At 33.3% G+C, this 72,089-nt stretch overlaps 3 protein-coding genes and 1 pseudogene across 7 annotated transcripts; 3 read left to right on the top strand and 1 right to left on the bottom strand.

The window, feature by feature from the left end:
• Window positions 1-8,193: 8,193 nt before the first annotated feature.
• LOC124821943 (EPIDERMAL PATTERNING FACTOR-like protein 5) lies at window positions 8,194-11,300 on the top strand. 2 transcript variants are annotated; one of them, XM_088092253.1, is made up of 3 exons: window positions 8,194-8,573; window positions 9,367-9,410; window positions 10,827-11,300. In XM_088092253.1, the coding sequence occupies exons 1-3, from the start codon at window positions 8,387-8,389 to the stop codon at window positions 11,073-11,075; spliced, it is 480 nt and encodes a 159-aa protein (XP_087948379.1). In that variant the 5' UTR covers window positions 8,194-8,386; the 3' UTR covers window positions 11,076-11,300. The 2 variants fall into 2 exon arrangements, with proteins under 2 accessions (XP_087948379.1, XP_047149838.2); XM_047293882.2 differs by having other exon boundaries at window positions 8,430-9,227.
• Window positions 11,301-16,398: 5,098 nt separating this feature from the next.
• Window positions 16,399-27,348, top strand: LOC148204463 (uncharacterized). Of its 3 annotated transcripts, none has more exons than XM_088092249.1 (4): window positions 16,399-16,805; window positions 19,636-19,881; window positions 24,902-24,998; window positions 26,880-27,348. In XM_088092249.1, exons 2-4 carry the CDS (start codon window positions 19,702-19,704, stop codon window positions 27,134-27,136), a joined length of 534 nt encoding a protein of 177 aa, XP_087948375.1. In that variant the 5' UTR covers window positions 16,399-16,805; window positions 19,636-19,701; the 3' UTR covers window positions 27,137-27,348. The 3 variants fall into 3 exon arrangements, with proteins under 3 accessions (XP_087948375.1, XP_087948367.1, XP_087948371.1); XM_088092241.1 differs by having other exon boundaries at window positions 16,400-16,805; window positions 19,652-19,881; XM_088092245.1 differs by having other exon boundaries at window positions 16,400-16,805; window positions 19,631-19,881.
• A 3,221-nt stretch (window positions 27,349-30,569) lies between these two features.
• Window positions 30,570-32,797, top strand: LOC148204462 (phosphoenolpyruvate carboxylase-like; annotated as a pseudogene). Its single transcript, XR_015780034.1, has 6 exons — window positions 30,570-31,029; window positions 31,144-31,226; window positions 31,405-31,535; window positions 32,139-32,262; window positions 32,382-32,449; window positions 32,563-32,797. The product of XR_015780034.1 is annotated as a phosphoenolpyruvate carboxylase-like (transcript).
• Window positions 32,798-37,934: 5,137 nt separating this feature from the next.
• Window positions 37,935-41,107, bottom strand: LOC148204461 (transcription factor MYB115-like). The gene is made up of 3 exons (XM_088108421.1): window positions 40,563-41,107; window positions 40,104-40,230; window positions 37,935-38,369 (listed from the first exon to the last, which is right to left on the bottom strand). The coding sequence occupies exons 1-3, from the start codon at window positions 41,105-41,107 to the stop codon at window positions 37,935-37,937; spliced, it is 1,107 nt and encodes a 368-aa protein (XP_087964547.1).
• Between the last annotated feature and the right edge of the window lie 30,982 nt (window positions 41,108-72,089).

Below are 72,089 nucleotides of genomic sequence, written 5' to 3'. Positions count from 1 at the left end.
CCTTGTGGTAATAATTCACACAATTGATGACCTTAGGATTGTATTAACATTTCATTCAATTGGTTTTTATGATAAACTTAGAAGAATGAGGATTAACACATGTTATGAAAGAATTTCAAGGCAGCTACCCAAATATTTCCACTTTGCTACCCATATAATTTTGAAGTATGTTTTTATTGATTTTTCATTAAAAGAGTGAATGTGTTAGGTGATCTTGTGATCATAATTCACACAATTGATGACCTTATGGGTGAATTAACATTTCATTCAATTGTTTTTTTTAAGAATCTTTACAAAATGAGGGTCTATAGATGTTGTTCAAGAATTTCATGGTAGCTACCCATTTATTTGCATTTTGCTCCCACATAATTCTGAAGTCTAGTTTTACTAATTTTTCATTGAAAAAGTGACTATGTTGGGTGATCTTGTGGTCATAATTCACACAAATGATGACCTTAGCGGTGGATTAACATTTCATTCAAATGTACTTGTGAGAACCTTGACAAAATAAAGGTCACACATGTTGTGCAAGAATTTCAAGACAACTACCCTCTCGTTTGAAGTTTGTTTTTACTTAATTTTCATTGAAAGAGTGATTATGTTGGGTGATCTTGTGGTCGCAATTCGCATAATTGATGACTTTAAGGGTGAATTAACAGTTCATTTTATTGGTTTTTAAGAGAAACTATGAAGAATGAGGATTTGCACATGTTGTGCAAGAATTTCAAGGCAGCTACCCACTTATTTGCACTATGTTACCCATATAACTTTAAAGTTTGTTTTTATTGTTTTTCAATGAAAGAACGATTGTGTTGGGTTACATTGTGGTCATAATTCGAACAATTGATGACCTTAAGGATGGATAAACATTTCATTCAATTGGTTTTTGTGAGAAATATAGAAGAATTAAGGTCTGGACATGTGCAAGAATTTCAAGATAGCCACCCCCTTATTCTCACTATGTTTCCCACATAATTAAGATGTTTGCTTTTATTGGTTTTTCAATCAAAGAGTGATTGTGTTGGGTTAAGTTATGGTCACAATTTGCACAATCGATAACCTTAGGAGTGGATTAACATTTCATTCAATTGACTTTTGTGAGAAACTTGAAAGAAAGAACGTCTGAACATGTTGTGCAAGAACTTCAAGGCAACTACCCATTTATTTGCACTCTACTCCCCGCATAAATCTGAAGTCTTTTTTTTACTAATTTATCATTGAAAGAGTGATTGTGTTGGGTGATCTTATGGTTATAATTCGCACAATTGATGACCTTATGGGTCAATTAACATTTCATTCATTTGTTTTTGTGAGAACCTTGACACAATGAGGGTTTGCACACGTTGTTCAAGAATTTCAACACAGCTACCTATCATTCAACCCTATTCGTCTATAGATCCTAAAATTCAGGACATACTTCGCAAACTTATGGATCCATCCCATAAACCATCTTCTAGACATGGACAGACCTCCACTAGTGTTACCTTTGTAAACTAAGACTAATGACCATAACAAATTAAGTCATATTTGAATTTTCTTCATGCTTTGTTTGATATGTTTTCATTTGTAAACATGATTAAAAGTACTTATTTATAAGGACGTTTGTGTATTTTTTATATTCTATGCACACTTTCATATGAATGTACTTATTTTCACAAATAACAATGAATTCTAAATGAAAAAGAATTTTGCAAAATGAATTGTTGTGGGTAGGATGCAGCAGGTAGTATCTGACTTCGTTACCTACGTGTATGGTGAGCACATGTTGTGTGGATAGTTGTTCACTGGTTGGTATTCATTATGAACTTGTTTAGTGCCTACTGCAATAATTTGGAGTTATTCATTATAGAGGAAGGAATTGTGTTTATTTTATTTTTTGTACTCCTTAGCTATTGCAAAACATATGTTAAATATGTATTAATATCTTCATCATAGTTGTTGCACAATATTATATCCACATTTCAATTACTTTTTAATCTAGATGTTTTGAAATTGGTCACTGTTAGTGAATACAACTTAAAAAAAACAATATTTCATAATGATGAGTGGACATCAAAGCCTATATAAGTGGGTAGCAGCCCAAAAAATTATGTACAATGGCTTTTGGGCTGCTGAATTTAATACAACAGAGTTTCATGCATCAGTCAAGGTTATTTTCTCCCAATTTATCCCAAACATCATTTAACTCATCACATCAAATGACACAAAGATCAAATTTCTTGGTTCAAAGAAAATTCAAACTTTGTAATAGAACGGTAAGATAAGTGGACACCAAAGGCAAAATAAGTGGGTAGCAGCTCAAAAAATTAAGTACAAGGTTTGCTGAATCTAATACAACAAGTTTTCATGCACCAACCAAGGTTATTTGTTCCAAATCTACCGCTAACATCATCTAACTCACCACATCAAAACACACAAAGGTCAAATTTCTTGGTTCAATAAAAATTAAAACTTAATAACATAACTAAGTGATTAACAACCCCTAAAACTATGTAAAGCGTTTGTAGAATTTAATACAACAAAATTTCACGCACCAACCAAGGTTATTTGCTCTCAATCTACCCAAAACATCATCTAACTCACCATATGACAACAAATAGAGTTCAAATTTCTTGGTTCAATGAAAATTAAAACTTAATAACAGAACTGCAAAAAGGTGGATAACAAAGCCAAAATAAGTAGGTATCATCAGCCTACAAAATTATGTACAAGGTATGTAGAATTTAATACAACAAAGTTTCATGCATCAACCAATGTTATTTGTTCTCAATCTACCTAAAATATCATCTAACTCACCCCATCACAAAACATAAAGGGAAAATTTCTTGGTTCAATGAAAATTAAAACTCAGAGCCTACAAAATTATGTACAGGTCTACAGAAGGAGGAGGGTGATGGCGGCTCAAAGGCAATGTGCAATTGGAGTTGGAGGAGAAGAAGAAGAAAGAAGAATAGGAAAAAAAAAAGAGAAGGAGGAAGAAAGGAAGAGAAAAAAGAGGAAGAATAAGAAGAAAGAAAAAAGAAAAAAAAATAATAGTACGAGGAGGAGAAATAAGAAGACCAAATCAAAATAGTTACCAGAGGATTTTTTACCGTTAATAATTATCGACGAATTTTGTTATCGATATCGATGACCATTTTACTGAATTTTTGTTGTTGATGTTGATAAACTCGAATTTTTGATAGATTGGGTTACCAAAATAATTTAAACCATTAATAAGTCTCTTGAATGTATAAAGGGTTTGGGTAATTATGTATCATTATATGATTTACAATTTTATTTTAAAAAAATTAGTATGAGAAAATTTGTAATTTTTGTGAAAAAGATTGTATAAAAATATTCACAATTTTCATTAGAAAATTTCTATGAAAAGTTTTGAATTTTTCGCTATAAATATTGTATTAGTATTAGTAAACGTAGGCTTTGAGATGATAAGGTAAATTAAACCTATTTGTGGTTGTGCTTTCATTATAAGAAATTTTTTTATTGTATAATTCATAACATTAATAATTAAAGAAAAAATATACATTATAATGAAATGTAATAGCATGTTTGGATATGCATTGTGTGAAGTAATACTCAAGTCCACTTTTCACATTAAGATAAGTAATATTTTGGTTCCAGCATACATGTCTTAATGCTATTGTCAATCCTATCTTATAATAAAATTCACCATGCTTATAAAAAAATATGTTTCAAGACAAATTACTTTCAATATTATAATTTCTTAGTTCTTAAAGTAAGTTTTGAGTTTTTGGATATTGAATCAAAACATCATAAACTAGCTAATTTTTTGTTTAATTGTTCGGGTAGTCTTAATGTGCATTAATCAAGTCTATTCTATTAATTTTCCGATAATAACTATGTGGTGATGTGGCAAAAGACTATAGTGATATGGCACAACACATTTCAACATGTAATCCATAGGGCTTTCTAATGTGGAAATTTTGGATTAGGGTTTACAAAATCAATTATCGAGTTCGGAAAGAGTGAGGACCTCCTCCAAGATCGAAGTTATGGCTAGTGACTTCGACTCCGTTATCACCTCCTCTTTCACTTTTTTCTATTCTAGGACCTAGATCAGGAATTACAATAACCTTGTCGTCAACGTTGTCACACGACTGAGCACCACCACAAGAACACGAGCATGAACCCATGATAACGTTTGCGTGTGCATTTTTCTTCCTTCACAACTAGCACTAGTAGATTCAGTGTTATTGGACTCACCTTACAACCCCTTTTGTAGCCACATGCACATAGTCAAACCCAACCCTTTCTTTTTCTTTCCAAACCCAAGAAAGTACATAACTTTTCTCCACCCTGCAATGAAAAAAAAAGGGCAGACTTTTTAGTTCATAATTCGATTGAATTTTGGACCAAGATGGGTGTAGAGGACTACTACAAGAGGGCTGAATTCAGTTGATTATTGAACTGTAATGCCTCAAATGAAGAACTCAAAAGGACATATAAGAGGTTGGCCAAGAAGTGACACCTAGATAAGAACTAGCAACACTACCCTGTTATGAAAGAAGAAGCTAAGGCCAAGTTCAAGCAGGTTTTGAATGCTTATAATGTTTTTAGCGACCCTAAGAATCGCCATATGATTTTTATGGTCATTATCCCTTTCTTGGATACATTACCACAACAATGGAAGGTTTTTGATTGTCTTCAATGAGAAATTGTTTTGAAAATATTGACCTTAATGCTTATTCGTGGAAAAAAATGTAGGGAGAATGAGATACTGTCACGAATTTATAAAATGTGTAAACTGAAGGAAAGAACATATGTAAAGTAACTGGGTGTAAGGATAAAAAAGAGATAATTTAAATTTGATGTTAGTGTGTTTCATCACAATGTTTTGCCACATCACCACACAACGTAGTTCTTAGAAAATTAACAGAATAAACTTGATTAATAGACATTAACCAAATTATGAACAAAGTTAACACTTTTTTTAAAAGTGATGACCAAGTAAACACACTACCTTAAAAATAGTAACTAACCGAACAATTGAACCTATATCTAAGTCGTAAAATGTTATAAATATTTTTAGAAATTTAGCATAATATATATGTATATTTTTTATATAAACTATATTTTGTTTGTAACTCAAAATGTATATGTACTATTTCTTTAATGTTAAACTTCATCCACCACGGTCATTTGATTATCAGTTTGACCATTCCTATTTAACTTTCATATTTATTATACCTCTCCACCATCCAGGTTTGAAAATATAAATACTAAAATATTTCCACAATAAATATATTCACATCATAGATATAATTATAGTACATCATAACACTTTATAATGTAATAAATATGATTATGAGAGTAATATGCCTCACATTTCTCTAAATATGGTGATACAGTGATTGATACGCATATAAAAATAATGAATTATAAAAACCGATATTATGCTAATTAACATTATTTGGTAATCAATTTTAATATTTACATGTAGTTAACATATATTAAGTACCCAAAGCTATACAAATGTTAGGTCGTGTTATTCAATCCTAATACATCAATTACCTTCGTAACAAGCACACTTTTAATTAAACAAATCATCCAACCAATACGAAGAGTCAATCAGTATAGATAAAAAGATTAATTTGTTTACAAAGAATTGACTCTTCAAATTATAACAATTTATATAAATAAAACCCAATATATTGAAGAACACAATTTACAAAATAAATCAATAATCAAATCAATCTGAAATAAAAAATTATTTTATATATGAACTTGATTTGTGGGTACTCACCTAAAGCATAAATGACATAATTCTAATGAAGCTTTTTCTTTATGCATAATTTTTTAAGTATTCTTACACCAGACATTCTTCATTTTCCTCTTAGCCTGAACACGACCGCACAACATTTTAATATGAAAATTATTTATCCAAAGACTATTCTATTAACTCTTCACTTAATCTCTCTTGCAGAGTTTCTTAACTGGAAGAAAACTTAACCTTTATTTAGATAGTATGTGATTAAAGGTTGAGTTTCTAAATATAAATCTCAGCTCACTACCGACTCTCTTTTCCACTCTTTAAATAATTTTTAGAAAATGTTAATCTTTTATTGTTTTTAAGCTTAATTAATTCAAGTAGTTACATACTTTTCATTCTCGGAAAAACATGATGTTAGAATTTGAATTTCATGGTTTACGTATTATAAAGTGACACGTCGAAAAATTGAAATTCTCATTTTTTTTTTCAGAGTAGAAAATTCTAATATTGTGACTTCATTTTTCATGTTATTATGTGTTTTCTTCGTATGTACATGGTATCTTAACTTTCACATAAAATCAAATTTAATCAAAAGTGAATTTTACATTTATTCAATTCTTCATGAAAATTGAGCATAATAAACATTCAATTTTATCATCAAGATAATCTTCCATAAATGAATATTTTTTTAATATTTTTACAGTTAAAAGGTTTAAATGATGGTATTTTTATATTTTTTTATATAACCAATAAAACAATCCTTTGTTTACTAAATTTATTTTTAAAGTATTTTTTTTTTAATTTATATCCTTTTAATCTTTTCTTTACAATAAGGAGGTGTTGTGGATGTTCTTCTCCTACAGGTAGATTTTTTCACTTCTTCATGTCAAATCAATATTCAAACCTGCATTAAGAAACATGAAAATCGTCATTTACTTTCCATCATACCCTTTTAAGATTTCATAGGTGAAAATTAGCATTTAATTAATAAATGCAGGAAACACTTAATGTCACAAAAACATAAATTTTTTATGCATAACCACAAATTAAGCAAAGTTTATCAATGTAAGGATTTAGGGTTTGAAGGACCACGGTGAGGCATCTACAAGTTCTCATTCGTACAAACACTAGTCACAACGCTATGGCTCTTTGTTCAGGTGTGGACACTATTAATTTTCAAATTTCAATTTTGTCTCTTCATTCTACCCTGTTTCTCCAAACTCACCTACTTGCCTTAAATTTAGCAGTCAAATTAAAATAATCCAAACTCGATGCATAAGATCAATTTCCAAACTCACCTACTTGCCTTAAATTTAGGTGAAATTAGAATAATCCAAACTCGATGCATAAGTTCAATTTTCAAGTTATAATTAAGTATGAATTTTATTTTACAAATTGATTTTATAAAATTAAATTATGTTTAAAATTTATTTTTAAACATAATATTTAACTCATTAAAATTTTATTGTTTATTAAATCTATAATTTCACCTGCTTTGAAGGTAACTCTCACAAAGTTCACTTCTTAAACAAGAATGTGATTAAGAAGATGATGAGTCACAAGAATCACCAAATTATGGGAATAAAAAAAAGAGGAAATGCCAAATGAAGAAGGATAAGATTTATACAGTGGGAAATCCAATCCAAAATGGACATCCCATGAAATCCGGTTGAAACTTGTAAAAAGAAAGTTTCAAAACTTGAGTCTAATTATTGGTACTATGGAAGAGAAAATTGAAGACCCCATTGCACCAATGGAAGTTTGGATTGCATTAATGGGAGTGAGCAAGGCCAAAGAACAGAATACATAGATGTATCTATCTATCTAGCTATTCCCTGTCAAAGAATACACCATTTTCTTACACAATATTTGTCTATACCCTTTTGCTTTTGGAATCTGAGCAAATTGATGGACTTTTTCAACAGTCCCTTTGACCAAACCCCCATGACATCCCTTTCTCTTTCACTATGTGTCATATATCAATGGCTTCAGTGTTCCTCAGGTCACACTTCCTAACAACAACCCATCATCCTCACACGTGCATCACCAGAGGCTAGTTTTGTAAATACATGCCTGGTTCCTCCGTGTGAGAACTGGCCCACACTCTAAGGTACCTAGCTGCCACAGCATATTAATACAACCAGATATGTAAGACATTTTCAACATCTTCTACTTTTTTCCATTCCCAAAAAGTCCCACAAGAACCGTGGTGAACCAAAATATTGTATTTATCTCAATTATTAACTACATAATCAATCTTTAATGCAAGTACCAAGATATTCCAAAACTTTGCATAACTCAACGGGGGTTGAAAATTGAAGCTCCACTTTATCCAACTCTTAATTAAAATCTTTTAAATTCCCTCAATTATGTGTCTCCTATTTATTTTGCAAATATAAAACCATTTAATAATGTCTCAGAAACCAGAGAACCATGCAAATCCATTTGTGGTTAGAGATAATCTGTGTCGTTTAAGAAAGGGATTGGTGGTTATCATGTATCCAAATACCAAACTGCAGCAGCAATTATTTATAGTATGTTGACATTACATGTGAAAAGGAGAAGCATTAATGAATTAATGAAATGACGGTAGAAAAGAGCATGGAAGGAGCAGTTAAAAAGCGAAGCTGGTTAAATTGAAGAGGGTAGCCCATGTTTCTGTTTAGAGAAGAAAAACTATATACAGAAGGAGAAAAGGCAGAGAAAAAGCAGAGGGAAGGTGAGAGCAGGAGGCATATATCAGAGTGGAGAGAGTTGGTGTTGCTTTTGCTTTTCTGGGTTTGGGAATCGTTGAAAGACAGTGGAGAAAGCCTGCAAGAGAATCCGAGACCTAAACATGGTAAAGCTTAGGAAGTGATGATCTGCATAGATTCACCTTTGTTTTTCTTCCTTTCTTTTTAACCTCTCTAATAAGTACTGTGCACACACTCACACAAACACAAACACACACATACCTCTCTGCCACAACACACACCTCATCAGATAAGCCGTACCACTACCACAGTCCTTCCAAATTTTCCACTCTCTCTACCTCCTCTCCCTGCACCTTTATTGCACACTGCTCTCACTGAGACAAAATAAAAGTGGTGTGAGAGAGTTGAAAAGCACAAAAGATTATGACTTTGTCCATTTGAGACAAATGGGCTAAGTGTTAGGTATTTGTTTAGCTCTTATTTGCATGGAACGTGCAACCCTTGGGTTGCAAACCCTACTATTTGCTCCTAGCTTCATACACTACTCTTGATAGGGTCATAGACTGAGTGAGACTGAGAGTGAGAGCGTGAGATATAGCTTGTTTGTGTCATATATCTGCAAGCATCCTAGTGTTAGTGTTGTAGTGAAGGAAATTTGTTCTTGTTCATGGAGAGGAAGAGAAAAACCCCTCCCCTTGTGAACAGAACCCGTCTTTCTAGTTTCTCCTTTTTCGTGCTCTTAATTTTCACACTGATCTTCAGCAGTAGAATTACCACTGCCTCCACCATTCCATGTTTAGGTATGCAATTCTTCCACACTTAATAATTACTCTGACATTTCCTCTATAAATTTTTCACCGTTTCTAATTCTATCTAACCCCGTGCCATCATAAATTTATAATTAACATCTTCTTTCAATTCGTCCTTTCTCCACTGCAGATACTAAGTGTCCCATGTTCACCAAAGCGAACACAGATTTTCAGGTATAGACTGGTCCTCTACATTCGTTGTCCATACACACACTTTAACTTTTCTTACTATTATTCTCCCTTCACCTTAATTAACTTACCTTCACTTATCGTATGTACCATCTAATTAAGATTACCCCATTATCTAATTAACTTTTCCTAGGTCTAGTTCTAACATTACCACTGTAAAAGTCATTTTTTTTTCATCAGTCTTTTATCTGTAGTTAAAAGAGTAATGCATTTATTATATGCGACATTTTTTAATTGGTGTAAAAGAAACTAAATTAGAGTGTTTTGAGCTGGAAAAAGAAGATTGCAGACAAGAATCTGCAACTAATTTAGTGATAATTGAAAAGGGATGTGATTTTTGGAGAGGAGAATTGAATTGAGTATATGGTTGTGGTTGCGGATGTGGGAGAGTGTGATCTGCAACTAACTGGAACAAGGTTTGGATGGTGACAGTCTCCAAAGTTACAGAGAGACACTGCTGGAAAAAACTGATAGTGGCTAACATGCGCCAAAACAGTTGCAGGGGTGTCACGGGACCCACTTCAATGTGAGCCGTCAGATGCATGGACTCCACCGTGATTACGAAACTCACGTTGTGGTGGTACCATCTGCCTCCCCACTGCTTCCATCGTCGTTGCGCCGGATAAAATCCCCTGCGCTCAACCGATTCAACCTTCGTCCATCACGACCGTTCGATAAAATCGAGCGGCTCGTGGAAAATGCACGTTTATAGTTAATAAACTGTGCGCTGTTTCAACATGGGGTTGATGAAACACAGGAAATGTATTTGCGGCTGTTGCTGAATACTTCTGCTCTGACCCATATATATATATATATATATTATCCAATCATGTTAGGCGCAGCACCACCCGCGCACGTTAGAACGAGACAGGGAAATTAGCTGTCGTGTTTGTTTCCTCGTAGCCACATACACAAGTCTGGGTAACGTGCGCGTACAGTGTACAATGCTCAGCACTTTCACCGCTAAAACGCAACCACAGTTGTATATTATGGCCGAATCATGGTCATAATGGTGCATGTCACCCTCCTCTTCTACATATTATCTATCACAATCAAATAATAATACGTGTCTTTTCTTCATAACTCAACTTAAAATTTCAAAATGATAAATTTATAAAAATATTTATTTTATTTAATATTAAACTTAGACTAACATTTATATTTTTACTCTTTAAAAGTAATATTTTGAATAGTTTAAAATGAAAGTTTATAGAATTTCTTGTTGAATAATGTTGTAGAGATCCCATATTTAAATCATTTTTACTCATTAATTTGCATTGTTTTCGTTAAATTTCTCAACAGTGTTGAAACCTAATGTTCTTGAATGAAAATAAAGGCGATGACTATTATAATTGTCTTAAAATAGTATTGATTAATTACTTAATTGTGCATGTTGGGCAGGAAAATAATGGGAAGATTGGAGAAAGCTGGGTGTCTGGAGGTAAAAAAGATGTCTTATCAATGAGCTGGCCCAGAAGAAGGCTTCTGGGTGGGCCTGGTTCATCGCCGCCGCGTTGCACCTCGAAGTGTGGCAAATGTACACCATGCAAACCGGTTCACGTGCCGGTGCCGCCGGGTACGCCGGTGACCGCCGAGTACTACCCGGAGGCATGGAGATGCAAGTGTGGGAACAAGTTGTACATGCCATGAATAAAATATAATATAACATATTTTCTGAGTATGGTGTATTTTGGTTGGGTCTAATACATAGTTGATTTTATTGACTATAAAAGACTCGCAGTTCTTAGTTTGATGAGTTACGTTAGCTTTAGCTTGTGGTGGATATTGGATATGGAAACAGAGTACAGAACTTGATTTGATGTGAAATATATAATATCTTCACACTGATTAATGTTATTAACAATAATGATGTTACATTTAGCTCTATAGATTTTCTTTTCTTTTATGAATTGTTTAATGCATTAATTGAGGGAATCTGTGAAGAGTGGTTCAGTCAAGAGGCCCATTTGGCAGTGTCAGTTCGTTTTAGGTTGGCAGAATGTGATGTGGTCTGAATCTGAAACAAGTACTGTTGTCTGCTCTTTGGAGTTTCTTCTAGTTTTCACCTTCTTGGATTCATTTGTATGATAAATACATTTTCATTTTAAGTAATAATGACACTAATGGAGATGTTTGGTGCTTCAACAACAGATTGATGTAAAAGTAACAACAAAACACAGAGGTTTCTGAATGGAATATATGAATTCAAAAACTTCACGTGCAACCATTTGTCTGCAGACAAGAACCTTGACACGATATCATTAACACAGATTCTGTTATTACCATGATGTGGGTTTCATACTTTTCACAAGTAATAAGTAAAAATTCATTATAAATATAGTTTTGTCCACATATTAAGACATTGATCATTTAAAAGTATAAGTTGAAGAAAAAGCCATGTTGGCAACTACGAGAACTATTTTTGTTTTCTTGTGCTGTATTTATAAATCAAGAAACAATAGATTTTCTTTCTTTTTTCTGAGATTGACCACAAATATTTTAGGTGAAGCACTGAAATCTGGAGAGACGAGAGCAATGAATGATTCTAAAAGTAAATGAAGTGAAAGATGAAGTTACAAGCAAAGGACAGGTCAAAATTTGGAAGGTAGGACATGCTTCTCATTATAAAAATAATTTACATGAAAGTAGATAATTTTAATATTAAAAATTAGGAGTGTTCGTTAAATTTCACCGATTCTACAAATTTGATAATTCAGACAAAAATTATTAAACTTATTGATCTCAGTTTAAATCTATCCAACCACTGGAGGAACGATTTTACAACTTTTAAATTTATATATCCTTAGGCTCTTGTTTTGTCTCCTTGTTTTCATTTGCATTTGCCTCTTTCTCAATTTAGAAGGTTATTACAAATTTTTTGCAATTCATTTTAAGTGTTTTAAATATAAAATTTATATATTTTAGATCCTATAATCTATAACTTTTGAATCTAAAAATAAATTCTAAATCATACAGTGTATATTTTATTTTTGACTAATTTCTTTATGGAAATCATGAAGTTCAAAGTAGTAGCTAGTCCGATCAAGAAGCAGAAAAATGAAGCTATGGAAGTTTGATACATATATAAATCACAAAGAAGTAATGTGAAAAGTCCAGAAATACTCACTATTCATCTTTTGACACTTATTCTTTCTTTTATTGTTTTTTTGTCATTCCACATTTTTCCATCCCGAGAATGTAAGGGGTCATCTGTCTCTCTGGATCGTTTATTTTGTCATTTAACATTTTTGCTTTCCAAAATACCCATTCACGTAAAACGTCGTGTATTCGTTGGAATGGGTTTTTAGTCATTTATGGAAGCTTTTATTCTGCTTTTTTTTAAACTAACCAGTGTAAAATGGCAAATTTGTCCTTCTTTATTGTTTTGGAACTTTTGTTTTATATTGGTTTATATTGTCTTTTTGTTTTTCCGAAAATTGGAAGTGACCAGATTGGCCTTCACATTCCGGGGTCTTTTTTGTTCTTCTGTATTTTTACCTTTCCTGCTTGGTGTTTTCTTCTCCCAACTCTGACTGGATGAAATATGTGATGAAAAAATCTGATTCGAAATCTCCGCACATCAATGATAAATGTATATTGGGGTTTAGGTTGTTTTCTTCCTAAAATTTATGAGGTTTCCATTAAAGTTCATAAGGTTAGATGTTCCTTAACACCATTTCTACAAAGCTCTACAATGGTTTTTCGATTATTTATTTTTTTATTATGGTTTTTCGATTATTTATGGCGTTTGTGTTGTTATCGGTGCCAATATTGTGTTTATGTTCAAGTGTTGAATAAATAGGCTTTTATTTTCCTATTTTGTCTCTTTCATTGGGGTAACTGGTTTTTGTTTATCCATTGTGCTTGAAGTGCTTAATAAATGTTGCTTGAAGGTCTTCTGCGGTTCAATTGTTCTATGAATTTTTGTAAGTTGTATTGTTACGAAGTCTAGAATTTTGAAGTTCTATTGTTTAGAGTATCCTTTCTGTGTGCTTCGAAAACTATCTTTAAGGTTTTCATGATTTCCATATTTCCTTTTATAATTTGTTTTATTATATGTTCCTTTTTATGTGCTCCAAACACTAAGTTTATGGTTTTCATAGTTTGCATGTTTTGTAATTTGTTGAGTTTAAAATGGTTCGTTGTAGTTATTTTTGGGAGAAAATTTTAAAGACTTGAAGGAAGGGTTTAAAAATTGGGAAAGTTTGGAAGATTTTGAGAGAAGGAAAGATTTGTTGTATTGAATGCCTTTAAATTTTTTTTTGACTTAATTACAAATAATACAAGTTACAACCATCTTCTATTTATACTAGTGGCACTTACTTAACCAATGGTTAGGATCTTGTCACACCACATTCATCTAAGGGTTTTTAAAACATTCATATAATTTTAAACTTGTCTAGAAACATCTTATGGATAAGCATCCCTAGAGTTTTTTGTAGATCATTCTAGAATCCTTTCAAATAGGATTTTATAGAATTCTATTTGGGCCTTTTCTAATCTTGGGCTTTTATCTCTTAGACCTAAAACACAAAATCAATTTATATTCCAACATTTATCGTATAAACTTTTGTGGCCTAAAGAATATGGGAGTTAAAGGACATGGTAACATGTTTTTTTTCCGATTAAGGTTGATTAGTAATTAATGTAATGGTAAAATGTTTCATCTGACAATGTGGTATTATGATTTTTGGTTGACAAATTTTGAAATGCCTTTGGAAACTATATAGATTTCTAAACCGTTTTAGGTATAGTTAGTTGCTCTGTTATTATATTTGTAATGGTTTGGTATATTGTTTTGAGAGTGCCTCTTGATGCACCATTCACTTCTGTGCTTCCAATTTTTCAAATAGGTAGTTGCTTTGACTATTCTCAAATTCTTCTCTCATATTCTTTTATTAAAAAAACCTAGCATCACCCAACACTTTTACGTCTCATTGTTCATCCTTCGCAAGAGTTATTGGTTTTCTCATTCTCCTTCTCTTTCATTTTAGTTTGTCTTCTTCGACCCTCAGTTGTTTCGTGTATGGTCGACAACGTCGTTGCATTAGTCGTTGGTGGTTTTCTTTGTTTGTAGCATCCTGTTAGTGGTGCGGCGCTACAACATTTCGTCTTTTTCCTGCAACAAAATCTATTCATCGTCCCGGTAGAAGTAACCTTCATTTCTCTTTTCTCCTTTCTAATTGTATTGTGTTGATTGAAATATATAATGGATGAGTGGTTTGGAGTGATGCAAAACGTTAATTGATATTCGAAAGTCATTGAAGGTATTAACGACTTTCGAATATTGGTTAACGTTTTTGCCAACATTCAAAATATGTTTCGACGCAATTCATCATCCCCTCTTCTTAATCTCACTATTCATCACTCCAAATCATCAATCCATTACGCATTTCAATCAACACAATATAATTAGAAAGAGAAAGGGAGAAAGGAGCATTACCTCAATCGGGACGACGAATACGTTTGCTACACGAGGAAGACAAGATGCACCTCCAACAGGACGCCACAAACAACGATAATCACCTGCAACCATTGTAGCATGCACCGAGCAAATGAAGACAGAGGAAAACAAACGAAAACAAAGGGAAGAAAAAGATTGAGAACTCTCGCGGAGGAAGAAGAATGAGGCGTGGAGGTGCATGATGATGCTAGGGTTTTTTTAATATGAAAATTTGAGAGAGAAGAACCTGATAATGGTCAAAGATTCCTAACTTGTCAATTGGGGGCAAATCTACCATTATTTAAAAAATTGGAAGTGTAGGGAGAAAACGGTGAGATGCAAAGAAAAAAGTGAAGCACTCTAATTCCTTTTCCTTTTAACTTCATTATATTTTTTAGAACCTTTGAACATTAAAAAGGTAGAGAATGTCTTCTAAGATAATTTATAATTCAACAACCAACTAGTTGGAAATTGTAATATTTCACATTTCTCATTGTTTATCTTAAATGTTTTTAGATTATTTTTGTCGTTTAAATTTGTATGTGTTTTAGATTATTTCTCTGAAATACTTTTGAATCTTTTAACTAATAGATTGTCAACTATGGAACCATTATCAACATTTAATACTCAATATGGTGAGAGTCTGTATTAAGTTAGTTTTTACTTTTAAAAAAATTTCAATTGTATAATTATTTTTGGAAAAGTATTTTAATTAGGATTTTTTTGAAAAATTACTAACAAATTTGTGTTGTCATGTGTTAAGTCAGATGGAAGGGTTCTATCAAGTATCAGTATCATTGTCTTGAATTCAATTTTGTTCTTATATTTATTTTATTGATTCAGTTTATCCTCAATTTATTTCAAAATGGAGTAATATTATCTTCCTCAAATTTAAATAAAATTTATTATTTTATAAATCTTACATTGATATTTTATTAAAAGTAATTTTTTAATAAATTACATTATTATATATTTTTGATATATGATTTGATAATTTTGTTAGTATATTATATTATTATACATTATTAACCTATGATTTCTTAATCATGATTTTAATATCTAAATTTTTATAAAAATATCAATTTAAGATTTATATAAATAATAAATTTTGTTTCAATTTGAAGAAGGACAATGTTACTCTATTTTTAAAAAAATTGAAACTAAATAGAATTATATATATATATATATATATATATATATATATATATTTTGACTAAATTGATATCAAGATAATAACCTTTAACAATAATATTAACATGTGACAATAGTAATGGGGTGGGAGGGTGCATTCATATAGTGGTGAAAACTATTAATGAAATTTAATGAAATGTTGGATGTTGATGAAAGTAAAATGAGAAATTAAAAATTTACGGAAAGGTAAAAAAGAAATGGGGAGGTGTAGAGAGCACTGTGTGGTGGTGCAGGAAGCCACTCTTATTTTTTTTACGTTGCTTCGGTTATTTTGGGCTGGTCACGAAGCCCATAAGCTAACGAAGGTAGCCAGGGTCGAGAGCATTGAGGCTCAATCTTTCTTCTCTTCTCTCCTTCTTCCGATACTACTCCTCTCTTCTCTTTCTACTTTTTCTTTTTTCTATTTGTAAAACCTAGGGTTAGGGGAGTACCGGCGTGAGAGAGCAGGGTGAGGAAGCAATTAATGCTCCGGGAGAGAAACGGAAATAGTGAATTTAGGAGGAAGGAGGTGCGGTTTCAAGATGAGTTATGGAGAAGAGGGAATCCGAGGTTGGTAAGGTTAATGGTAGGGTTCAGAGGTTTTATGGTGGGGGATAGAGGAAGCTTATAAAAAGGGCCAGAGTGGAAATGGTAGAGGCACCAAAGCAAGCATCTCTAGAAAAGAGTGAGAGAGAGATTCCGAGAGAGAGGCGCGTGCTGTAAGCTCGGTAGAAGTGCGGGTTGCTGTGAGGAAGAACCAATTCCAGGTATGGGAAGCTATTTTGGTTTTGATTGATTGCTTGTATGTGGTATGATATGCATTTTCCCTGTTGATGTTCCTTCGGTATAATGTGATGTGGGAAGGATATAATTGTATGTTGGGTGGAAATGAAAATAGGGTGCTGATGATTTGATTCCGTTTAGTATATTAATTGGTATGTGAGTGGTATTTGGGTTTTGGAAAGGATGTGTTAGATGCTCTGTTTCACCTATGAAATCTGAGATAGTAAAATAAGGATTATGAGTTCATGTTTTATGAAGTTGGTGAATGCATGCGCATTATGAAGTTAGGAGTTAGTTATCTGAACTGGATGCACTTTGAATGGACTGTCTGGACTTTAGTGATTGAGTTAATCTAGATATAAGTTATACAAATTGATTATGGATATCTGTTCTGATTCGGTCAAGGATAACATGAATCTTTGTGTGTTAGAATTGTTAGGATATTTATCCTATTTTGTGTCAAGGTTATCCTATTTATTATGATTATATTGTGTCTAGGATTATCCTATTATCATGATTATATTGTGTCTAGGGTTACCCTATTTATCATGTACGTGTGTATCAATTTATTCTTATAAATAGAAGATTGTGAGAGGGATCAATTAAGCCCTCTAGAATGAAGTTAAAACGGTAAATTATGATTCTATGATGATTTAGCTTTAGCTTTGAAGGGAAAATTTAGACTCTGTTAGAATGATAATTGAATGCTGCTCTGCGTGAAATAAACTCTGTAATACCTGTGAATGTTGGATGAATTATGATATTGTTTGATGATTGCGGAACCATGGCATTTTTTTTGTGTTTATCTGGTCTGAGTATGAGTTGTATAGGTGAAGACTGAGATATATACATGTAAATAGCATCACTAATTGGTTGAATATGTGATCTGTATTAAAAATCTATTTTGTAAAATGCATGATGAATTATAATAATTTGAAGTAGGATTGAATGAGATCTTGGATTTATGCACTGATATTATGTATGACGTTAGATAGTGAAGAATAATCCTAAGTCAATGGAAACTGTTTTTGGGCTGATAGCTACCGTGATGCTATCTTCATACATGAACATTGTCTTTATCTGGAAAAAAAGGGAAAAACCATGTATGTTCAAGGGTAGAGAGATAATGGGTATTTTGTTGTTTGAAGCTGTGAATCATGGTGATGAATGAATGCTTGGAAAGGGTTTGTATAATCGGACGGTAATTTTATAAACACGAGTGGAAAACTGTATGTTCAGACCTTTGAGTGATGAATTGTTGTGTTTAGTATGAACTGCGATGTTTTGTAAATTTCCAGAATTGATTAATTGTGTGCATAAGTTACTGATTCTGTATGTGTCTAGGTTGGTCTAAATATATGTTCGAATGGTAAAGTGGTTCAGGTTTGAAATTCAATATTGTTAGACACTCTCAATAAGTATATATAGCTGTAAAGAGTAAAAAGGAACAAGTGTTTAAGTTGAGCATGAGTACTGGGATTAAAAGGGGAATTAACGTGAGGGCAGGGTATTGTATGTCTGAAAATAAGTGAATGGGAGGGAATGCCATGTGCCTCTAACGGTGTTATTGGATGTTCATCTTGTATGAAACCCTTGGCTGCGTGAAACTGCTGCATATGTTGCTAAATTGTTTCAGTACTGTTAGGAGTGATTATGGGTTGAATAAGAATGTTTAATGATGTATAATGAGAAAGGCATTGTACCTGACTAATTTGTTTGTGAATATAAAATGTTTTTGGGCTGATGAAACGCCGTAGTGGCTGGGAAATCTGTTTGACTTTGTTAAGTTGGTTGTGAGCATTTTCAACGTGTAACACTGTAAATTTTGGGTGCTGGGCTGCTGGACAGTTACTAAAATTGATACTGTATGTGTTATGACATAAATTGCAGAATTTGGTGATGTGATGCGTGCTTAATATTTAGTCTAATATATGTTTATGCTGTGTGGAAGTGATTTATTAAACTGCATTTCTGTGTAATGAATCTGGACTGTGTGAATGAATCTTGTAAGCCCTCCATAATATATTTTCTCTCTTTTTTAATCTTAAGTAATACCAAGAGTGTTGTACTAGAAAAGACAATATCTAGGTAATTAATACTAATAACCAAACTAGCTTTCTAGGACTGTTGGACTTCTTAAATCAAGAAGTCAAGAAAGCAAATAAACCACACCAACAGATTATACTTCTCTGAATATACTTCTCTTATTCAATGAACCAAGAATACAATTGTATAGTAATTCCTTACCCGATCTCCCTCCACTGGACTAATGTTCCAGTCAACAACAATTACTAATCTCATGCCCCCCGCCCTATACCACTAATTCTTATTTATACTCCCCTTTCCCTCTAACTAATTTTTAACAGACACTCTCTCCTTCCCGCCTTTATTTTTCCTCACATATACTTTTATTCCCCTATCAAGGACATACTACTTAGCCTATCTAAACAAGTAATCAAGACAAATTATTTCAACAATTTATAGTTAATGTCAATATAAAATTAACTTTAATATGAAATATTAAATTAGTAAATAATAATACTTTTAAAAAAATTGGAGAATTATTAATATTAATAATTAATAATATTTATAGTTTAAATATATTTTGATATAAAATGTTAAATTTAGCAAGACCTAAGCCCAGTTTTCCAACCCAGAAGATACTCAACCTAGAAGAAAAGCAAATCCATTGCTTATCTCTAACTTCAATTTCTTGCACAATGTTCAGAAGGGTAGTTTCTCAGTTTAAACTGGATAGTTTTTGTTCATTGGCATGTTTTGTTTAATGATATAATAAATTCTCTTTAAGGCTAGTTGCTTCTGATGTCAGCACAACGGAGGGAGGACTATAATTGAATTGAAACAAGTGGGTGTAGCTAAATGGGGAACGATGAAGCTGGTGATGAGAAAAAAAGAGTGGTTTTTGTGACTGTTGGGACAACCTGTTTTGATGCTCTTGTGAGAGCTGTGGATTCTAACATCGTTAAACAAGCCTTGTTTGCAAAAGGATACACCCACCTTTTTATTCAAATGGGTCGAGGATCATATCTTCCCACAAAGGTACTTTCCCCTTTATAATTTCTTTCCGTCTGTTTTCTCATTTGATATTTTTTGGTTGAGAATTTCTTTTGTAATAATTAAATTATAAATCAATTTGTGCTGATAGGGGATGTGAAATTCTCACTTCATTTGTTAAACCAACATTGCAAGCTTGCTTGAAAGACTTAAGATTGAAAAGAAATAATTCTTGAGGGCTTAATTGATCCCTCTCACAATCTTCTATTTATAAGAATAAATTGATACACAAATACATGATAAATAGGGTAACCCTAGACACAATATAATCATGATAAATAGGGTAATCCTAGACACAATATAATCATGATAAATAGGGTAACCCTTGACACACTATAATGATGATAAAATAGGATAAATATCCTAACACTCCCCCTCAAGCTGGAGCATACAAATTGTATGTACCAAGCTTGGAACAAATAAACTCAATCCGAGGACCCCTTAATGACTTAGTCAATACATCTGCGAGTTGATCGTTTGACCCAATAAACTCAGTACATATTTCTTTGGTCAACAACTTTTCACGAACAAAATGACAATCAATTTCTATATGTTTAGTCCTCTCGTGAAACACTGGATTTGATGCAATGTGGAGAGCAGCTTGATTGTCGCAATACATCTTCATAGTATGGATGTCACAAAATTTAAGCTCTTGAAGGAATTGTTTCACCCATATAAGTTCACATGTTAATGATGCCATTGCCCTATACTCGGCTTCTGCGGTTGATCGAGCTACTACATTCTGTTTCTTACTTTTCCATGAAATAATGTTTCCTCCCAGAAAAACACAATATCCTGTTGTAGACCGTCTATCAATAGGTGAACCTGCCCAATCTGCATCACAATACCCAGATACATGAATGCTTCCTTTATCTTCATATAACAATCCTTGCCCGGGAGCCTTCTTTACATACCTTAGAATGCGAATGAGAGCATTCCAATGGTCAACACATGGAGCCTGCATGAACTGACTAACCACTCCAACTGCAAAGGATAGATCTGGCCTTGTAATAGTGAGATAAATCAGTTTGCCAACCAGCCTCCTATACCTCTCTGGATCGGAGAATAATTCACCTTCTTCTGTCCTTAATTTCTGGTTTGGGTCCATGGGACTGTCTACCGGTCTACAATCAATCATGCCTGTTTCTTGTAATATATCAAGAGCATACTTCCTTTGGGAGATTACAACTCCATCTTTTGATTGCGCTACTTCAATGCCTAAGAAGTATTTGAGACTTCCAAGATCCTTGGTTTGAAAATGTCTACACAAGTACTCTTTTAGTTGAGATATTCCAACAGCATCATTTCCTGTAATGACAATATCATCAACATATACTATTAAGTAAACACATTTCCCGAGAGAAGAATGACAATAAAAAACTGAATGGTCTGCTTCACTGCGTTTTAGCCCAAATTTTTGAACAATGGAGCTAAACTTTCCAAACCAAGCACGTGGGGATTGCTTGAGGCCATATAGAGATCGATGCAATTTGCATACCATACCAGACTCCCCCTGAGCAACAAACCCAGGAGGTTGCTCCATATAAACTTCTTCCTCAAGATCACCATGTAGGAAGGCATTCTTGATATCCAATTGATGAAGTGGCCAGTGACGAATGGCTGCCATGGCAAAGAAGAGACGAATAGTAGTCATCTTGGCAACAGGAGAGAAAGTGTCACAATAATCAAGACCATAAACCTGAGTGTAACCTTTTGCAACAAGCCGCGCTTTGAGCCGATCAATTTCACCATCAGGGCCAACTTTAACTGCATACACCCATCGACAACCAACCGCCTTTTTTCCTGGGGGAAGGGGCACCAGCTCCCAAGTATTACTGTGGTCAAGAGCCTGCATTTCTGCAATCATAGCTTGTCGCCATCCAGGATGATCAAGTGCTTCTTTCACATTCTTGGGTATAACAACAGAGGACACTGAGGATAAAAGAGAAAAATAGGAGGGCGACAATCGATGATAGCTTAGAAAATTATAAATGGGATGAGGGTTCCGAGTGGAACGAGTACCTTTTCTGAGGGCAATAGGCCATGCTGAATCATTTGCACCAGGAGGCGTGGGAGGAGGTGACGAGGGAGAAGAATCTGAAGTAGGAGATTCACCATTGTCTTGGGGAGGTGGACTATCCATTGAGGCCCTGTGTGGGATGATCTCAGTATATGGAGAAACAGGTGTAGAAGGATTGTGATCAAGACTTGGAATGACAGAGACAGTGGAGCTATTCGACTCAGCCATTGGAATAGGAAGGACTTGCTGGAGGATAGAAACATCCTGAACAGATGGAGAGAAGTAAGGAGTCTGTTCAAAGAATGTGACATTGGCAGACATGTAATACTTCTTAGTTTCAGGAGAGTAACACCGATATCCTTTTTGAAGTCGAGAATAGCCTAAGAAGACACATTTGAGAGCGCGAGCGGAGAGTTTGTCTAGACCTGGAGACATGTCATGAACAAAACATACACAGCCAAACACTCGGGGAGATGTATGAAAGAGAGGATCATTAGGAAACAAAATGGAGAAAGGGACTTTATTATCAAGAGAGGAGGAGGGCATCCTATTAATAAGATAACATGCAGTTAAGATGGCATCCCCCCAGTGATGGACAGGAATATGGGCACCAAGCAAAAGGGTACGAGCAGTTTCAACCAAGTGTCTATTTTTTCGTTCTGCTATACCATTTTGTTGTGGTGTATGAGGACAAGTAGACTGATGTAAGATACCATGGGAACTCAAGATGGCAGAAAAGGAGGATGAGAAATACTCTTTTGCATTATCAGTTCTTAATATTTTGATTACTTGACCAAATTGATTCTTGATTTCATTCAAAAAGGATGTAAAGATAGCTAACAATTCAGAACGATTTTTCATAAGATAAACCCAAGTACATCTTGAATATTCATCAATAAAGGTAACAAAATATCTAAAACCAAAGGAGGAGATACGACTAGGTCCCCATATATCAGAATGGATGATGGAAAAACTAGAATTACATATTGATTGAGACCTTTTAGGAAAGGAAGATCTAACATGTTTTCCTAATTGACATGACTCACATTCTAAGGTTTGGAGACTACTAAGTTCAGGACACATCTTTTTTAATTTGGACAAATGAGGATGACCAAGTCGATCATGTAGCACTTTAGGATTAGGAGCAGCAACACAAGACACCCTTGGACGAGATCCAAAATGGTATAATCCGCCAGCTTCATATCCTTCTCCAATCTGTCTCCCCGAACCACGCTCCTGTATAACAAAAGATTTATGATCAAAGGTTATTGAACAATTTAACATTTTAGTCAACTGGCTTAAGGAAATTAAATTAAAAGGACAATCAGGGACAAAAAGGACTGAGTTGAGATTGAGGGAGGGAGACAAAGAAACATGACCGACTCCTTTGGAAGAAGTTTTAGATCCATTTGCAAGGGTTATGAAATGAGGTTTTTCTCGAAAGGAAATAGATGAGAACAAAGAGCTATTACCAGAAATGTGATCAGAAGCACCTGAGTCAATTACCCATGAATTTTGACATTCCATAGATTGAGAAACGCAGGCGGTTGATGTATTGGGAGATTGAGATGGTTGTGCCAAGCTGTTAGACTTTAACCTTAAATACTCTTGATATTCATCCTCAGAAAACATAGAAGTGGAGGTTTCAGTTTCGAAGTGGAAGTTTCAGTCTTCGAAATATTGGCGGTTTTGGAAGGGAAACCATGTAAGGAGTAGCAATTCTCTTGAGTATGACCCATCCTTTTACAATATGTGCATTGAGTACGTCCCCGACCTCCTCGTCCTCCTCCTCTAGTGCCACGTCTTCCTCTTCCTCGTGTGGCAACCATGACAGATGGTTCCACTAGTTCATGCGCTTCTTGAGTTTGAGATACCGGGACACGTAGAAGGCGAGTGGTCAATGTTTCCATAGAGGGGACCTCATGACTAGTTAGAAGTTGATCTCTGAGATGATCAAAATCGGGATGTAGGACACGAAGGATCAACACCATGTAAAATTTGTCTAGTTTCTTTTTGATATCCTCTAATGGATCTACTTCCAAAAACATCCTAAGTTCTTCGACAGCAGATTGGGCTTCAGCCATGAAGGACACCATATCATGGTCAGCCATTTTAAGAGCTGCAAGCTTGTTCGTAGTGTCATAGAGACGTTGAATATCGTTGGCATAAATGTTTTGGGCTTTCTTCCAAAAGGAGTGACAAGTTTTGAAAGCCCTCAAAGATACAAGAAGTTTGGGTTCCACTGATTGCCATAACAGGGTACACAACTGGAAATCTGCTTGTTTCCACTGATCAGCTTTTTCAGTAGGCACATGGCTTCCATCTCGCTCAAGGTGGTCATAATGCCCTTGGCCAAGGAACCACATTTCAACGCAGCAGACCATGATAGATAATTTTTTCCATTTAGCTTCTCGGAGGTAATTGATGGACTTCCAGAGAAGGAAAGAGTACTGCCAGACGCCATCTCTGAAGAAGACAAATAGTACTAGCGAGGAACAAAAAACCCTAAGGGTTTAGACGAAGGAAACTGTGACAGTGATGGACGACGGTGGCCGGCAACGGCGGGCGGTGAACGGCGGCCGGCGACGGACGACGGTGGCCGGCGGCGACGGTGGCCGGACGGTGGCCGGCGCGGCAACGGTGGCCGGCGGTTGACGGTGGCCGACGCGGGCAGCGGGGGCAGCGGCGGCAGCGGCGGGCGACGAAGAACTGTGGCGCCGGACAGATATATATTACGAGACAGAAACCAGAGCGGGATCGACCCGAGGTTTACATATCATTTGGTTATAAGATAAATATGTGTGGATATGTGTAACAAACTCAACTTAAGCAAACTGACATCTAGTAACTGTATGCAACAAAGTTTAACTAATTCAAAAGATGGAGAGGGATAACAATTTGTAGACTTTATTTTTTCTCTTTTTTATAGTCTCGTTTTACTAAGTGTTTCGTTCTTGTTATTAACCTTTTCTTTTATATTTGTAGTCTGAAGGAGATGCTTCTTTGGCTGTAGACTACTTCACTTTTTCATCCAGTATTGCAGCTCATCTCAGATCAGCTTCTCTTGTCATTAGCCACGCAGGTATGTTGGCTAAGACTTGTCTATTGCATGATTTTTTTGTGTATTCTTATGTCTATATTGGTAGGTTATCATGTACTTTGTCTTGGTACCTAGTTCTATATTCTGCTATTATTAATCAGCTTTCAGGACGAATGTTTTTGTGGGAATGGTGTTTGGTTAATGTTTGAGAACCTCTTTCATTTGAAACTAAGAAGTTGATAGATATCAATTCAGAATATAGGGATAAATCAGCAATAGGAGGAATTTTTATTGCATACCACCGTCCAACTTTGGGTACCAATAGGAGGATCTTTTCAGTGAGCTTTGGTGTTTTACAGTAGTTTTCTTGGGTTCCTCTACCTAAGAACCTAACAGTTTCATTCTAAACCGATTGGATATCAAATAAAAGCACACCTTGTTATAAGAGATTAACTTCACACATGAAAGATTTACAAATATGAGAACTCCTTTTACAAGTTGTCTAGAAGATGCTTCCACCAAGCACTTAAACTCCGAAAGCATGAAGAAATGTTTATTTCTAGATGTTTTGTTGCAAGTCTTTATGTTCATGAATTTCTATTTGTAGGTATGTGTCCTTCCCAGCCAGACATGATGAACATTATGGCAATAGACTGGTTATTGTAGAGTAGTCTCTAAGTACACTTTACCTTTATACACACCCTTCTACCAAATATATACTCCTAATGATTTTTTATTGAATAACCGATATGCTGTTTTTAATTCAAAACTTCTAACACGTAATCAGTTATTTTCTATGACATGTTCTTATTGATTACTAGCACCAGTCCATTATTAATGGATCCTTTCCTGATTCACTTGGATCTCAATTCTCATCATCTTAATTAATAGTGGCTGACCTATTTGATTCCTTGGGCCCATTTGATGTTAGATTTCCCCAATTTATGTTCTGTTTCAAGCACAAACTTGGTTTATAAAACTATTAGTTTTTATTGTTTGAGGCTTGGTAAATTACTCTAACTACTCTGAATTTAAGCGGGGTGTTACTGTAACATTGGTTTAAAGAAGCAAAGAATAATCATTCATTTGCTTTATTGCTGCCCACATCAGCTGTACAGTATTTGTTAGGTTACTTTATACGAGTAACCTAAATATATGCTCTCTTCTCACTCAAACACTCCAACAACCGAATTGACAGTATGTATGTATTATTGATTCTGCTAAGTATAGAAAATTACAAGTGTAATCTCCCCCAAGGAAGCCTATCTTCCTCCACGGGCAATTATGCCTAGTCTATACCCAAAAGAAAATATATGATAATCCCTCTTCCCCTATTATGTAATTATTTATACTTTCTCTCTCTCTATGAACAACTAACAAACTTCCCCGCTGTTGAGCCGTTCGGTCAGTAGCTCTCTCCTCCAATGCAACACCGTTCAGTGTTAACACATTACCGTTTGGATATTACTTCAACATTTTCACTCGGCTTCGGTTCTCCTCTTCTATTCCTCCATTCATATCCACCGTTCGGTATATACCGTTCGGTCTTTACTCCTCTTATATACTTTTAGCTTCCTAACAGTATTCAATATCAGTATATCCTTCATTAGTCACAAGATTTATAATGGATTTGACGAGTATCGGGAGTCATTTTGTTGTATCTTATTTAAAATGGATATTTTGAGATGTTGGCACTGTTGTTTATTCCATTACTAGCAATGCTATTCCTTTCATCAAACAAAACACTTAAATTTGTTGTTGTATTGTGATTAAGCTGGGAGAACATCATTCACATGAGAAAAAGGACAACAATGCATAATAAGTGGAAACTTTAAGTAACCTCTGCTGTGTTATTGTCAAGTCAAGGGTTAGGTAATCTCTATTTGGGGCTTGGTAACTTACTGTAACTACGAATTTATGCAGGGTCCGGTAGCATATTTGAGACATTGCGGCTTGGCAAACCTTTAATCGTGGTCGTAAATGAAGATTTGATGGATAATCATCAAAGTGAACTAGCCGAAGAACTTGCTGATAGAAAACATCTGTATTGTGCCAGTCCTCAAACACTACAGCAAACTATAGCTGATATGGATTTAAGTTCTCTCTCTCCTTACTCTCCAGGTGATGCTACACCGGTGGCCCAGCATATAAACAGTTTCCTTGGTTTTCCTGATGACTGATATATACAGCCCTTTTGCCCCTCTTTTGTGGTTAAATGCCATTGGGAAGGATGATAATAAATTCTTGTGATATTTTGATGCCATAAATATTTTCCTCATATGAAGTGAAGTTCAGGCTAGTTTAAGTAAATGTACTTGTAACACTTAATAGGGATGATATTCAATTTCGGTAATCTTCGGATGCATTAAATATAATATCATTTTCTATGCAAGCAATGTATATGTATTCGTGTACACTATTGAGTTAGTTTTTATACACTAGGGAAAGAATCAAATATTAAATATGGATAACGCAATCGTAATTCTTAGTAGGCAAATTTGAATATCAGAACAGTAGATATAAATAGAATTTAACGGGCTAGGTTCACTTACTTTTTTTTATTTTTCCATTATAGAATTTTACACTTTTTCATTTTTATTACTTTACTTTATTCTAATGAAAATCTACTATTACTTTCTTTCTTATTACAAATAGAAACTTTTTAAAAATAGTAAGAATCTTTTTATTCTTCTTTCAAATAGAAAGACCATTGTTTTTTGAAAAAAAAGAAGTAAAAAGCCCTTATCGGATTTGAACTTCTCTAAATCAAATTTGCATCTTATTTACAAATTATGATTTTATAATAAGAGTTTAGCAGGGGAAGTATCATCATCACAATAAACTTTAATAAGATAGATACTGAAAGATTTTAATATTATCTTAATAAGTGCGATTATGTTTAGTTGGTAATGTGAGATTTTTAATATAAATAATTAACAAATAATATTTACAACTTAAATGATCAAGAAGAAACTATTAATATTGTAAGACGTACATTTAGATAAACTTAATAATTTATGATAAGATTCAATAATTGACATTTATCATATTAGTTTTTATCAAGTTAAAATTGTAATATTTATACTATTCTTTTATCCCATATTTGTTAATTTATGTGGCTATTTTTGGACAGTTGAATATAATATTTATTGTAAGTAAAATAAATAAAAATAGAAACATACTATGTTATACTTAAAATTTTGTAAAAGTAATTTTTACATTTATATGATTTTGTATCATTAAGATGATAACTAGGAGACCAAAAAATAATAATGCATGACATAATGGTTTTCAGTTTTTCTGTAGTTTTTTTTTTCTTTTTAAAAAAAAATCAATAGATGTATTTAAGCTATTAAAACATATCAATGAGTTAAAGAAATGTTTAAAGTTAAACAAGATGCTAAGAAGTAGACTTTAAGTCTAACTTAATTCCATAAAATCTTGTAAGGTGAAGTTTGCATTCACTTATATACTATAAATTGACCTTATCTTTAGTCCATGCGAAACTTCCAATACGTCTCCATTACACGAGGTATATACATCTTTAGACATTAATGGGTGGACTTTAAGCCGGTTTTCTATGGTTGAATTAAGTTTGAAGTTCACTTCTTAACACAAGAATTTACCTTTCAAATATTGTATTTATTGAAATATAAAATAATGAAAAAGAAAAAAATAAGAAAAAACATGTAATTAAGAAAAATAATAAATAACTAAAAATGATAATATTTATGGTAAAAAAAAATACATAAACCTATTTTAACATGTTTTATATCATAAGTTCAATAAATCTAATTATAATTAAATTATAATTAAAGCTAAGCATAAAAACCAATTAAGAAGTAAATTTAAAAGTTAAAGTAGGACTTAAATTTTTATTCATCATAATATTGCATTACCAAATGTAACAAAGGTTATTTTTTCATTAAGCTTCTATTATGCTATGCGAATTTCACATTGACAAAAGTATAAAAGCAAAATGTAAAAACAAAATAGTGCATTTAAGACATCCATTAGATCAAATAATGGAAGCTTGGGGAAGTGCCGTGGATTGTGATGATTTAGAAGGATTTGAATATCGTATTTAGACTCTTTGTTGAAAATGTAGGTGGTATCTGTTTAATTTCACACAAAATGTTTGTTACGACATGGCTAAATAAGGTAATATTCTTAGGTAATAAAACAAGTAACCGATATAACCTCCTAAGTAACATAACAAGTTATGTCCATTGAAAATGGCTTTCTTTGCAAGGTTAGAGCTTCACATTAGAGTCAAAATAGAATGTTTTGGACCTGGATAGGTGATGAGTGCATATTTATGTCTACATTTTAGATTTAATTTCAAAATTTTAGTGGAATAATTATGCTTGAATGATTGATTTGAATAAGATTTGTGATGATTAGCTTTATCGGATTTGGAAATTAAAGAGGCTTAAAATGTGATTTTTAGTTGCATAACTTATTTTGGATAGTCTAATGTTTATTGATGCAGTTGGAATTAAAGTTTGAATTGCAATTTTGAAAAAAGAAAGAAAGGGTTAAAGTGTAAATAAAGGAAATTTTTGGGCTTCTTTGCAATTTTAGAAAATTAAGAAGGGCGTAAATGAAATTTAAGAGACAATTCAGTTGATATTTTAAAGATAATTAATTAAATCTAGAAATATCAACAAAAAAGATCTTCTAAATATTTTTATAATTATCTAAATATTTTAACACTACAAGAAATATGGCTATTACATACGAATTATTATATACGGATTATAATCCGTATATAATATATATATTACATACGGATATTATATACGGATTTTAAAAAGAAAATTATATACGGATATTATATACGGATTTTTACATACGACAAATCCGTATATAAAAGTCGTATATAATGTTGACGCGTGATGGTGAAAAAGTTATCTAAGGATAGATCCATATATAGTTCCAATTATTTGTACGTAACTCTATCCACGTTTTAGCTACCAATGTTACATACGGAAAAATGATTTACTTAAAAAAATTCTGATTAAAATGAAGCCAACCGAACCTCAAAGCCTATTCTTCTCAAAACCCTCTAGCTTTTCTCTCTTCCTCGAACCCTATTCTTCTCAAAACCCCTGATCTTCTCTCTATCCCTCGAACCCTATTTGATCTCTCTCTCAAACCCTCGCGATTTCACATCTCTCTCTGGAGCCCTCTTTGCTCTCATTGTCCCTCTCTCAAGCCCTATTCGCCTCGCTGTCCCTCTCCCGAGCCCTCTTCACTGTCGTTGTCCCTCTCTCGAACCCTTGCTTCTTCCCCCTTTCTCTCTCGAACTGTCGTCGCATAATAACACAGCAATGTCGTTGTCCTTCGTTGATGAAGCAATCACCTTCATCGTTCGTTTCGGAGTCGTAGTTCGACGCTGAGAGAGTACCTTCATCCACCCTAGGTTCGTGATAATACTCCAGGAGCAGGAAGGGTTCGGAGAGGAGTGAAAAATAGGAAGATTGTTCGGTGAGAAATGCGAATTAGGTCATGTGTTCGGTGGAAAAGGAAGATTCAACGGCTGAATCGGTGAAATGGTGCAAAAATGAGGATGTAATCGGTGGATTCGATGGAGAAGGCTATAGTGATTTATCAAAAAATATTCCGGAACTTATGTTCTTTCTCTTCTCTTCGACATTTATGTAAATGTTTTTGTGCAGGTTCAAGAAGTGTATGAAATTTCAGCTGAGTATGAAGAAAAGCGTGACCCTAAGAAACTGGAAGAATTTGGAAATATGATAACTAGTTTGGATGCAGGGGACTCTATTGTTGTTGCCATGTCCTTTTCCCACATGCTTAACTTGGCCAACTTGGCTGAGGAGGTCCAGATTTCTCGTCGTCGAAGGAAAAAGGTGAAGAAAGGACATTTTGCAGATGAGAACAATGCAACTACAGAATCAAACATTGAAGAAACTCTCAAGAAACTTGTATTTGGCTTGAAGAAGTCTCCTCGGGAAGTTTTTGATGCACTGAAAAACCAGACTGTTGATCTGGTTCTTACTACTCATCCTACTCAATCAATTCGTAGATCTTTGCATCAAAAGCACGCAAGGTTTGTTACAAAAGTATAGTGTTTTTCAGCTTCATTATTCAATTTTATACTTTCTTTGTTTAAGTTGGTTCAGGACATCAAAATTGAGCTTTTTGGTTTTGATCTGCATTGTAGGATAAGGAATTCTGTCTAAATTTTATGCCAAAGACATAACTCCTGATGATAAGCAGGAGCTTGATGATGCCTTGCTAAGGGAAGTAAGTATCAAAACACTAGGATTATCTTTGTTGGTTTAGCAAACTGCATTAACCACGCCTTTGTTTGGAGTTTATTCTGCAGAAGACGAAATGTTCAAGGTGAAAAGAAACAAAGGCTTCGTTGAGTCAATGACATTGTTGACAATTTTCTTTTGTTACTTTTGTTTATGTTGTGCAGATTCAAGCTGCCTTCCGTACAGATGAAATCAAGAGGACCCCCCTAAGACCACAAGATGAGATGAGACCAGGGATGAGCTACTTCCATGAAACAATTTGGAATGGTGTTTCCAGATTTCATCAAGCAATCTGGTATGATTTTAAGCATGATTTTTTAATATGATTTTAAGCATGATTTATCAGAAAATAACCAAGGTTGGAATTTCATCAAGCAAAGTTTCATTGTTAAGCAAAGTTTGTTGATGTTATCTCACAATTTGGCAGTCACATGTGCACGTTTCATTGTTAAGCAAAGTTCTCAGATAGTTTGAAAATTCTGATACCTCGGGATCAAGAACCCAAACAATTTCTAACTAAGCTGTGACAAGCTTTGGGATTAAGATAGTTTTTGGCCTAACTTAGAATTTGTGGATATTTTATTTAGAAAAAGATGATTTTAATGTTGATTCAAAACCACTTTGCAATTTTATGTAATCTAGTAGAAGTAGCAACAAAGGTATACTCTCACATTTTAAACTTAGAATTGAAATTTGTACTTATCATGCTTTTTCTGTAAATTCAGAGTACTTATTTTTCCACTGAAAATTGGCTCTGGCACGGTTAGTTTTTTCTCATTTGTAGTCCCAAAATGGACTTGGCATGCTTTTTCTGTAAGCTTTGATTGTGTAATTACTACTCTATAAATAACGAATTCTGCCAAAGTTCAATGGTTCATTGATTTGAATTCCATTGCAGGATTTATTTGAGAAGAAAGAGATGTGGCCTTGTGAAGCTTGTGGGTTGAACATTCCTTATAAGATGTTAAAGAAGAAAAAGGATTTAAGGGTCGGGGGCCAATTCCTATGTAGAACATAAAAAAGTTTGTATATCATTTTCTTCTCATAGATTGTATTTAGTTCTGGAACTAAAACATCATAATTCAAGTTCTGGACTTGTTTAGAATTTTTTTCCAGTCTCTAAAATCACTTTGTTTTTCAGTGAACAAAATCAAAGCATTATTGTGGCATATGCAAGAAAGTTTGGGATCTTCAGATAGTGGAAGTTGGGTAAGTAGCTAAATCTTGTTAACTAATTAAGGTTACTCTGTTATGCTCAAAAGACTATATTGGTTAATATTAACCTTTTCCTTTTACCTTTGCGGATGTCCCCTCCAAATTAGGTGCACTGTGATGGATGGAGAGGAGTGTGAGTGCATGCACAGGGAATACCCATTACTTGGTATTTTGTCTCTTTGGAGGAAGAGGGTAGAGGACCATGAAGAACATTGGAAGAAGTTGTTAAAAGGGATGTCACAGGGAATAATTCTCTAAGGATTTGTTTTTTGACTGTACCCAATGGTGTAATCCATATAGTTGACATAGTTTAATGAATTAAGAATTTTGTTGTTGTTTTCAGCTTAATAGTATGGCATTTTAGCATTATGATAAACTGGAAAAAAAGAATTTTATAATTCTTTCATGATGAATCAACCATTGATAAAATATAATTCATTATCTTTGAAGACTAGTTGCTTCCATTTTTATAATCTAGAGCTGGAACAAGATCCAGATTTCATAATGTTGTCTCGCCAATTCAAAGCTACTGTTATGGAGCTTATTTATGTTTTGGAGCTGGTAAAGCTTTTACCTTCAGCACTTAACATTTACTCATAATATAGAATTTTGATTTGAGTATTTAGCTCTAGAAAACCTAGGATAATATAAATATTAGTTGAATATTACCATTTTAGTCTATGCTTGCCTAAAATATTTTGGGTTATTCATGTTAACTTCTGCTTTATAGTTATATGTATAAACTATTAATTTTAATATTTTGGGATTGTCATCTTTTTGTGTTGCATTTGTATTTAATTACTAAAATTTCCTTGCTTGTTTGTAGAAACAAAGAACTGGTTGAAGGGTTGCAATTAAGGGTCACCTTATGAGTGGCAAGTTTACAGGTGAGTAATCTTCCTTTTGTGTTTGAACATGATTATTAAGAAAAGTAATTAGAACAGGTGAGTAATCTTCCTTCATGTTACTTTCTAGTTATATATTTATGATTTAATTGTCTTTCTTCTCTTAATAATTAGAAAAGTACTTAATATGGTGTATTTTTTGGTAACGGGTAACAACTATTTGAAATTCTCTAATGCTTTTGTGCCATTTCGAATTGATACATAACATGTTTGACCATACTTATTTTCTGCAGGTTAATTCTATATGGATGGTACAATTTTAAGATTTGGGGAGTTGAAGGGACCAGGGGCAATGATTGAACAAGTTAAAGGGTTTTCGTATTCAGTTTTTTCTCTCCATGGTGCAAGCCCTTTCCTTCCAACATCAGATGGTGATGTGCAAGAGAAGCATAATGAATCAATAACAACTACTTAGAAGAGCAAGAAGTCATGGTGGGGAGTTTTGAAATATTAGTGTTAGTAGTTATGAACATTCTTTTAGATATTTTTCTCTTTTTCATATTTTTCTTAATATTTTATATTTTATTGTAAAAGTTAAATTTGAGTGTTATGAGATATTAATATTAAGGAGTTGCATTTATTTCTTTGAACTCTCTTTATAGAGTATTCAAATAAAATTTTCATGTTTTAATTATTTGATTTTCAACACAATTATATATTATAAATTCTTAACATTTATAATCTGGTAGTAATTATTTATAATTTTATGAGAAGTCTTAATGTGTAAAAATTTTAATATTAATTATATAACTATTAGAAAAAATCAATCTAATTAAATATGTTATAAACAATAGATACATATGTACATACTATATGTAATTACATACAGAATTATTCGTATATAATATCCGTATGCAAATTATATACGGATTTATCCGTACATAATATCCGTATGTAATTTACATACGGATTTATCCGTATATAATATCTGTATTTTACATACGGATTTATCCGTATGTAATATCCGTATGTAATTTATATACGGATTTTTTCGTATGTAATTTAGCTACGCCTTTTTTATATACGGATTTTTGTCCGTATATAATTCGTATGTAAAATCATTTTATATACGGATTTTTGATGTTATATACGGATTTTGGCGGTATGTAATAGTGATTTTTCTTGTAGTGTAATTATTTGAAAGATATAAGATAAAATATCTTATCAATAAAATATTAAGAGTCCAAGCTCAATCAAGCCCTATATAAAGAGACCTAGGGGAGGCAAAAATGAGAACTCATTAATTCACTCAGATTCCTCCATTGGAAGCAATCATCCAACACTCCTCTCACTTTTATTTTACCATGTTTTCTACTCCATTCATGGAAGGCTATGCTTCTAGAACTATTCCACTATAATTTCATTATGGATTCTGAAGCTAGGTTGAATTAATGAATTTGAATATTTTGATTATTGATTTGAGTTATTCTTCTTCTATGTCTTTCATCTCTCAATCATATTAAAAGTAATGATTTTTGCATCAAAAAGATGTTTGAATCTACATGCATATTGATCATATGAGTTCAAGAGTTTCTAGGTTTGATTGAGAATTTACTTTGATTGAATTTAGGAACTTTCATATGATTAAACGTGTTCTTGCTACTAATTGAGAATGTACTTTGATTGGTGGTAAGAATTTTAACTATAATTAATTGAGAATTTACTTTGATTAATTAGTTTTTAATTTGGTTAAGAGATTTAAGAATAGGTATGACTAAACACAATTGATTGAGAATGTATTTTGGTTGAATTCATTGTGAATAATCTAGAAAGGTCTTGCATTTGATTGAGAATCTACTTTGGTTAATTGTATGATCACCCTCGAGTTAATAAAAAATGTACTTTAATTAATTTGAAACCTGAACAATAATAAATTGAACAATGATCTGTGGATAACCAATGATGAATCTATCTTGGAGAAACGACAAAAGGAGTTGGGAGAAGGAGTTAGGGGAAGAAGGAGTTGGGAGAATTTGAATATTGGGGGAAGAAGAGCTTTCGCGAAATGAGGGGAGGGAAAAATCTCACTTTCTTATACACCAACCACTTACCGAAGGTCAAGTTCCTTCGGTAATGTCCCATGTCGAGTACTGAAGGCCAAAATCCTCCAATTGTATACTACTCTGGAGACCGCCGGAAAATCCTTCGTTAAACAAAATTTACCGAAGGCCTAAGGGCCGTCGGTAGTCCGCCAGTAATTCATGAATTTTCTGTAGTGTTAGTATAACTAGTACATGTAGAGAACTAAGACGTAAAGTGAATATTCATGTGTACTTACATAATAATATTATCTCTCAATGAGAGGATTTGAATACAATACAAAGCAGTGTAACCACTTACAGGTGTTTCTTTCTTCTCTCTTATAGTAGTAAGGAATTTGACAATGAAGCTCGAGGGTATCTCTTTCTCTTTTTCTCTTCTCTTCTCTTTTCTTCAACTAAGATGTATTCTTTTTCTTGAGCTCTTTCTCTTTTTCTCTTCAGGATGGATATTTCGTTGTAAGCTCTTATTTCTTAAGATATTCTCTTAAGCTATCATCTTGATTTTCTTCTTGAGAGATCTTCTATTTATAGGCTTCGTGGATATTTGTCTGTTAGACTAAGTTTGTAGTATATAGCCTTAATACTTGTGTTTTCTCTTTCTTCTTTTCATAGTAGCCATTGTGTAAGTCAACTTTGTCAAAGTATGCATGCTTTTTGAATCCTTTGCTTGAAGTAGGTTGTACGATCTTTTTAGACTTTGCTTCAAGTGAGGAACATTCCGTGAGTATCTCCTTTGTCTTTAACATCCACATTTTTATATTTGATCTATAACACTGTGGATGCATGTAGAATAACTTATATGCAAAATTAGAGTAAATTGTGCATGTAACAAATATGACTTTTCTTATCACTTTTGTTGTTTTTGAATGTTGAAATTTAATGTTATTTAATGCTTGCTCAGAACAACAAAGTGCTTTTGATTTCTTACCGTTAGGTAGAATTTTATAATTAAGTTCTTTCTTTTGAAGATACCAAGCATAGATATACACTTCATCAAAAGATGAGGTACTTGTTGAGCTCATGGTATCGTTTAATCAAGCAAAATCTTCTTTAGCTTTTGTCTCTTTTTAAATAGATAGCGTTTAGCTTGCTTAAGCTTCCTTACATATTTTGATAATTAAGTCTTTTAATGTATTTTGTCAGAGACATTGTCTCAACCTCTTTTGTTTTCGAGAGAAGCTAAATACCTATTCCAGGTATTATGAACATTGAGTGTTTAACTCAATTTCTCTTGGACACTTTAGGCAGAACATCGTTTAGCCATGCGTATGGGTGTTTTAGCCGAATTGTTTTTCTATTTCTACTTAGGACCTAAGTGTTATCCTATATTTTTCTATGTTTGTGGTTTAGGTTCTAGGTTATATGTGTTTTGGGATTTTGACTTTAAATCTTGTGTTCTCACCTTAGGTTATTTTATGATTCTTAATTTTAATATTATTTGATTAAACTTCAAAACATGAAAGTGTTTGGTTGTATAGACGATTTTATCTTTAACAAACACATGTTAAAGAGTTCAACTTACGGATTAATTTTTCTATCAATAATATCGCATATCAAGTTATCATAATATTGACGAAAATATCCATTAGTAATACAATTTACCAATATTTAATATATTGCGATAATTATCAAGAAAATTTATAAATTTGTTTGTAAATTTCATAAACAAACATATTATCAATGAAATTTACACTGTCGGTAATCCATTAATAAATTACAGAGAGATTTTACAGACAACCAATATCCATTAATAATATTAAATATTTATTTAATAAATATTTATATAATAAAAATATATATATATATATATATATATATATATATATATATATATTTATATTGTTTTTGTTATTTTATGTTTGAGTAGAAGATTACCTCCCGTCTAAATTTATTTAAAAAAAAATTAAAATACAAGGAATGAAATTTAATTATATGTATTGAATTTTTGTGGATAGTGGACAATCAACGTGTTATTTTTTTTATAAACAGTACTATTTTCGACAACCAGTATCCATTGATAATATTGAATATTTTTATAATATATATATATATATATATATATATATATATATATATATATATATATATATATATATTATTTTATGTTTGAGTAGAAGATTACCTCCCATCTAAATTTATTTAAAATAAAATAAAATATGAGGAATGAAATGTAATGATATGTATTGAATTTTTGTGTGAGACAGTGAACAATATAATATGAACGTGTTATTTTTTTCTATAAACAGTAATATTTTCGCGAAATGTTTAAATGCCTTCCTTTTCTAAAATACGTATGTATCTTGAATTTTATACTTAAAAACAATACAATTTATAAAGTCAAAATACATTTAAAAACTTAGCGCATGAGAACTAAAAGAAACGCAAAATCCGGAAGATAGATAACAGCATAAAATGACATTCCTGCATAACTAATATCTAAGAAAACACAACAACATAATAGAAGGAGTTAAGCAATGTGTCTTACAAAATTAAGGCGAAAAGTATATAATGATGCTCGAATACCCTTGTTAATCAGTATTTTGTACTTATCGGATTCATTCCCCCGTTGATTGCATTCGTTCCAATTGCACCATATGAAACCCTAATATTATTATTTTTAACTTGCAATGGCGCGTAGTTGCTGCTATTTCCAATAAACATTTCGTTTGTACATGGATCAAACCTCAACAAATTCTTTTTGCTTGTGGCTTTCTTCGACACTTTTGTAGATTCTTCCATAGCAGTGACCCTTTTAACGTAAGCACGGAGCATTGATCCTTCGTAAGGGTTTTTCTTACTCCCGTTGTAGCTCCTGCAACTCTGGCGTCTCTTGGTTCCATTCCAATGATTCTTAATACTATTTTCAGTCCTTCCAGGTAGCCTCTTAGCAATCTCTGACCACCTGTTGCCAAATTCCTGGTGGGCTTTCATCACAATCATGTCTTCTTCCAGGCTCCACGACTCCTTCTGCAAAATTAGTTCATACACCAAAATATGGATTGTCTGAAATACCTATTAACTTTTTTTTTTATTAAATGTTCAATTTATTTAATAAAAATTCAGGTCAATGTATTTATTAATATGTTTTTAAAGATGATGTCTAATTTATCAATAATTAAGTAATATTTAATTATGAAGAAAATGTTGGATTATTTTTATGTTAAGTATAAATAGGAACAACTATTTGATTTTGACAATTAATTGATAAATCAGAAAACATTCATAAAATTAAATGAATGTAATACCATGTGTTTTTTGTTTTTTGCTTCAGTAATAAAGTGATCTCATGAATTTACTTTGCTTATTGATGACGGAACCAATATTTGTTATATATAAAATTTCATTTGAAAAGGTTTTGTAACTTCAATAACTTTTTAAATCATAAAGAGAAATTATATATAAATTTAAAATAAACTAAATATTCTAAGAAAAAAAAAATCAAAATCACACATTTAGGTCATCAGTTTCGCATATATCATAATTATAAGTTTAATTTTCATTAAAAAAAAAATCAATGCTTGACGTGTATAAATATCAATGTCTATTTAGCTTATCTAAATAATTATGTCATTAAAATAAGCTTATCTTTTATTAAAAATTATGTTTTCCATGCATTTAAATAATCATAATAAATCTTTAATGTAATTCAACTATACAATTTGTTTCTCCAATTGGGACTCATGCACCTAATCGACTGCATGTTAAATTGTTATATATAATGTCTAAAAATCAGGAAAAATATAAATTATTTAGAGTAAATTTGTTAGCATATTTCAAATTGTGTACTGTTCATAATTTAGCTTACTACATTTTTAAAATGTAATAACTATTTCATAATATATTATTTATAATCAAGTTTAAAAGACATGCTAACAAAAATTTGCAATGTAACTTTTTTAAAATAAAAATAATGAATGAGAAATAAATTATATTCAAATATCTGATTTATAAAGAGAAAGAAACAATTCTCCTAATATTAAAGTCCGTAAAAAGTAACATATCTCTCTTAAATTAAAAGAAATGTCTTTATTTTACAATGAAAAATATTTATCAAAAATTAATTATTATTTAAAATATAAAAATAGTAAACGAGAAAAAACCTGAAATAAAATAATAAATTACAAAATAAAAATAATATTAAAAAGCAATTATATTCAAATATCTGGTCTATAAAGTGAAAAAAGTAACTACCTCTATAAGAAAGTCTATAAAAGAAATAATATATATCTCTCTCTAAAGTTAGAAGAATTTTCTTTAATTTCACAATGAAAAATATTTATCAAAAAATAAATATTTTATAAAACTTTAAAAAAAGGGACCATTAAATATTATTTCTTGCTTTTATATATATATATATATATATATATATATATATATATTATAAAATTAAATTAAAAATAATCAACCGTACCTTGTCTTAGGATGGACAAATCCTTTATTAATTATAAACAAACTGAAATGGTACGGAACACAGACACTTATTAGAAATTATTAATTCTCTTAAAAAAATCACTAAGAAATTATATAAATGCAACTTTAATTAAGTAAATTTTTATTTTTATTTTTACAACGATTATCATTAACTGCACCATGTTTATGTATAATTTATTACATTAATTTATGTGCTATTCGTTTAATAAGTTTAAACTTCAATCTCATAACCAAAAGTTCTATATTCATAAGAATGGAAGGAAGAAAAACCCTAATGTTTGGCCGGAGATGATTGTGCCATCTTTCTCGACATTGCTTTCCAACTCTGCCGCACATCAACTTTGCAATTTCTGACCATTTCTTCGGTCCAAATTGATTCACCAACTCCACAAGACCACTACAAAACCCAGAAATTTCGATTTAATTAAACATTAATAATTTTTTCAGCATAGGCAGATGACTGAAAAGAAAACTTCTCAATAATTAAAATATAAGCAAATCACGAATAGTTTAAAATACAATCGGTTAGTTGACTTTATTTTTATTAAAAACACGTCAAAAACAAAATAAAAGTAAATGACAAGTTTTACATATAATTGTTTAAATGATTTAATAATTTTCATTATATTATTACCACTAGATAAATAGTTTTCATTACTAAATTATTCTATTCTTCATGATGGAAAAATGAGAAAAATCAAAGAAAATGAGAGACAGAAATTTATATACCTGTCTTCTTCGGGAGTCCACTGTCCTTTGATTATATTATGAGTAGCATTGTGGGTATTGTTTTCCACCTCTACCATCCTTCGATCAGTGTCCCTATGAAATTCACTCATACCCAATCCATACTCATTAGAGAGACAGAAAGGAGATGGTGAGTTGGGAGAAGACGCTTCAAAAGGATGAACCATGGTTTTCTGGGAAAAATCCCATATCACTTTGCCTTTATGGTCATCATACAAAGCTTCAATTTTGCTGTTGTTCTTGGGTACTAACATCACAGGCTGGTGACTGTTAATGTTAGCAAAAGACCCATACATGGGGGTTACGATGGGGTTGGAACCGTCCATCACAAACGGAGGGACATTGACGATGTGGTCTTGAAAATGGTGGAAAACATGGTTAGGGTTAAACATGATGGGTTGAGATGGAGGAATGAAAATGGAGCTTTGGGATGGAAACATGTTTTGAGCGTGTGGATTCAAGTAGGGGATTTTGGGACATATACTAGATAGGTACTGTGGCCCTTGAAAGCACGGATCGAACTCCATGTAAAAATGCTCACAACAATTCAGCGGGTTACGAAACAGAGACTGAAAGAGAGAAACTTGTACGTATGCAGATATAGTAGAGGATTCTTACAGTTATATGTAGTGTTTGACATAGATTTGTACAGTGAAGAAATTTATGTGTATGCTTTCTACGGTCGTGATTCATAGTCACTGTGTCGGTTCGTGTTCCACTCTTTGCTATGTTGGCAACAAAATGTGACTTTATTCAACTTTTTTTTAAAATTTTGACAAGAATCATAAACATAAATTTATAACCACATTGTTAAGATGGAAGGATAACCATAATTTTAATTTGTTTCTATCTAATAACTAGGTTTTATTAATTATTTTTACAAATTAAAATAAGTACATTCAAATTAGTTAAGACCATACAGGTACATAATCATCTAGGATTTACTATATATTATATATATATATATATATATATATATATATATATATCATCTAATTGTTGTTAACACTTAATTCCTCATTAATTTTCATTAGTCATAATTTGGTTGATTTAAATGTATTATCTTTTATATTTATATTTATATTTTTCTCTCTTTATGTCTTAGTCATAATTTGGTTTATTGAAATGTATATTATCTTTTATATTTATATATTTTTGATGATTTTGCCCCTTCCAGTAATGTTCTTTAATAAAATAAAATAAAAAAATAGTCAAGTCTTATATGTTTAGTGAAGCGGAGAATTTTACCAACCTACCATTAATGGTTAACAATTACCAACCCAGTCCGAAGTTGGATTAATGCGTATATTGATTATTATATAAAAAAAAGTATTTGTCAGTATAACTAGTAAATGTAGAGAACAAAGACGTAAATTGAATATTCATGATAACTTATATAATAATATTATTATTGCAAATAAAGAATAGAGAATATAAATTAAAAAAAAGTTATTTACATTAACATATGTAACATTAAAATAGAAAATATTTTTAATTTAAAATAAACAACATATTTTTTAACATCATCTATTAATCCTAATAAAAATAATTAAATATATTAAATTTATGTGTGGATCTAACTTATCCAATATTTTTTTATGAATATAAGTATGAGTCAAGTCCATATTGAGTAGGTAATATAAAAATAAATAAATACATTATATCATAGTGTTGGTTGGACCAATGTTAAATAAGAAAAAAAAATTTAAAAATATATTAATTATAAAGTCGGTTTTAAAACTAAGTGCACTAAATTAAGTTTCAAATTCGGAATAAATTTAGAAACTCCCAATTCTTATTAATTATTAATTTTTTTACTCTACTGGATTTTAAAAAATTTTAAATTTTTCAATTGAATTAGGAGTGTAAAAATTTGCTTTTAACATTAAAATAAAAAATAATTTCATAATTTAAAATAAATAATAAATTCTTTAGTATCCTCTAATCCATGTAAGTCCTAATAAAAATAATTAAATACTTAAAAGTTCTATGTGGATTTAACTGGTAAAAAAATATTTTTTTAATATAAGCATGAGTTAGTCGACGTTAGACAATATAAAAAAAATACACTAATCATTGATTGGACCGATACAAATAAGAAAAATAAATTTAAAAAAATACTTAATTTTGAATTAAGTGCATTAAATAAAAAATAAAAGGCTTAATTAAGTAGTTTTTTTTATAAGTTTGTGAGTCCTTATTAAATTTGTTTTGTATAATATTGAATTCTAAAAACTTTAAGGCTTTTCAATTGAGTGGTAAGTGTTAGACTTTTCAGTTAATTAGATGATACAGACACTTCAAATTAATAGAAAATCGTTTATTAATTTAAGTGTTCAATATATTGATATAAAACATAAAACTACAAAATAATAATTATCATATTATATTATAATATTTCTCAAATATTTTCTTAAAAAGTCTTTTAAAATACCAAGTTCATAAAATCAAAACGAGAGAATATATGCAATAAAACAAACTATTTTTTAAGAAAATGTAGTTTTTCATATCTATTCCATTCTTGAACCCGATCACTACTAGCCTTTTTACTTATAACATCCTCTGCTCTCGTGTACATACACGATCATGACAAAAGAAAACACATTTATAAACCAAAGGATAAGGTAGAGTTTAAAATACAAAAAAATATAATATAAAGTTTTGATTCATACTATACAAACATATATCAAAATATCATAGACTCAACCTTTGAAGAATCGATGTATAGACTAGTACTATGAGATCATGCACACCATTGCTTGATTATTTATACCCCTTAGAAGCCATAACTATAATGTGTATGGGTTGCTCCTTGACCCATATTACATGGTGAGGTAAATTCAAATATTTTATAAATAGGACAACTACCATAGCGCAATGACCATATTTCACTCTTGAAGTTGCTTCATTGTTAACATATGACGAGAAAGCATCATCATTATGTCTCCAAAGCATCTTATTCCATAAGAAGTTCTTTTCTAAGAAGTATACTTTAGACCAATATCTTAATGAAGATCTTTGAAACTTCAACTATGTGTACATGTGTGTTTGTGGGCATCATGAGTTATGGTTGATGATGAGTATATTTTAGAGGATAGTTTATAAGGTACTATATTTGTACATGTTTTTCTGGGTTGGTGTTATAGGTTTTGAGGTATGTTAAGTAATAACCAGGTCCTTAATTTAATCTTTTTTATAATGTTAGGTTTGCCTATTTGTTTTTATAGTTGTGTAAAGATTAACAAACTTACAAAAAGTATTTGCTAGTAGAACTAGTACATGTAGAGAACTAAGACGAAAAGTGAATATTCATGTGTACTTACACAATAATATTATTATTGCAAAAATGCGGGTAAGTTTTCATAAAATAACATCGATCAAAAAAGAAACCATTAGAATATATATATCAAGCCAATTCTCACTAGTGCAGGAAGAGGATACAACACCAGTTAATTCCACTCATAGACATCGGTTTTTGAACCGAGGCATATTCAGGCGAGGCAAAAAGTGGTAGCCTTTTTGCCTCGGTTCCAAACCGAGTTATTTTGTCTGTCTCTACGGCCTCGGTTAGAACCTAAACCGACGTAGTATGATCTTTTTTTTTTCTTTAACGTGCTTCGGTACTAAAATTATTCTAATTTCAAACCCCAAAACCCCAAACTGAAAAACGTTAAAAATGAACAAGAACTCAGATAACAAAACTCGGTTCATTCATTTCAATCATTCTGTCACGCCAAACAAACCCAAGATTTCTCCCAATTTCAGCTCAAAAATCTAAAACAAACAAGAATTTCATAACAGGAATGAAACAAGACACAATATTACAACATCCAATGTCAAAAATCTCTGTACAAAAGCAGCAAAATTACATACTCAGAAGCAATATTACAACAACAGAAGAAACTCAGAGATGAAACAGAAAGCCAGAGAAGCCAATTTTCTTCCCCTTCGCACATGGTGAAACAGAAAGCAAAGTTTCTCTATTCTTCCCCCAACGGCGTGGTCAGAGGTCCAAAGGTTTGTAAAATACAAAAGCCTGAGATTTACCGTGTGAGCTTTTGCTCCTCCAAACCCCAACCGTCGCAGGCTCGCCGTCCCTCCACCTCCTGCCCCGCCACCCCGACGAAGCCTTCACCGGCTTCTGTCCCGCATGCCTTAGCAAACGCCTAGTCCTCCTCGACCCCAACAACAACAACAGTCTCGCCACTGCTCGCAAACCTCCATCCACTGCCGTCGTCGCCGCCCTTAAAGCCCTCTTCCGCCCTAGAAACCCTAGAAGAAAAAGGAAACTTATTCTGGACCGATTGATCGGTGTAAATCAAAGTTTAATCGGTGGAAAAAGTTTCTAACGGTGAAAACAAGGTTTTAATCGGTGGAATCGAAGGGAAATGGTGAAAAGGAGAAGAAACCGTAATGGAGGGTTTAGATCTATGAATGTTTCGGTGGAAAATGAAGGATAGAAGAAATGGACATGATTCTGTGAGTGCAGAAGGCTTACCGTGACGATGAAAGGCTTGTGATTAGGAGATCCCTCTCTCGAGCACCGTGGAACGGCGGCGGCCGACGGCGTGGTTGAACGGCGGCTTGCGGCAAGGGATGAACGACGGCTTGCGGCAAGGGTTGAACGGCGGCTTACGGCGTGCCCTGATGTTGGGGTTTGGTGGAGAAGAGAAATTGGAGGCGAGAGTGCGAGAGAGAAAGTCCGAGAGTGCGAGAGAGAAAGTGCGAGCAATGCGAGAGAGAAAGTGCGAGCAGTGCGGCATAAACAAAGTCCACTAGACCCTTTAGGCTTCGGTTCTCAACCAAACCGAGTTAGTTTCATGACGAAAGAGCTTTACGCTTCGGTTCTGATGAGAACCGAGTTAGTACCGTGGCACGTCTTTTCTGGCATGGCAGGTGGTGGCAGGTCTGAAGCAGCCCATCTGCATCGGTCAGCACAGAACCGAGTTCGTAGCTCTCTTTAGGCACCGGTTTCTTGTAAACCGAGTTAGTAAGTGCGGTCAGAGGTTGGAAAGTCACATCAGCTGGTAGGTTTATGCTTCGGTTGGGGGTAGGACCGAGGTAGTATCGTGCTTTAGGCATCGGGTTTGAAGCAACCGAGGCATATAGGTTAGTTTTATTTACGGTTCTGCCACTGCGCTTGTATACGCTTCGGGTTTGCTTAAACCGAAGTGTATATAGCGCTTTTAAATGCCTTTTTTTTACTAGTGTCTATATCAATAAACAGTAAATGTAAAGAATAGAAAATATAAATTAAAAAAAAAGTTATTTACATTAACATGTGTAACATTAAAATAGAAAATATTTTTAATTTAAAATAAATAATATATTTTTTAACATCCTCTATTAATCCTAATAAAAATAATTAAATATATTAAATTCATGTGTGGATCTAACTTATCCAATAACTCTTTTTAATATAAGTATGAGTCAAGTCCATACTAAGTAGGTAATATAAAAATAAATAAATACATTAATATTGTTGGTTGGACCAATGTTATGTAAGAAAAATAAATTTTAAAAATACATAATTATATTAATTATAAACGGTTTAGAAACTAAGTGTACTAAATTAAGTTTCAAATTCAGATAAATTTAGGAACTTCCAATTGAGTTTTTATTAATTTTTTTTACTCTATTGAATTTTAAAAAATTTAAAACTTTTCAATTGAGTTAGGAATGTAAAACTTTTCTGTTAACATTAAAATAAAATTAATTCCATAATTTAAAATAAATAATAAATTCTTTAGTATCCTCTAATCCATGTAAGTCCTAATAAAAACAATTAAATACATAACTGGTAAAAAAACATTTTTTTTAATATAAGCATCAGTTCAGTCTTAGACAATATAAGAAAATAAATACATTAATCATTGATTGGACCGACGCTTATAAGTAAGAAAAATTAATTTTAAAAAATACATTAATTATCGAGTTGATTTTGAAGTTAAGTGCACTAAATAAAAACTAACGCTTTATGAAGTAGTTTTTTTTATAAATTTGTGAACTTTTAATTGATCTTTATTAATTTTTTTTTGTAATATATTGAATTGTAAAAAATTTAAAGCTTTTCGATTGAGTTGAGCTAAACTTTTTAGTTAATTAGGTGATATAGACACTCCAAATTAATAAATAAATCGGTTACTAATTTAAGTGTTCCATCTATTAATATTAAACATAAAACTACACCATAATACTCATTATATTACATTACAGTATTTTCTTAATGTTCTCATAAAGTCTTTCAAAATATCAAAGTTCATAAAACTAAAAAGAAAGAATATATGCAATATAAAACAAACTATTTGTAGTTTTCCATGCTTACTCCACTCTACAATATCCTCTGTTCTCATACACATACACGTTCATGACAAAAGAAAACATCTTTACAAACAAAAGAATAAACTAGTGTTTAAAATAAAAAGAAATATAATATAAAGTTTTGATCCATACTATACAAACATATATCAAAATTTCATAGACTCAACCTCCGAAGAATTGGTGTATAAACTAGTACCATGAGATCATGCACATCATTGCTTGATTATTTATACTCCTTAGGAGTCATAACTATAATGTGTATGGGTTGCTGCTTGACCCATATGACATGGTGAGGTAAATTCAAATATCTTCTAAGTATGACTACTATCATGATGCAATGAGCATCTTTCACTCTTAAAGTTGCTTCATCATTAACATATGACGAGTAAGTCATTATACCTCCAAAGCATCTTGTTCCATATATCAAAGCATCTTATTGGGTGAGTTCCCTCAAGAGGTTCTTTTCTAGGAAGTATGCTTTAAACCAATCTCTTAATAAAGATCTTGAAGTTTTAACTCTGTGTACATGCGTGTTTGTGGGCATAATGATTTGTGGTTGATGATGAGTACACTAGTGCAGTAAAGGGAAATGACTGCGGTTATTTTCGCCTATCCGCACTGGTTCTGCAACCGAGGTATATACAGACGAGACAAAAAGTCTACCTCTTTTTGCTTAGGTCATGAACCGAGGTAAAAATGTGTATGTTTTTGCCTCGGTTCAAATGCAACCGAGGCAGAAAGTGTACTTTTTTTACCTTTTTTTTATCATATTTTTTTACTTTTTTTTATCAGACTTTTTCAAATGCAACCGAGGTATATAAGACCTTTTTTATCAGATTTCGGCCTAGCAGAAAGACTGGCCTTAAGACCAGGAATCGAGTTATGGAGCACTGCATTCGGCCTCTTCATTGTGAATGTGTTCTGCTTCGACTCCTCAAAACGTTCATCCCTTGGCACATACATAGGCAGTGGCTTCTCCACACGACTCTCTGCATACATATCTGCATAATCAAATAACCTCAGTTACATTTTACACACTAAATTCTCTTCAAAATCAAGTATAAACTAGCAAAAAAATCTTGCAAATGGGTAATATACATTTTGCAAACAATGCAGAAAGTAATAAAATTGGGGATGAGGATATGTTGGTGACGATCCTGAGGGTGGCGATCCATGGCGGCGATCCTTTCCGTCCTCCAACACTCCTCCTGCTCGCAAAACATTTTCTTCCCCTTCTATTGCTCCTCCAACGCGTCCCTCCTACCACAAGCTCTGCTAGCAACACCACCACCAACACCAGGGATCAATATCTCAGGCACCTCAACAAGCTTTCTCAAATGATCTCCAAACCCATCATTAAAAAAACCCACCTTTGATCATCCTCACCCTCAGCCACCGCCACCGTCACAGCCCCAGACCCAACCCCAGCCACAGGCCCAACTTCGGAACCCAAACCCACAACAATCGTAGGCCCAGCAGAACCTACGCACGACCGCATCTCAACGCCTCCTCCCATTCAATAGCCCAAGCCTCCCAGCTCGCGCCTCCAGCGGATTTGCCCTCTTCCCTTGCTGTAGATTACCAATCGCCTGCCTCCGCTCCTCACCGCGTATTTCACGCCGATGTTCTGGTCCAACCCCTCGCTCTCGCTCTCACTCAAACGTCGCAGCGGCGACGACGGAGGGCTCGCCGATCTAGAGCGGCTTGGAGATAAACGCCGCAGTCAAGGGCAGCACCCGCCGTAACCTACGCCCTCAAAGGAGATTGGGCGGTCGACTACATTATTCAAGTTCCGCGGTGGTGGTGTCTTTCGGGACTGGTGATGACTAGAGAAGGACAATTGTAGTGGTGACGACATGAACTCCGGCGGAAGGATCTCGCTGGCTACCGAACGGATGACCATTGCAGTGGCGGCCACCGATGCCGTCATGGAGAGGATCGCCTTGGCAGTGGCAAAAGTGTAGAGAAAATGGGATGCGTTTGTGGCTTAGTGGATTAGGAAAGAAACGTTTAGGGTTTAGAAGTGCATAACTTTGAAAGTTGTGCAGAAATATCAGCTTATTAACTCGGGTGTTCTCAGAACCGAGACACTATCACCATTAGGCATCGATTATTGGACAACCAAGACATATATTTTTTCTAAAATTACGAAATTGCCACCGCACTATTAAATGTCTGAGGTTTTCTGCCTCGGGTGTTCTCAGAACCGAAGCAGTAGCCGCTTTAGCATCGGGTTCTGCACAACCGAGGCATATACTTTTCCTAAAACTGTAAAATTGCCACCGTGTTTTTATACGCTTCGGTTTCAATAAAACTGAGGCGTATATAGCGCGTTAAAAATCCCATTTTTTACTAGTATATTTTAGAGGATGGTTTATAATGTAGTATATTTGTACATGTTTTTATGGGTTGGTATTATGGGTTTTAAGGTATGTCAAGTAATGACCAGGTCCTTAGTTTAATCTTTTGTACAATGTTAGATTTGACTATTTGTTTTTATGATTGAGTAGGAGTTAGCAAAATTGTATGTATTATGAGGTGATGAGTGCATATTTATGTTTTAATTTAATATTTAATTTTGAACTTTTACGTTTAAAGGTTGATCATTTATGATAATTAGATTTTTTGAGATTGTGAAATAAAAATGAATTAAAATTTACTTTTTAGTTATATAAAATATTTTTAGATATTGTAATGTTTTTTGACGTAAGTAAAGTAAAATTTTGATTCATCGAAATGAAAATAAATTGTTGCAAGCTAATAAGGCCAAAATTAATGAATTATCAAAAAAGAGCTAAACACAATCCTAAGTTCTATTTTACATGCACTCTTTCAAATATGTCACACAAAACCTATTCCTACACTCCTAATTTATCTATTTTCATCTCTCCCACCACTAAAAAAATCAGACCCAATCAGATGTTGACAGTGACATAAAATTCACTAAAAAAATCTAACCAATGCTAGGATGCCACGTGTTAACTTCATATCTCCCAACAAAACCAACTAGGTTCACACCTTGAGGCAGCCACCAGCAATATCTCACCATAACTCCTTGCACCCACCGTAGGTAAAGTAAGCCGACGCTGGAGCAGCGCCTCGTCATGTGAGCATAAGCCCGAGAAGATCACAACCCAAATCGCCTGAAAAAACTGTAGCACACCATTCTCCACCGCCACCTCCAGTGGCGATTAGAAGATCGTCGTCCTTGTCCACATGGTCGTCGCCTTTGCCGGGTTTCGGGCATCACATGCTGTCGTCGTCTTCAATTTCGTGCAAATGGAGTGTCAGTCGCCATCGCTGTCTCCACTTTCTCTATCGCCGAGGAAAAACCCAAATCCAGATGGTGAATCATCCCCAATAAATGTTTTACTTGAAAAGACGCAATCTTTTGGCTCGTCCAAGTCCAAAAGTGACATTGGGTTGCCGAGATTGTCCAATACTTCTTTCACTGGGAAGTCCTCGGCATTTTCTCTGTCGTTGCCAAATAAAGGGATGAACTTGGATCATGTGTTGGATCAGTCTCCGACCATATTCGATGTTTCAGATTAGTCTTTGACCAATTGCTCCATCGAGTAGTAGTGTTTTAGCCCCTGCTACACCACTGTTGCCGTCACCACTTCCACTAGTTTTGCGGCAACGTAAGCAGTGGGAGATGGCGGTGCCTTCTCCCATGACGCCAGTGGGTCAACAGGTTTCGAGGCCGCTTGCACTGGCGCCTCGTTCCAGACCTTTAGTGTTGCAAACCCCAAATACAATGGTTTCTCCGGTGGAGTTGCCACTTGTTAGTTCCTAGATAGTAACATTTTGTCATTTAACATTTTTTCTTTCCAAAATACTCATTCACGTAAAACGTCGTGTATCCGTTGGAATGGGTTTTTAGTCATTTCTGGAAGCTTTTATTCTGCTTTTTTTAAAACTAACCAGTGTAAAATGATGAATTTGTCCTTCTTTATTGTTCTGGAACTTTTTGTTTTATATTGTCTTTTTGTTTTTCCGAAAATTGGAAGTGACCAGATTGGCCTTCACATTACGGGGTCTTCTTTGGTTTTTCTGTATTTTTACCTTTCCCGCTCGGTGTTTTCTTCTCCCAACTCTGACTGGATGAAATATGTGATGGAAAAATCTGATTCAAAATCTCCGCACATCAGTGATAAATGGATATTGGGGTTTAGGTTATTTTCTTCCTAAAATTTATGAGGTTTCCATTAAAGGATGTAGAGACCACAAACTCACTTCATAAGGTTAGATGTTCCTTAACACCATTTCTACAAAGCTCTATAATGGTTTTTCGATTATTTATTTTTTTATTATGGTTTTTCGATTATTTATGGCGTTTGTGTTGTTATCGGTGCCAATATTGTGTTTATGTTCAAGTGTCGAATAAATAGGCTTTTATTTTCCTATTTTGTCTCTTTCATTGGGGTAACTGTTTTTTTTTATCCATTGTGCTTGAAGTGCTTAATAAATGTGCTTGAAGGTCTTCTGCGGTTCGATTGTTCTATGAATTTTTGTAAATTGTATTGTTACGAAGTCTAGAATTTTGAAGTTCTACTATTTGGAGTATCCTTTCTGTATGCTTCGAAAACTATCTTTAAGGTTTTCATGATTTCCATATTTCCTTTTATAATTTTTTTTATTATATGTTCCTTTTTATGTGCTCCAAACACTGAGTTTATGGTTTTCATAGTTTGCATGTTTTGTAATTTGTTGAGTTTAAAATGGTTCGTTGCAGTTATTTTTGGGAGAAAATTTTAAAGACTTGAAGGAAGTGTTTAAAAATTGGGAAAGGTTGGAAGATTTTGAGAGAAGGAAAGATTTGTTGTATTGAATGCTTTTAAATTTTTTTTGACTTAATTACAAATAATACAAGTTACAACCATCTTCTATTTATACTAGTGGCACTTAACCAATGGTTAGGATCTTTTCACACCACATTCATCTAAGGGTTTTTAAAACATTCATATAATTCTAAACTTGTCTGGAAACATCTTATGGATAAGCATCCCTAGATTTTTTTGTAGATCATTCTAGAATCCTTTCAAATAGGATTTTCTAGAATTCTATTTGGGTCTTTTGTAATCTTGGGCTTTTATCTCTTAGACCTAAAACACAAAATCAATTTATATTCCAACATTTACCGTATAAGCTTTTGTGGCCTAAAGAATATGGGAGTTAAAGGACATGGTAACATGTTTTTTTTTTCGATTAAGGTTGATTAGTAATTAATGTAATGGTAAAATGTTTCATCTGACAATGTGGTATTATGATTTTTGGTTGACAAATTTTGAAATGCCTTTGGGAACTATATAGATTTCTAAACCGTTTTAGGTATAGTTAGTTGCTCTGTTATTATATTTGTAATGGTTTGGTATATTGTTTTGAGAGTGCCTCTTCATGCACCATTCACTTCTGTGCTTCCAATTTTTCAAATAGGTACTTGCTTTGACTATTCTCAAATTCTTCTCTCATATTCTTTTATTAAAAAAACCTAGCATCACCCAGCACTTTTACATCTCATTCTTCATCCTTCGCAAGAGTTATTGGTTTTCTCATTCTCCTTCTCTTTCATTTTAGTTTGTCTTCTTTGACCCTCAGTTGTTTCGTGTATGACCGACAACGTCGTTGCATTAGTCGTTGGTGGTTTTCTTTGTTTGTAGCATCCTGTTAGTGGTGTGGCGTTACAACATTTTGTCTTTTTCCTGCAACAAAATTTATTCATCGTCCCGGCAGAAGTAACCTTCATTTCTCTTTTCCCCTTTCTAATTGTATTGTGTTGATTGAAATATATAATGGATGAGTGGTTTGGAGTGATGCAAAACGTTAATTGATATTCGAAAGTCATTGAAGGTATTAACGACTTTCGAATATTGGTTAACGTTTTTGCCGACATTCAAAATATGTTTCGACGCAATTCATCATCCCCTCTTCTTAATCTCACTATGCATCACTCCAAATCACCAATCCATTACGCATTTCAATCAACACAATATAATTAGAGAGAGAAAGGGAGAAAGGAGAATTACCTCAATCGGGACGACGAATACGTTTGCTACACGAGGAAGACAAGATGCACCTCCAACAGGACGCCACAAACAACGATAATCACCTGCAACCACTATAGCATGCACAGAGCAAATGAAGACAAAGGAAAACGAACGAAAACAAGGGGAAGAAAAAGACCAAGAACTCTCGCGGAGGAAGAAGAATGAGGCGTGGAGGTGCATGATGCTGCTAGGGTTTTCTTAATAAGAAAATTTAAGAGAGAAGAATCTGATACTGGTCAAAGATTCCTAACTTGTCAATTGGGGAAATGTACCATTATTTTAAAAATTGGAAGTGTAGGGAGAAAACGGTGAGGTTAATTCCTTTTCCTTTTAACTTCATTATATTTTTTAGAACCTTTGAACATGAAAAAGGTAGAGAATGTCTTCCAAGATAATTTATAATTCAACAACCAACTAGTTGGAAATTGTAATATTTCACATTTCTCATTGTTTATCTTAAATGTTTTTAGATTATTTTTGTCGTTTAAATTTGTATGTGTTTTAGATTATTTCTCTGAAATATTTTTGAATCTTTTAACTAATGGATTGTCAACTATGGAACCATTATCAACATTTATTACTCAATATGGTGAGAGTGTGTATTAAGTTAGTTTTTGCTTTTAAAAAAATTTCAATTGTATTATTATTTTTGGAAAAGTATTTTAATTGGGATTTTTTTGAAAAAACATTACTAAAAAATTTGTGTTGTCATGTGTTAAGTCACATGGAAGGGTTCTATCAGGTATCAGTATCATTGTCTTAAATTCAATTTTGTTCTTATATTTATTTTATTGATTCAGTTTATTCTCAATTTATTTCAAATGGAGTAATATTGTCTTCCTCAAATTTAAATAAAATTTATTATTTTATAAATCTTACATTGATATTTTATTAAAAGTAATTTTTTAATAAATTACATTATTATATATTATTGATATATGATTTGATAATTTTTAGTATATTATATTATTATATATTATTGGGTTAAATATGTTTTTAATCCCTAAACTATCAAGCGATTTTGGGTTTAGTCCCTCTTTCAAACTAAGGTACATTTTAGTCCTCCTTCTTAAGGAAACTTTGATTTTAATCCTCCGAACCCAACGACGTTAAAAAAAGATCGAGGTGGCTAACGGTGAAATTGTACGATTTTTTTTTCTGACATTGAGTCAGTCTTTCTCAGTTTTTCTCTCTACCTCTCCCTCGTCTCCTTCCACTGAGTCAGTCTTTTCCACTGTCACCTCTCTCTCTTCAACTTCTCTTTCTCTCTCATTCCTCCAAACCCATTCCAATTCTCACTCTCATGGGTTGAAGAAACCTTGAAAAGCCACACTCTCATGTTTGTTCTTAATGAAAAGGTTTAATTACCATGTATGCTTCATGAATGCATATACACATAAATCCTACATTTCAACCCTATCCATATTCAGATCCATATCTAACTACAACAGACTCCTGTATCTATTTTATACATAAAAAAAAAACACAATAAATGGAACAGAAATAATTAAGAAATAAATGGTAAAAATATTACCTGGTTGAAAATAAAGCAGTATTCTTCCCTGCTTCATTATTTCACTGTTTTTAATTCTTCAATTTTTAAATTAAACACTGTTTTTAAAATTATTATCTACCAACTAAATACATTTAGCGGAATAAATTTCTGGAAATTAACATTTCCTATTAATAGAATATTATTTCAATCAAAAGCTAGAAACATATAAACATACTCGTTTCCACACCTTTGATATGTTATCCCCATATGCTTGGCCTTTTTTCTAAATTACTATTAAATATAAGAGATACCTTTGGAGAGAACATCAGCTGAAGCTCTATCGTTGCTCCATCAACCTTTGAGCTTCATGAAAATGTCACGGGTTAGTCTGTCTTTGTGTTCAGCATGTTAGTTCGGTATCCCAATCCCATCCATCCATAGAGGAATGAACTATTTGAAACTGAATTGCGTGTAAGTTTTTGTTGTGGAAGCATTATGTTATGAGGTGATAATTTTACCTTGTCATTTTAAGAACTAATGACGTGCGCATTCATTTGAGTGGTGGTGGTTTAATTGTTGCTCGTAGTTGAAGCACGGGTTACTAGACATTTTGGTTTATTCACGGTCTTAGGTTCTTAATGCCAATTTTACATAAATCATTAAAGTGCATTATGTTGGTATCTAAAATTATTCCATGTGTTTCATCATCTAGGAGTCAGTACCCATTCAAGTGTAGCATGGTGTTTCTGGAATTCAATATCCTGATAGCTATCAACAACCATTACAGCGTCAATGACCTTTTTGCGGAGGGTAGGGAGGTTGGGTAGAAGATGGAAGGAAGAGACGAGGGAGAGAGAGAGAGGGAGAAAAGGTGAGAAACACTGACTCAGCGTAAGAAAAGAAAATCATGTCAGTCTACCGTTAGCCACGTCAGCTGGTTTTTAACGGTGTTAATTTTGGAGGACTAAAATCAAAGTTTCCTTAAGGAGGAGGACTAAAATGTACCTTAGTTTGAAAGAGGGACTAAAACCAAAATCGCGTGATAGTATAGGGACTAAAAACATATTTAACTCTATATTGTTAACCTATGATTTCTTAATCATGATTTTAATCTCTAAATTTTTATAAAAATATCAGTTAAAGATTTATATAAATAATAAATTTTTTTTCAATTAGGAGAAGGACAATGTTACTCTATTTTTAAAAAAATTGAAACTAAATAGAATTATATATATATATATATATATATATATATATATATATATATATATATATATATATATATATATATTTATTAACTAAATTGATATCAAAATAATAACATTTAACAATAATATTAACATGTGACAATATGTCACGTGACACTATTAATACTACATATATTATCTTCTCATTCACTTCTTTCTTACAAGTATTGTTTTTTCTCTTATTACTACTCTTAAACAAGAAATAATAATTTTCGATGCCTAGAATAAACTAAGCATTTTCACAAAGTCACAAAGGAAACATAATGTTGTTTTTTTATGTGAACATAATTAGATCCTGTTTATTAAAAAAATATAATTAGATTCTTATTGTTCAAAGATAATATTAAAATCCCTATTATTAAAGGTTATAATCATAATCTATTTTTCAGGAATATTTTTGTACTTTAATTATAATATACTAAATATGTTTTCATTAAAAAATATATCTTAATTTTTGTGGATTATCAACATCTTTCACGTTTATAATGTAATATTTTATCATTCTATTCAAGAATATAAACATACACAGACAATATGTTTTCATTTGAGATTAGAGCCAAGGACAGGTTTAATGTCTTTGTACGACTAAAAAAAAGGTAAGATAGTGAAAGTACTAATTGTTTCTAGATATTGTCTGTGATTCTTGCGTTGTTTTTGTACTTTGAGGGTTCTAAATTTTTTAATATAAGATTATTTTCTTTTAAATATATGTTAGACAAGTAGTTATAGTGTTGATGTTGCCTTTATTAGGACTTTTCTAGTAACATATATTAGGTTACTTTTGTGAATTTGATACTAAATCAAATATAAGATCTTAGGATAATTGTAAGACTATATAAAGAAAAATATAAGAACTAACATACAAATTATCTTTCAATTAAATTTTGTGATTCTTGTGTTCTTGTGGTGTTGAATGGTATAAATGTATTTTAAGTGGTGTTGCCTTTGTTTGATTTTTGTGATAGTATTTATATTAACCTATTTTGTGAGTTGAAACTTAAGCGAATGTAAGAACTTAAAGATTTTTGTAAAACTAAAGTAAAAGGTAAGAGTAAACGTATTAACTATTTTTCAATACAATTTGTGCTTTTACATTCTTTTTCAAATGCACCTATTTTAAACTTAAAAGCTTAAGTCAATCTAAGATGATCTTTCAGCTTGAGTCGAGTCATCATGATCGAATTCGATCGAGTGTTGGCCAAAGATAACAACAACCAAATTTTGGTTAGAACAAACTTTGTAAAAATTTGATTGAACCTACTTAGCCAAATTTTGGAAAGGGTGAACTTTATTGAATTTGGCCAAATATCGAGCAAGGCAAACTTCTTAATAAATCTCGGTTAGAGCTAGCTCGATCGAATTTCACTGATAGATAGCTCTACCAAATTTCGGTTAGGTTCGCATGAATTCTAGTTAGGGTCAACTCAGGCAAAATGGTCATAATAAAATTTAAGTAGAGTCGATTTTGACCACCTTTCAGAAGAATTTTGACAAAGTCGAACCAGGCTGAAAATTGGACGAATTCGATTGCATTGTCCCTATCTGAAATTCAACCAAATCCTCCCTAGCTTCTCCAAATTTGGCGGAGTAAGGCTTCTCCAAATTTGACCAAATTCGACACTAGTCGAAATTTGGCCTATTTGGTTGGTCTAGTCAATAATGGTCGAATTCAACAACATTGGCCCATCCAAACTTTGGCCGAATTCGTTGGATTCGATCGATTTGTCCCCGACCGAAATTTGGCCAAATTTGGTCATGTCGACTCAAACAAAACTTTAGTCGAGTCAACTCTTGTATAAATTTGGCCAAGTCAACTCCAATTGAAATTCAATCGAATTTCCAACGTGTATGTTCCAAACTTGACCAATTCTTTGCGCGGGGTTTAACTTGGCCAATTCAGTTAGGCCCGTCTCAACCAAGGTCAGTTCTTTTAAGCCTGTCACGACCTTTGTTTTTGGGCCAACTCATCTCAAGGTTTGGTCTGAGTAAATCCCTCTTGACCTTTGGTATGGCCTGTCTTAACATTCATTTTGAGTCGGTTCATTTCGACCTTTGAACTAGCTTCATCCTTTAGCTTGGGCTGACCCATTTTTATCTTCAACCTGGGTTGATTGATTTGACCTTTGGTCCTAGCTTGCTCGTCTAGACCTTCAGCTCGAGTTGATCCTTCCAGACCTTTAGTTCAAAAGAGCTCGTCTCAAATTTTGGTCGGAAACAAAACTTCTCTACTTTTGGTCTAGGCTCGTTTGTCTTGGCCTTCGGTCCGAGATTGATCGTTTTGACAAGATGAAAGTATTATTTTTAAGAATTAATTGAAATATTGCAGTGGGTCCAAACTCACATAAGTCTTATTCTTAACCCGCTTAAATAGGGACTTCGAGGATTTGAGTTTTTTTTTTTGTCTTTTGAACCGATAATTTCTAACAAAAAGTTTTTTTTTCATAGATGAAGTAAGACTGGTCATGAATCAAGGCGAGAGTTCTACTTACCATTACAATTTATAAGTATATATTGGAGTTTATATTCGTTGAAAGTTGGAGGTGGAAAGGTAGAGATTGAAGAGAGTGACTAAATGGTAAAGATTCGTTGCAAAATGTTTTAGTAAAGTATCAACATATTTTTCTAAATGCCACGCTTGGATGCTAAATTAATTTATAATCATTCTATCTTTTAGTCTTTTAATAGTATGTACAATGTTCAGGAGGTGGCTGCTTTGAAACAAGAACTCCATAAAACAAAGACTGCTTTGGACATATTCAATGGAAAGCCAAGTCTAGGGTGTTTGAAACTGTATTAGCTGCACATGAGGCAATATAAAGGTCTTAGAACTAACTAATAATATTGCAGATAAACTTCGTGGGCGAGTTGAATAACTAAACAGACAACTAGAAAAATGTGAAAGCAATATTCATAAACTAATACGCATATGTTCGTTATTGTAACTTTTCAAATTGACCTCTGGCAATATAGCAAACACTAGACTTGGAGATACCAAAATGATGCTACCAGAAATGCAAGTCTTAATTTAATCAACTAAAATGTATACTTACATTATTTTGCATTAAATTTTTTTATTATCCTTTTAAAATGTATAATTAAATTTTATGAAATTTTACCTATAGATATAAATTTTTAATATGCAATTAATTGATAATTAATATATGCATATACAAAATTCTTATTATTAACCTACAATTAGTATATCAGAAAACTAAAAAGCTGAAAATGTGGAATAGAGAAGTCTTTAGTATCATGAAAACTAAAAAGCAGAAACTCATTACCCAGATAGTTGAGTTAGATAAGAGGAGTGTATAAGAGGGTGATGAGAGTAACATAGACGACAACATGAGACTATAAGAAATGAAGTTACTTGGCCAACTAAGATTGGTATGTAACAAAGAAGAGTCATGCCTAAAGTAGAAAGATAAGGCTAATTGGATAGGGTAGGGAGATACGAATTCCAAATACTTCCACTCTAGGATTAGATGGAAAATAATAAGGAATGAACTAAACGGGTTGGAAAGGGAAGTTGTGTGAGGAACCAAGCAAATTAAAAGAGGTAGTACAAGAATATTTAGAAGAAAAGTTTAAAGCCAAAAAATAGTATATAGATTAGCATTTGAAATATTGACTATCTTTATCAAAGAAGCAATAAGGTACTGATTGATGACGTGAAGGAGGAGGAAATAAAAGAAGCAATTAATTGTGGGAGTGAAAAAGGCTCTGGGCTAGATGGTTTCAACTTCTATTTCATAAAAACCAACTGGGATACCATAAAGGAAGACATAGTCGAAGCAGTACAATGGTTTCAAAGGGTTTGGAAAATGCCTAGGGTCTGTAATCCATCTTTCACAACATCGGTACCTAAAAAGGAGAACTCAGTAGTATTGAGTGAATTTAGGCCAATCTCCTTGGTTCGATGCATGTATAAAATCATATTAAATGTACTTGCAAATAGGCTAAAGAGAGTGTTCCCAAGACTCATAGATCGGTCACAATCAACGTTCTTAAAGAATAAAGGAATGTTAGGCAGTATACTTGTTGCCAACGAAGTAGTGGACTAAATAAGAAGGAAAAAGAAGAGGACAATACGATTATGAAAAATCTTATGACTTGGTGGCTGACAACTTTTGTATTATATGATGGAAATATTAGGATTTGATAATAAATAGATTGGTTGGATAAAAACATGTTTGGAATCATCAACCATATCGACATTACACTGAATAGCAGCCTAAGAGAGAAATTCCATCCAAAATGCAAGGACCTAATCGTGCCATTCCTAATTCTATTTGTGGTAGAGGGGTTGGCAGGGATATTGAGGCAAACAACTGTTGAGACTTCGGTAAGTTTACCGAATCTTACAAGTAATATAAAATGGTAAGACCAAGTATCGTGTCCAAAGAGACTCTCGGCACTAGACAGTTGTATGATAACTCGATTAATTAAAACTTAAAAGGAATGAAATCATTGGTTTAGAATGCAAATACAGAAAATTAAATATGAATGCAGTTTTGATCAATTGAAGACTAGCACAGCGATGAACGGATGAGGTTTAGGTTATGAGATGAATATGTTGTTGAGGTTAGATTTCACCAAGTTTACTCTCATGTATATAAGAATTCTTCTTCTTTCATTAAAGTCAACGTCACTCACTAAATTACTTAAAACTCGATCCCTCGGTGAAGAAAGTTTATCCTTAATTACTAGTTCATAAGATTCCTAGCATTCCTAATAATTAATTCTGAAGATCAGAAGCTTAAGACGACCAAGACTCATACCCCATCCCTGAGAAATACTGCTCTTGGGAATAATTCTACAAGAACCTGAATTGTAAGGAACCTCCCAACACTCATGCAATTCATACATCACGCTATGAATGAGTTAAACAAAGCAATCATTAATCACAGAAGAATTACCCTAACAGTTAATGAAAGAAGCATAAATTATTAAGAATCAATTCAAATACATGAGAGTTCACAAGGTTACATCATCCCCCCTAACAATAAATAGAAGTTAGTTCCCCATTGTCATGGAGAAACTAGAGGTACAATGGAGAAGAATGAGATAGAAAAACCCTAAAAGTTGAAGATGGAAGCTCCCGCATCCAAATCCGCCTTCAAAGAGTGGGAGGCGAAATCAAAACAGAAACAAAGCCCAAGCCCATCTCGCTGACGCTCAGCGCCCCACTTAGGGCGCCCGAGCGTGCTGCAATACCAAAACTTATGCTCAGCTGCACTCAAAGGGCAAGCAGGTGTGGTTCTTCAGGAAAAGTTGCGCTCAGGGCCTCAAATAGGGCGCTCAGGCGGTGTGCGGTAGGCTTTGGCGCTGAGGGCCCCCAAAAGGGCGCTCAAGCGTTGTGTGTTCCTCCTTTCTGATGCTTTTCCAGATCTTTCTGAGTTCCATCTGCTTGGCACTTCAGCTCTGCTCCCCATATTATCTCATTTCCTGCCAAAACAAGGGAATTTAGTCATAAAATCCTTAAGTTCAACCTCAACTCTCTTACTCACACAACTTAACAGAAAACATGATTTTAAGCAAGTTTCTAAGTAGAAAGGGTACATTTAGTATCAAAATCACATCATAGATAACGGTATTTTCAACCGTTATCAACAACATAAAAAAAGTTGTTTAAAGAAGTTAAGGTAGGGAAAATAAGGGAATAGAGATTAATTTTCTACAGTTTGCTTACGGCATACTATATGCGTGTGAAGCTAAAAAAGATAATTTAATAACCATTAAAACTATCTTAAGATGCTTTGAGGTTGCAACAGGACTAAGGATAAACTACCACAAAATAAGAATTCGAGGAATAGGAATTAGGAAGGACACCATAGAAAAATTATTAGGGTTTCTATGTTGGGTACAAACAAAGTCCCACATTGGATAAAATAAGAGATGGACATGGGCTTATATACACATAAGATACCTCCATTGATAAGAGGCCTTTTGGAGTGGTACCAAAACTAAATCTGTGAGGGCTTGGCCCAAAACAGACAATATCTTACCAGTGTCGAGATCTGTGTATGTATGTGTGTCGAACCTCCCTACAAATATCCGATGTATAGAGCATCTTATAAAGGTGAAAGACCCATTAACCCATTGCCTTAAGGTTTTGGGTAATGAGTGATGTCGATCCCTTTATATAGTTGGCTCAAATGTTATTGGTGTTTGTGTAACCCATAGGAGAACCTCCTCCTCGATAGACCTAACAGTGGTATCAGAGTCAGGTTTGTCTTGATGAACGACTCAGACGAGTATAATGATCCCTATATCGAAACTCTTTCTGGCAAAGGTATTCAGGTAAGCAAGTTCCATTAAGATACGACGATTGGAAAGGGCTACTCGTGGTTGTGGTTGGTTGGGAATGCTTCCGCTGGAGGGGGAGTGTACTTATGTGGAAGGGACTCACCCTTGAGGGGGAGATGTTGAGAATCCAAGTGTGAGTCTAGGTCCCACATTGGATAGAAATAAAAAAGTAGAGCACCTTATAAAGGTGAAAGACCCATTAACCCATTGCCTTAAGGTTTTGGGTAAAGAGTGGTGTCGATCCTTTTATATAGTTGGCTCATATGTTATTGGTGTTTGTGTAACCCATAGGGTAACCTCCTCCTCGATAGACCCAACATTCTAAACTGCAGCCACATAAGAAAGAACCCTATAGAAAAACAATTGTGGAATGAGGTGGTGGTTAAAATTACGAATAAGTTATTTAGATGCAAAGGGAGACAATTGACCTTTGTGGGTTGTGTGTGCCTAATTAAGTCGATACTTTCATCTTTGTCATTATTTTACTTGTCATTCTTTGAAGCACCAAAGGGTGAATGCAAAAAGATAATGGAAATACAAAGAATATTTATGTGGGGTTGGGAGAAAGAGGATAGGAAGATAACTTGGATCAAATGGAAAAATATATATAAATAAAAGGAAGATGAAATAGGAAAGTTAAATATAGCTCTATTGAAAATATGAAAGGAGACTAGGAAAAAAAACAAGGATTTTGGAAGAATGTGCTTGAATTTAAATATAGCTCATGGAAGAACATAAGACGGTAAAACTTAACAAAGGAAGGGTTGTGGTGGTTGAAAGATATATATATCTTATTTAGGGAAAAGGCTCTTGATAACTATTTTGACAATAGTGTAAGTTGAAGGGTGGGGAGAGGGAACATTGTAAAATTTTGGGAAGACAAATGGGTGGGAGATATACCTATGAGGGATAGGTTTCCAAGATGATACTCAATCTCAAATTCTAAGGAAAATTTGATATAGCATGTTGGGGGAAGGGAGAGATGGATCTTGGAAGTGAGAACTAATTTGGAAAAGAAAAAGATTTATATTAGAAAAAATATCAACAACAATAATTTTAGCAACTTATTTTTGCCCAACATCTTAAGAGAGGAGAGGACATATGGGTTAGGAAATTTGATGAGGTGGAATTATTTTCTGTCAGTTTTGCATATATAACACTCTACAACACAACCTAATTGGTGAAAATGAGACATTGTTCAAATCTTTTTGGTGTTAAAGTTTTCCTAATTCACAACACTTGGATGTAGAGTATTACTTGATAAGGTACCAACAAAGGATAAGTTATTAAATATGGAGTACATATTAGTGGTAGCATGTGTGAATTATGTAATGAACAAAATGAAAATGTGCTACATCTATTCTTCTATTGTAAAATAGCATAAAAGTTTTGGAATTTGTGTATGGGCGGAAGTTAGTTCAATGAACCACATCCAACCTAAAGCCCACTTCAAGCACTTCAATCTAATACATCTCAATAAGAAATACAATAAAATATGAAAAAGTTTATGAATAGCAATCAAACGTGTCATATGAAATCATAGAAACGAGGTCATTTTTAGAGAAGACAAATTAGACATAAAACAAATATTTAGCATGACACAACTAATACATGGCTATGAATGAAACATAAACAATCCAAATTATCATTTTCATTCTCGGATTGGAATTAATGTCTTCTTATATGCTTAAAATATGTGACAATAGAAAACAGTTGAGGATTAAACTATTTAAGGATGTACATTATATTTTCCTTATTTATATGCCACAAACAATATTACCATTTTATACCTAAGGTTATTATTAATATGCGACTTCTCATCACAGGACGTGGAACAATTAATTCATATTCAATGACTCAAACAGTGATGCTGATTAACTTTAAGTAGAGTTTTTGGATTGAGCACATTTTAAATATGAGAGGGCTTTGATGCCAAAGTAAGCTCGAGTTCGATCAGTTAAAGCAACTAATTTTATAATAAATACGTCGTAAAAAGTTTCAACAACCATACTTTTGATCTATATTTATAGTTTTCTTGGTAGACTTTTTGCTTAAAATTAGTCTAATTGCGACTCAATTATGTTTAAACTTGATTACTAATATATTTAAATTAACTAAAAGATTAACTGATTTTAATCATGACCGATTGGTGTCTTTAGACGATCTATCATTGTATTTCGATAATATAAAACTGATTTTACATGCATTTCTCTTTTTCTTTTCTTTCACGGACTCCCAAAATACCTACAGTTCCGGATTATCTTAAGCATTCACTTCTTTATTTTAATAAATTCTGAATAATTAATTTCAAAGTATTTCTGACTTTCAAATATGCAATCTGAAATTTGTATACATACCAGATTAGTTATTTCGAAAGCATATTAATGGATACAAGAGACTGTAAATGTCAATGGCTCCCGAAATTGGAAATAACGTTGCCAATGTCACAATTGAATGGTGAAGGAGGCTCGCCGGATAAGATAAATCAACCCACCGTGAGAGAGGATGAAATAGGGATGGGGCTCCATGGAGAGGAGTTTGGGATAAGAAAAGGGAGACAGTATAGAACACCTGAGAGAAGAAGAAATGGGGTTGGGTGTTGAAATTTTCAAGGAAGGATATTTTTATAGTTTCAAATCTATAGTGGGGGTGCAGGAAGAAAAAAGAGAGCTCCAAGAAGAAACAACCTCAACATATTTAGTTAGTGATAAAATTATTATAATTGATAATTTGAGACGTATAAATTTTTTATATTTACTTGATATTATTTTTTATATTTTTTTAATATAAAAGGTTATTATTTTATGATTATTTTTTTTGTGTTAAATGAATATAAATATATGACATTCTATTATTTTTTAAAATATATATATTTAAAAGAATGTGTTAGAGAAGACCTGTTATTATATTTTTTAAAAATAAATAAATTTCCCCACAGTGTTTTTATCTACTGGCAGTTCGTATCCGCTGGGTTATTATACAAATCAAATATTTATTTAATATGAATTATAATCATAATAAAAATACTAATAGTGATTGTAAATCATATTCCATTGTGTAACGTATTTAACCACTAACTTTATATAAATCAATACATAATAGACAATAAAATATATATATATATATATATATATATATATATATATATATATATATATATATATATATATATATATATATATATATATATATATATATATGCGCGCGCGCGCGCCATTATACATTATTTTTCTAAAATAATCTATATTATTATTGAATAAGAAAAATATTTTAACAAATATTGAAAATAATAAAATAAATAGTATTTAAAAAATAAAATATTATAATGAAGATTTTATGAAAATGAAATCTTGTATCTAAGTTATCTAATGAAGATCTTTATGTTAAGAATATGTCTAAAAAATTACTTACCAAATATAGAATAGTCTCTCATCTTAAATAATTAATACTAAAATATAAAAAACACCCAAAGTAGTTTAGATAAATTCATATTCTTCAATATAAATTATTTGAATACATGTATTCATATATGATTAAAATGTGCATTTCTTTTACTCTGATAAATAGTTTCCTGACAAAATAACTCCATCTTTGATAAATATTAATATATGTTATTGTGGATTACTGAAAGAAAATCTTGATAATTATCTGACATATTTACCATATATATTAAATTTATCTTTGATACATTAAAACATTTTATAATATTATTTGATTAAAAACAAAAACAATTGATATAAAAGCTAATAGTATAATTAAATTTATAAATATTTATACAAAAATTTACAATAATGATTTCTTAAACAACAAGGTAGAAAGAATTCTGGAACTAATCTTCCAGTAACGAAACACACGAAAAAAAATATTGTACATTTTACCTCATGTATTGCATGTACTATATATTTATGCACATTGTTCCGTGTAAAATCTCTCTTATTAAGTAAAACGTGTATTAATCATGATTAAGTATCCTCTATCTCTGAATAAAAATAGTTAAACAATAAAGATTAGTCTATACACGTAATTTACGCTTTACGGCCATTTTAAACTGCAATATTTCACTTTAGATGATGGTCAAAACCTACTTTTTGATTATCAGCTGACAAGGTTGATTTAATCTAATATTACCATAAACACGGTTTAATTAGAATGAACGTGTATTTAAATAAATAATCTACTATAGTTAAGTTGGATTTGAATAATCTAGAACTAAAATATATCGTGATTTGCGGGATTCCCTTGCAGTTGCAGTTTACTTTATAGCTTCCTGGTTAAAAGAAAACGTTTTAATGATTTGCTTTATCCTTTATAGTTTTCATAAACAATCCGAGTTTAATTATTGGTAAAAAGTCATCGTATTATTTGCACTACAATTTTTAGTAAGATTATACAATTTAAATATGTGTATCAAAACAGTTATATGTTGTAGATTAATTGAGGAATTTTACTACTAGTTTAAAATATTAAACAAAAGAGTAGTTTACATAAGCTTTTATTAAAATAAATAAAATAAAATAATTTATTAAATATACATATATATAAAAAGTGATTTATATATAAAAACTAAATAATTAATTATATATAATACCTATAATATTTAAATACATTTTATTCTAATAATTTTGAATTAAAAAAGTAGCCATAGAGACTAAAATATTAAATTTGATTAAAAAGTATTTATTATTTGAAAATATAGTAATAATAATAAGACTCGATTTCATTGTTAATTTTTTTTAAGCAATAGTAACAAAACAAAACACATATATAATAATAAAAGAAAACACATGTATAATAATAAGAAAATGGCAAGTTAATCAAATTTACAATATAATTTAACAATAAATAGGATTGAAGAAAATTCATCCATCCTAGAATTTTATATAACAAACCATCTAAATTAATAGACAATAAGATATAGTCCTTGTAGACTAGACTTTCAAAATATTTATACATTAAGTTCAATATTTACCAAGTTCTACAGTTAAAAAGGTGTTATTTCACACCAAATTTTGCTATAGAAACCTCTTTTAATTCTCACCACTTCAACTTCATCCTCTATGTGAGTCTATAGTTTAGTATAGTTAGAATAATTTCACTGTTTGAACTCTTACTCAATGCAAAATACTATAATATCCAACATGGCATTCTCCCTTAGAAATAATCTCATTCATACCACCCACATATCATATTTATATCATTAATTCCTACATTTCAATATATTTCAACCCTCACAAGCATATTCAAAATGAAACTAAATGTTGACAAGTATCGTCTAAGGCAAGAAGAAGGATGCCAAACGCCAACAAGTCAGGAAGAAAACTCTAACTCGCATCCAATAATACAAATCAATGCTCAACGTCAAGATCCCAAGAGCTTTCTGCCATAAAATTTCCAATTTGCTCCCAACGATTTATACATAATGTCCAATACCAATACCAGAGATCTTTGGAGCTCACTGGACTTTTTATATTAGAGTGACGTCTAGTGATATTGGTTGTTGGTCCTCACCATATTATATGACAAAAATTAATGTTGGATTCCAGTGTGAAACAGAGAACCAGAAAAAACGAGAGAGAAGAGAGAAAAGCAGAGAGAAATTATCTGAATATTACGGGATTGAAAATTTTTTTTTCCAGAAAACCAAGACCAGCTACAATATATAGCCAATCCAAGTAAAGAAACAGAAAGGACGAACGCTAAAGAACGAACACAAAAGAGGCCAAACGAGACCGAACAACCAAAAGACCCGAACGTTCATAACCGAATGCTCAGAAGAGAAAGTTTGGCCACAAACGACCAAAAAATAAAACCGAACGGTTAACAACAAGAAACCGAGCGGTCAAAAGTAAAAGCTGAGTCTAACTAACAAATCTCCACCTAGACTCAAAAATTACAAAATTACCGAACGATACACAAATTACAAACCGAGCGGTACAAAACCAATCCTGGACAACAACTTCAGAAACTCCTCTTTAGCAAGCGACTTAGTCAGCGTATCTGCAAGGTTGTCTTCAGATGCAATTTTGCAGATTTGGACATTACCGGATTCCACAATGTTCCTAACAAAATGCAGCTTGACGTTAATATACTTTGTTATAGAATGGTAAATCTGATGGTTCGCCAAATGTATGGCGCTTTGACTGTCACAATGAACCTGGACGGTCGTTTGATCAATACCCAATTCCCGAATCAAGCCTTTTAACCATAGTGCCTCCTTTATCCCTTCAGCGAGCGCACAATATTCAGCTTCAGTGGTTGACAGGGCAACAACTGATTGCAATGTAGACTTCCAGCTTACAGCAGTACCGAACAGTGTAAACACACATCCCGAACGAGATTTCCTTGTGTCCAAGCACCCAGCAAAATCCGAATCAACGAATCCTTCAATATAATCTCCACCATGAAAATTATTCTGAAAGAGTAATCCAGTATCAAGAGACCCCCGTACGTATCTAAGCATCCACTTCAACGCTTCCCAGTGACTTTGTCCAAGATCAATCATAAACCGACTGAGAACACTTACCCCATACGCTAGGTCAGGTCTAGTGCAGACCATGTCGTACATGATGCTCCCAATCCCACTTGAAAATGGAACAGATTCCATTTTCCTCCTTTCAGCCTCGGTCTTCGGGCATTGCTCTTTGGTGAATTTCAAGTGTTGACTGATCAGTGTGCTAGCTGGTTTGGATTCAACCATTTGATACCTTGAAATCACCTTCTGTAAGTAACTCTTTTGAGATAAAAACAAATTTCCCTTCAGATTATCTCTCTTAATGTCAATGCCCAAAATCCTCCTTGCTTCTCCGAGATCCTTCATTTCGAAAGCACCACCCAATTTTGCTTTCATCTCATGAATCATGCTCCTGTCACTGCTGGCAATCAGAATATCATCCACGTATAGAAGAAGATACAGAACTTCACTGTCACGATGCAAAATATAGACGCAGTCATCATAATTGCACCGCTTGAAGTTTAGCTTCATCAGAAAATCATCAAATTTTCTATACCACTTTCTTGGACTTTGCTTTAAGCCATAAAGAGACTTTTGTAACAGGCACACTCTTTCATCCATAGCAAATCCTTCCGGCTGCTTCATATAAATTGTTTCCTCTAAGTCTCCATGCAGAAACACAGTTCTCACATCCAACTGTTCTAGATACAAATTTCGGTGAGTAACTATCGCTATTAAAATTCTGACCGAACAGTGTTTCACGATAGGAGCAAAAATCTCATGATAATCTACACCCTCAATCTGAGTAAAGCCTTTGGCAACAAGTCTTGCTTTGTACCTAGCTTTCTCACCCCTTGGTATAGCTTCCTATTTCTTGAAGATCCATTTTGAACCTACAACCTTCTTTCCCTTTGGCAGATCTACCAATTTCCAGGTGTTATTCTTCCTCAACGCCTCCAGCTCTTCCTCCATAACACCCTGCCAAAGATGCCGATCATTGTTGTGAAGAGCCTCCTTGTAACTTCTCGGTTCACACGAGCTTTCAAGATCTTCAACAGCATTCAAGGCATAGCAAATTAAATCTGCCTCTCCAAACCGTTTGGTTGGCTTAGAGATTATCCTTTCTCTATCACGAACAAGCTGATAATTCCTCAATTCATCACTAGCTCCTCTTGGGTAACTCACATCGCCAGATATACCATCTGTTTCATCACCAAGATCTGTTCGTATTTCACCCGTTCAATTTTCCTCTGATGACCGAACGCTTTCGTCTTGCCCTTCACCCGTTCGGTCTTCCTCAGTCAATGATCGAACGTCCCCATCAGTAGTATGCTCCACCTCAACGAGCGTTTTCTTCTCACATCCAGGATTTTCAGCATGTATTTCCATTCTCGTTTCGTCGAAAACGACATCCCTACTAATGATCAGCCTGGACGATTTCGAGTCTAACCTCCACAACCTGTATCCCTTAACTCCTTCAGCATATCCAAGAAATACACTTTTTACTGCTCGGGCGTCCAGCTTATCTCCTTTGGCATGAGCGAACGCCAAGGAACCGAACACCCTCAAGTGTGAGTAGTCAGCCAGTCGTCCACTCCAAACTTCCATTGGTATTTTATAGTTGAGGGCCGAAGACGGACTCCTGTTAATCAGGTATACGACTGTATTGGTAGCCTCTCCCCAAAAAGCCTTTAACAATCCTGATCCAAGCAACATACACCGAACCCTCTCCAAAATTGTTTTGTTCATCCTTTCAGCCAAACCATTATGTTGAGGAGTTCCCACCACAATCTTGTGCCTCCTTATCCCTTTATCTTTGCAGAACTTATTAAATTCATCTTAAACAAACTCCAGACCATTATCAGTTCTAAGATATTTCAGCCTATACCCCAATTGATTCTCGGTCTGTGTATGCCACTCCTTGAATTTCTGAAAGGTTTCAGATTTATTTTTCAGAACATAAATCCATACTCTTCTTGAAAAATCATCAATTATGCTCACGAAATACGCTCATCCACCATGAGTCTGAGTTCCTGCAGGCCCCCATAAGTCAGCATGGGCGTACTCAAATGGTCGTTCGGTTAAGTGCTTCCCTTGATCGAACCGTTCGGCCTTCCATGGCCTCAACCGTTCCAGCATTCGGCCATTCGGCCTCACAGGTGTTCGCCCACTCGGCCTCAACCGTTCGACCTTCCATGACCTCAAGCGTTCCAGCATTCAGTCTCTCAGGTATTCGACCATTCGGCCTTATAGGTACTCGGCCAATCGACCTCAAAGGTATTCAACTATTCGGCCTCGAAGGTACTCGGTCATTCGACCTTGCAGGTAATCGACCATTCAGCCTCAAAGGTACTTAATCATTCGTCCTCACAAGTATTCAACCATTCAGCCTCAAAGGTACTCGGCATTGAGGCCTCAGGTATTCGGCCATTCAGCCTTACAGGTACTCGGCCATTCGGTCTCACAGGTGCTCGCCCCATTCAGCCTCGACTGCTCGGCATTCAGCCATTCGACATCTATTGCTTTGCCTTCCATGGCCTCAAGTATTAGGCCATTCGGCCTTCACATTCAGCCCTTTGGCCTCAACCGCTCTGTCTTTCATGGCCTCAGTACAGATGACAGGATCTTGCGCACAAAGCATTTGGCTAATGTGAGCCTACCGTTCAAAGAAACCTAGGGACGTTCTCTAGGAACCTCTAGGTCAACACCGAGTGGGTCGGTCGTTCCCGTCGCCCAGCAACCCTGGGTGCGAAAAACTGAGTGGGCGGTCGTTCCCACGGCCCAGCAACCCTGGGTGCGAAAAACCGAGCGAGTCAGTCGTTCTCGTCGCCTGAAACTCCCAAGTGCAAAAAACCGAGCGGGTCAGTCGTTCCCGCCACACAGCACATCTGGCTGTGAAAAAACCAAGCGAGACTGTCATTATCGTCGCCTAGGGCCCCTAGGTATTAAAAGTCGAACGGTGTGATCATGGACCATTAGTCGCCAACCGAACGTTCTTGCTTGCTTGGCTAAGCTGCCTTGAGAAGTGGTTAGTATAATCATCCACATTCTTTTTACAGTTCAAATTCAATTATTATTCCTCAGTACAGATATTATTGGTTACCAATCAACACGAGAAAAGGTTCTAAAAGAACTCTCATCAACCACCAGTCAGTTTAGAAAAAGTTCCAAAAGAGAAGTTCTCTAGCATCTTGCCATTAACCGATCTGTTCAGCCTTGCTCGGTGAACAACAATCTAAAAGGGCATTACTCAATACAGCAAATACAGCCTCCCTCAAACTCATAAATCCTATAGTTAAACATAGCTAAAGCCGAACGCTTAACTCGAATTTGGGGGCATGTATCGGATATAATGTATACCGAACGGTTAACATCACAAGTCGTTCGGTCACCACCATGACAATGGTCAACCGGGCCATCATCAACCGCATCAACTAAAGTGAATCGCGTTAAATAGTGTTGGGCCATAATTGGGCCAACACTTAAGGTACTATTGGACAGTAGTCCAGCAGAAGATAAAATAATCAAAGAAGAATAAAATAATCAAGAATATCTGATTGAAGATCTGAAGATGTTGATAAGTGGTTAAGATAAAGCTGTTTATGAGTAACTAACCGGATTTCTAGGTAAGGTTGTTTT

The sequence above is a fragment of the Vigna umbellata genome, chromosome 1, assembly GCF_029865625.1.
Source record: "Vigna umbellata cultivar VRB3 chromosome 1, Vumbellata_1.0, whole genome shotgun sequence".
In the NCBI taxonomy this organism is placed as follows: domain Eukaryota; kingdom Viridiplantae; phylum Streptophyta; class Magnoliopsida; order Fabales; family Fabaceae; genus Vigna; species Vigna umbellata.
Note: the sequence above shows the minus strand (reverse complement) of the source record. Positions and strands in the feature narration are given on the sequence as shown.

What these genes read in the sequence shown, in the direction of transcription:
- LOC124821943 (XM_088092253.1), top strand. Translation starts at nt 8,387, where the DNA reads ATGTTTCTGTTTAGAGAAGAAAAACTATATACAGAAGGAGAAAAGGCA. An exon ending in GAATCCGAGACCTAAACATG is followed by an intron (nt 8,574 to 9,366) that starts GTAAAGCTTAGG and finishes TCTCCACTGCAG; the next exon opens with ATACTAAGTGTCCCATGTTC. An exon ending in AAGCGAACACAGATTTTCAG is followed by an intron (nt 9,411 to 10,826) that starts GTATAGACTGGT and finishes CATGTTGGGCAG; the next exon opens with GAAAATAATGGGAAGATTGG.
- LOC148204463 (XM_088092249.1), top strand. Translation starts at nt 19,702, where the DNA reads ATGGGGAACGATGAAGCTGGTGATGAGAAAAAAAGAGTGGTTTTTGTG. An exon ending in GATCATATCTTCCCACAAAG is followed by an intron (nt 19,882 to 24,901) that starts GTACTTTCCCCT and finishes TTATATTTGTAG; the next exon opens with TCTGAAGGAGATGCTTCTTT. An exon ending in TCTTGTCATTAGCCACGCAG is followed by an intron (nt 24,999 to 26,879) that starts GTATGTTGGCTA and finishes GAATTTATGCAG; the next exon opens with GGTCCGGTAGCATATTTGAG.
- LOC148204461 (XM_088108421.1), bottom strand. Translation starts at nt 41,107, where the DNA reads ATGGAGTTCGATCCGTGCTTTCAAGGGCCACAGTACCTATCTAGTATA. An exon ending in TGGACTCCCGAAGAAGACAG is followed by an intron (nt 40,231 to 40,562) that starts GTATATAAATTT and finishes TGGGTTTTGTAG; the next exon opens with TGGTCTTGTGGAGTTGGTGA. An exon ending in ATCTCCGGCCAAACATTAGG is followed by an intron (nt 38,370 to 40,103) that starts GTTTTTCTTCCT and finishes CTAATTTTGCAG; the next exon opens with AAGGAGTCGTGGAGCCTGGA.